This window comes from Odocoileus virginianus, chromosome 17, assembly GCF_023699985.2.
Source record: "Odocoileus virginianus isolate 20LAN1187 ecotype Illinois chromosome 17, Ovbor_1.2, whole genome shotgun sequence".
In the NCBI taxonomy this organism is placed as follows: domain Eukaryota; kingdom Metazoa; phylum Chordata; class Mammalia; order Artiodactyla; family Cervidae; genus Odocoileus; species Odocoileus virginianus.
In genome coordinates, this window is record NC_069690.1 from 23,850,060 (window position 1) to 23,914,135 (window position 64,076).

At 47.1% G+C, this 64,076-nt stretch overlaps 3 protein-coding genes and 2 pseudogenes across 6 annotated transcripts in view; 2 read left to right on the forward strand and 3 right to left on the reverse strand.

The window, feature by feature from the left end:
- SMTNL2 (smoothelin like 2) overlaps positions 1–1,035 on the reverse strand; it is a 21,853-nt gene extending 20,818 nt beyond the window's left edge. Inside the window, exon 1 of the mRNA XM_070478906.1 lies at positions 532–1,035. Within this exon, the coding sequence (XP_070335007.1) occupies positions 532–921 (390 nt within the window). The 5' untranslated portion in view covers positions 922–1,035. The remainder of the gene's footprint in view (positions 1–531) is intronic.
- Positions 1,036–24,063: 23,028 nt separating this feature from the next.
- Positions 24,064–24,515, forward strand: LOC110130686 (proteasome maturation protein pseudogene; annotated as a pseudogene).
- A 6,492-nt stretch (positions 24,516–31,007) lies between these two features.
- Positions 31,008–38,714, reverse strand: FBXO39 (F-box protein 39). Of its 2 annotated transcripts, none has more exons than XM_020882843.2 (4): positions 38,635–38,714; positions 33,557–34,662; positions 31,682–31,858; positions 31,008–31,345 (listed from the first exon to the last, which is right to left on the reverse strand). In XM_020882843.2, exons 2-4 carry the CDS (start codon positions 34,580–34,582, stop codon positions 31,217–31,219), a joined length of 1,332 nt encoding a protein of 443 aa, XP_020738502.1. In that variant the 5' UTR covers positions 34,583–34,662; positions 38,635–38,714; the 3' UTR covers positions 31,008–31,216. The 2 variants fall into 2 exon arrangements, with proteins under 2 accessions (XP_020738502.1, XP_020738501.1); XM_020882842.2 differs by having other exon boundaries at positions 33,557–34,624; positions 38,635–38,710.
- Positions 38,715–39,720: 1,006 nt separating this feature from the next.
- XAF1 (XIAP associated factor 1) lies at positions 39,721–52,516 on the reverse strand. Of its 3 annotated transcripts, XM_070478908.1 has the most exons (10): positions 52,396–52,516; positions 52,172–52,296; positions 51,809–51,931; positions 49,641–49,776; positions 48,853–48,909; positions 48,301–48,487; positions 46,294–46,379; positions 42,993–43,334; positions 40,030–40,097; positions 39,721–39,879 (listed from the first exon to the last, which is right to left on the reverse strand). In XM_070478908.1, the coding sequence occupies exons 3-9, from the start codon at positions 51,838–51,840 to the stop codon at positions 40,041–40,043; spliced, it is 897 nt and encodes a 298-aa protein (XP_070335009.1). In that variant the 5' UTR covers positions 51,841–51,931; positions 52,172–52,296; positions 52,396–52,516; the 3' UTR covers positions 39,721–39,879; positions 40,030–40,040. The 3 variants fall into 3 exon arrangements, with proteins under 3 accessions (XP_070335009.1, XP_070335008.1, XP_070335010.1); XM_070478907.1 differs by having other exon boundaries at positions 52,172–52,516; XM_070478909.1 differs by lacking the exon at positions 49,641–49,776 and having other exon boundaries at positions 52,172–52,514.
- Positions 52,517–59,412: 6,896 nt separating this feature from the next.
- On the forward strand, positions 59,413–59,697 carry LOC110130705 (selenoprotein W-like; annotated as a pseudogene).
- The last annotated feature ends 4,379 nt before the right edge of the window (positions 59,698–64,076 follow it).

Consider the following 64,076-nt stretch of genomic DNA (forward strand, 5'->3'; position numbering starts at 1 on the left):
CCCCACCCCGTCTCTCCCATCACGGTAAGGATTCCCCACCCTCGGTGAGCTCCCAAAGGCTGTGCCCAGCAGCCCCGAACAGACTGCATCCTGCCCCTAACACTCACCCCGCGCTGGAGTTCTCCACCTGGATTAATCAATAACCCGAGCCGTCAGGCCTCAGTGAAGTGGCATCACAGGGGGAGTCAACGGAGGTGGGGAAGTAGGGGGTGGGGGTGGGGGTGGGGGTGTTGCTGACCATTCCAACACGTCGGCCAGGCCGGGGTTGGTGTTACAGCGCCTGAGTGCCAAAGAACAGTGGAGACAGAGGGACAGAGCTCGGGGAAAATGGGACCTGGCTGCAAAGAAGGGAGGGGGTCCGAGACAGGTGCGGCGGGCAGCCTAAACCGGTGCTTCCCCCGACAGTAGCCGGATCCCCACGACCGGGTCGCAGCGGCAGGCGCACGCACTGGGGACCTAGGGGCGGCCGGGGTCGCGGAGTCCCTCTACCCCGGCGCACGCCAACAGGCGCCCGCGCTCCCCGAGGCTCACCTGGCTGCGGCCGGACAGCGAGAAGGTGGCGTGGCTGGCGAACCGCGTGGTGCCCAGACGGGGCGCGCGGTCCCGGACGCCGGGCGCGGGCGGAGGGCTGGTCGTGCCGGGAGCGGGCGCCAGCCCGGTCGTCAAGCCCAGCGACTCCACCTGGCGCGTCAAGCGTTCGAGCTGCGTTTGGAGCCGCTGGTTGTCGCGCTGCAGATCGGCCACGGTGCGCGCCAGCGGCCCCGCCAGGCGCAGCGCCTCGGCCACGCGCTGCTCCACACCGCGCTGCAAGCCCTGCATGTCCTCGTGCAGCGCGCGCACCGCGCCCTCCAGCGCCGCCTCGTAGCGGCCCAGCGCCTCGCGCACTGTGCGCGCCTCCTCGGCGTCGGGGGCCGGGTCCATGGCCGGGCCGGGCGCTTGTTTGTCAGGGAGATCGGGCCTGACACGGAGAGAAGTCGAGTTCCGCAGCTCCAGACCGCAACTGGCCACCGCGAGCTGGGTTCTCTCCGGAGGGGCGGTGGGAGGGGCGGGCGGAAGGCGGGGCGGGCCCAGTGAGCCCCGGGACTGGGCGCCGCGCGAGGGCGGGGCCTCGGGGGCGTGGTCAGCGGCTCCGGGGACCGCCCCCGCCCCGCCCCGCCCCGGCCCCGTTGACCCGCGGGATGCCTCGAGGTGAGGGAGGTCCTCCGCGGCGCCCGGGGCCCCGCATTGACCCTGGAATAGCAGCGTGCGGCCGAGGGCAGAGGCTGCGGACCACCTGAAGAAGGCCTCGACTCACAATTGGACTTGACTTTGGAGACCGCTGTCTTGGGTTATGCGTTCCCTGGGGGCCTTCACTCTCAGGCACAGGTCCAAGTCCTACTGGGAGTGGATACATCCCCACCCCACCCCTCGAGCCACACGCCCACACACACACACACACACACACGCACACTCTGCTCAGAGAGACCTGAAAGCCTCAGCAATAATTTCCAGACCCCCGACCCTTACCCTGGACCTGTTACTGTCCCCTCCATTCCATGCACACGGCCCTCACAAACACATACTCACCTATGGGGCCTTTGTAATTTCTTGCACCTGTTATAAGACCTAAGGGAGAAGGAAACAGGTGGTGAGGTCCCTCCCTGACTCTACGATTGTGCCTTCTCCCCTCCCAACCCACTCTGGATAGTAAGATCTTTTCATTCTTACTGCCAATGGTCACAGGGCCTGGGGGTTCACAGAGAGGCCCCTGCTAGAGGATCCATGAGTGGCTGAGGTCAGACAGAGAGGAGAGGGTGTGCTTAGGGCTGAATCTCCAAATCCCTAGGATCAGCGACCCTGGGACTAAGAACCCCCTCCCTCCATCAGAGCCTCAGTCCCCAGCTTCTGTCCACAGCCTAGGGCTCCCATCTCAACACCCTCTCAACACTCCTTTTGTGCCTGAACTCAGATACTCGTTCCTTCCATACCCTACCCCCCAACCATCTCAAGAAAGCAAGGAGTAAAAACAGCTGTTGCTTCAGAATGATGCTGAAAGATGCTGTATGTTCTCATGTGTGTGGTAAAATTGAGTTAAAATAAAAATGGGAACATCCCATACTTGTTTGTGCAAAAAAAGATCTTTCCTGATTAGCCTTCTCCTTCCTAGGCCTAACCCTGGTGCCTAAGAATGAGAGGTCTGTAAGGCTTGTTCCCATCACACTTCCAAAGATGTCTGCGGCCACAGACCTCCTGGACTGGCCTACTCTGCCCCAAAGGAGCTGGATCAGCCCAACAGATGCTAAACGGTGACTCCCCCTTCCCCTCCCCCCCCCCCCCCCGCCCCGACCATGGGGACAGGAAGAAACACTGGGTTACCTAATCCAAGGAGCCTTCCAGCAATTATTTCATGAGAAAGTCAAGTGCCAAAAGGCATGCATGGTGTGCATGTGTGTGTGTTCCAAGTAGCCATGTGGACAGGGTGAGCCAAATTGCTCCCTGTATTCTTTCTCCGGGTAGAATCTTTGATAGACACTAGAAGAGAGGCAACTGCTATAGCTTGTCTCTAGTAGCACTCAGAGCCCCTCTGGATCTGAGCACAGAGCCTGGAGTGCAGGGACCCCCGTCTCAGCCAGAAGAGCCCAGCCTCTTCCTTTGCAGGACCCGAGGAAGGACCAGGCAGGAAAGTCTGGGAGGGGCTGGACAGCTGGGTCCCTGGTCCTATAGCTGATGTGCAGTGGAGTCTGTGCCTGGATGGACAGCATAAATGAGGGTGGGGGTGGGTCAGGGTCCAGCCTTCTCTCGCAGCATCCAGGAGAAGGAAGGCTGGCCAGGTCTCTAGGGTGGGACCCCAATGGGGGATAGATAAGATTCTAGAGACTGGCTGCCCAGGATCCAGCCTCGCTCTCCCACTTTAGACGGGTTATATGGTCTCTCCGGATCCAACATGACAACATCTGGGAGGGGCTGCTTGGGGCCTGGGGAGGGCTCTATCTGCCAAGGGCAGAGATGGGGCTCACCGTGGGTTCTGGGCAGACAGTACAAGAATCAGACCATCCCCCTTGGTTCCTCTCCCTCGGCAGTCAGACCACTGAGTCAATAGCTGGAGATGAGCCAAGGAGAGGAGAGAAGAACCCAGGAGGGGAGGAAGAGGGGCAAAGGGTTGGGGGGGGAGGGAGGAAGGGAGGAGGGGGTGATTCTGTAGTGGGGAGGGAGGCACTGAATACCAGTGCCATCCAAGAGCTGGCTCCTTGCCAGTTTGGGGGAGGCTGCTGCTCACCCCAGGCCCCAGGGGCTCCTCCTGGCCACCCCCTCAAGGCCCCTCCTCCCCTCCTCCCACCCTCCTGGGGCTCAGCTCCTGCCCGGTACCAGACTGTGGGGGAGGTGAGGGCGATGGACTCTGCTGAACTCCCTGCGCATTCACCAGCCCTGATGTCAGTGGGCTGGCGAGGCCGACCTCCCACTGAGTCCCCGGGGCTCTGGCACCCGCCCTCCCAGCTCCCCCTCCCCTGGCTCCAACCCTGCTTCCTGGCCCCTTGATTTGCTCTGGTGCTGGGCTGGGGGCAGGATGTGGGACAGGCCTTCCGGTACCCCCTGCCAATCACCCCATGAAATCAAATCCCGGCCAAGCCCAAACCCGAAAGTCAGGGACCCGAGGTGGGGGAATTGAGGCCTGGGGAGTGACAGGGACAGACTCCAGGTCACAGAGCAAGGTATGCAGAGACAGGGCTGGAACCCAGGGTCTTGGTTGTGGTCCCAGGGCCCCTTGGGGGCAACAGTCAAATCCAGCCAAGTCTGGGCAGCTCTCCGTGCTCCCAGATCGCCCAGAGGCTCCAGTCCCCTGGAATTGTGGTTTGAGCTCTCCAGAACCATCCCTGTGGCAGGAGCCCCTGAGGACCACCCCTCCTCCCAACCCTCTTGACTCCCCTTCTTCTCCCCAGTGACCTTCCTGAGTAACTGTGTTTTCTCTCATCCCTTGACCATGGTCCCCAGGGCTCTGAGCTGGGCAGGTCTCCCTTTTATGCACAGGCCATTCTGCGTGGTGTCACCCACCCCCACACCCGCACCGGGGACTCCCGCTCCTCCGCCTCCAGCCCAGTCCCTCTCCTTATACCCACCTGCCTCCAGCTCTTGTCCTGAAGGTCCCACCCATTCCCCAGACTCCTAAACTTCAGTGCTTAAGGGGTGGGGCAGTCCTCTGCAGTCCTGGGCCCACCTGCCTGGGACTGGCCCTCTCCCTCTGAACCCGGGTCCTCGCGCATGTGTTGGAGCCCATCCTCAGAGAGCAGAGAGCTGTCTGTCTCAGCTGTTCATCTATCCCTACAGCTGAAGAGGCAGCTGGCTTTAGAAAGTGCTCCATGAATCCATGAAAATGTGGGAGTGAATGCCAGGGAAAGGGGACTCGTTGGAGAGGGAGTGGAACCAACAGAATGAGCGGATGGATGGTCCCCATGAGCTGGGTCACAGAGAGGATGCGTTAGAAGGCGTGGTGAACTGTGGGGCTCACAGGCGCCACACGGGCCCTGACCCCAAGGTCACATCAGCCTTTGCACTGAGACAAAGACAGCTGCTGGCCTCACTGGTCACCTCACCCCTCCAAGCCCCTTTGCCAGGAATGCTCAGGTCAGAAGATCAGGGGTCAGGCCAGACCTGTTATCTGCCAGGCAGGCCCCAGTTGGCCCTACCAGGCCCTCTATGAAGCATTCAGTCCGCTGGGATGGCTAACAGGCTCGGCAGTCCAGCTTTGTAACCGGGGAAGGTGTGGAAAGAGAGCCACACCCCACGCCTCAGGGTCCCCAGCTGCAGGCACCACCGGGGAGCAGGCTAATAAGGACTCGGCCAGAGAAATACACTCCAGGACTGGACCCTCCTGGCAAACATACCATCCCCGGCTCCTCCCCCTCGAATCTTGAAATCCAGCCTCTGCCCTGGAAACCATTGCCTTGTTATGAGATCCACAGGGGCGTGGACGCAGGACTTGTGTTTATCTTTTCCTGCCAGGTTGCTGGGATTAGGAGCCAAAAGGGGTGCTAAGCGGGGAGGCAGGAGCATGATGGAAGCTGCACAGGAGCCTGGGGTGGGCCAGTCTCGGAGCCCCCAGGCCTCATCTCTAACTAGGACCCCAGAGAAGCGCACTAGGGGCTCTGGCTCTGCCCCACGGCTCTGCCTGCCTGAAGCGGAGCCACTGGGGCGGAACCTGGAATCCTGAGACCCCTGGGAGGGAGGACAGAAGAGACTCCTGCCCCTGGGGTCACTCCAACTTCCTCTACCAAACCCTCCTTTAAACTCCATCCCAGGGACACACTGCCAGACACACGTGTTATTTGGGGTGTTCCTCTTTCTCCGATGTATCTGAGGACATGTCCGTGCATGTATCCTGCTTGCGTATACCTGTGTGGGTGTGTTGGTGTGGAGGGAAGATGTGGGAGGTACAGAGTCTGCAGTACCTGCACGCACACCTGTACACATATGTACACGTACGGGTGCATGTTCAAGCCCCTGTGGTTGGAAGGGGATTTTTATGCCTTTGCTCATAAATGGTGAATGTGTTTCTAGGCACACATGGATGCATGCCCGCAGTACGTGTGTCAACACAGGACGTGCGCATGCCTGTGTGTGTGTGTGGGTTGTCTACACGTGCTCATGTATATCAGATATTTGTGTGTGTCTCATTGTGTGAGTCTGATCACACATCACGTGCCACATTTTCCATTGTCTCTTTCACCGGACCTGGAAGTGTGTCTCTAGAAGGTACAGATCCTGAGCGCTCTGCAGAGACTCGCATATACAGTTCTAAGGGTGGCTCTGACCTGGGGAGGGGGTAAGAGAGTGGAGCTTCCTGTCCCCCTGGACCAGCACTGGGCCCTTTTGGTCCCAGCGGAGGAGGAATTTCCCACGATCCTCTGCTGAGAGACCGGCTGCCCAGAGAACAAACAGCAATCATCCCCATGTGGAGGGGCTGCCTGTTCCTCCCCGCCAAGGCAGGGGCTGAGGAGGGTGTGGAATGGAGACAGCTGCTTCCAGCCCAGATAAGGCTGTGGGGCTCACATTTTCCATTTCCAGGAACCTCCCTGGCAGGTTCCATCCCCTAAGCTCTGGCCCCATGTCCTGGAGAGGTCTCCGGCTGACCAGTGCATTCCTCACCCCCACCACTCTGGGAGCTGCCATGCCAAGAGGGGAAACTGAGGTGCTGGAAGAGTCAGCACCCCACAAGAGCTTGTCCTGGGCCTCTAGGGACTGGAGACGTGGTCTCTGTGGCAGGATTGGCCCACAGAGGGCCCCATAGTTGGGGGCCCTCACAGCTAATATCCTGACACTTTTGCCTCTGAAAACCACCCAGTAAGGAGGAGGGGTCTCCTCTGTCTGTTCCATCAGCCTGGCTACTCCCCGCCCAGGGGAACCCCGAGACTCGGAGGGGTGAGCAGTCCTGGTCAGGGACAGAACTGGCCTCGAACTCTGGACTTCTTCTCCTTCTCCCCACCCCTCCACAACATCCTACCCAGGGCCTGTCCCCTCTAGCCCTGCCTGGCCTGCCTCCCCTCCCCCTCCCTGGGCTATTTATAGGGCCTGGCTCAATGGCCTCTAGGACTTGAGGAGCCAGAGATGCAGGACTGGAGAGCTCATGGGCCTTCCCCAGGGGCCCCGGAGGCTGGGCAGTGTCCTCTTTCAGCCCAGCAAAAGGCCGTGTCACTCAGAGCGAGCAGTGGGGGTGGGGAGGTTAGGCTGAGGCAGCGGGCTGGGCTAGGGTCTGGGCAAGGGTCTCTCTGGAGCATCTTGCAGTCTGTAGACAAGCCAGGCTCCCTCAGAAGCATTCTTGAGGCTCCTTGGGGCTGGGGCAGGCATGGGAGGTCTCAGAGGGCACGAGACCATCCTTGGGAAGGCCTGGAGGGCGGAGGCCAGCATGGGGACCCACCAGGCGGCCACCTCCCTTGGAAGCTCCCAGAGTCTCCTTTTTCTAACAAAACTGTCCCCCTGACCCTTGGATCTACTCCAGCAACAGGTGAATAACTGAGGCTGCCATTCAAGGCCCGTCCAGCACAAGGCAGAAACTTTCACATTTCTGCCATTGTGGCTGTTCTGGTCACCCTGCCCAAAGCATCCTTTTACTTGCCATCCTGTCTGATAAACTCCTGCTCCTTTTTCAGATCTTCAGAGCCCAGTTTTTTGGGAAGGTTATTTTATTTTTTTTGGCCATACCGCCTGGCATGTGGAATCTTAGTTCCCTGACCAGGGATCAAACCCATGCCCCCTACATTGGAAGTATGGAGTCTTAACCGCTGGACTACCAAGGAAGTCCAGAGCCCGGCTTAAATGCCACCTTCTCTGAGAAGTCATCCTTGGTGAAGCATGCCAGCCCCACTGTGTCCACTGTGTGCTCCACTCCCGCCCTGGCTCCGTGCTCCAGTGAGGGAATTGTGCTTCTCTGGAGCAGTGATCTCAGTTTGGAGCTCCCAAGAGGGCAGAGCCCAGAGTCACTCAGCCCTCTACTCCATCCATCTCCCAGCCCCAGGCACTGGATGAATGAGTGCAGGAACTAGGATTGAACAGCGAATGGGGATGGAGAGAACCAGCGGGGGGACGGAAAGCAGGAAAGACACCGTCTGTGTCTCCTGAGCCCTGGAGGGACTGCCCGGAGTGCCAGTGGGCAGGAAGGTGGCAGGGGCAGCCCAGGCCAGATTTCAGGGACGCTGTGCCGCCTTGGGCCGCAGCCAGCTCGGTCACTCTCATTCTTTCCAGATCAAAGTTCCCTCAGGGAACAGCCTGGAACCTGACACTGGCCCAGCGTGGAGGGGACCGGCTGGTGCTATTCAGGAGGAGGGCATGGGGAGGCAGGGCACCTGTCCCCAGCTCCAGGGACACCAGGCCAGCAGCCCAGGAAGGGGGCTGGACACACTTTTACACACCGACTCCAGCTGCAGCCCTGCCCTCAGGTGAAGGGCCACATCAGTAGGATGGGAACCCCTGGCTTAGGCCCTTGTCCAGACTCTCCAAGGACACCAAACCCCACAGGGCCTTAATGGCTCCCTGCACTGTCCCCGAATCAGTTCTGACTCACCCTCATCCCATCCTCCAGAAACTTCCATCTCAGATGTGCTCCAGGTGTATGGTCTGTGTCCCAGCATCTGTGTCTGTTTCTTTACCTTTCTGTCTAGACTTGTCATAATTCTGTGTTTCTCTGTATTTTAAAAAATATTTATTTATTTGGCTGTGCTGGGTCTCAGTTGCAGCATATGGGATCTAGTTCCCTGACCAGGGATCAAACCCGGGCCCCCTGCATTGGGATCACAGTCTTAGCCACTGGACCACCAGGGAAGTCCCTCTCTGTATATTTTGTTCTTCCTTCAGTCCTGATTCCTGTCTCTTTTTCCATTTCTGTCTCCCTGGACCTGAAGAATAACTATGGAGTGGTGCGTTAGCCCTCTGGTCTGCAGTAAATAGATTTTTCCTGCCGCCGGGTCTGGGCTGGGAGAGGATGAGAGAGGACAGAACCCAGTGCCCCTGCTGCAGCCAGGCCTCACTGGTACCCTCGGCTGCTGCATCTGAGCCAGACCTAAGTCAGCCCCACCGCCACGTGAGCAGACAGACAGGAAGCGGGCAGAGCTGGTCTGCGGCAGGAGGCCCATGTCAGTGGGCCAGATCCCTGAGTCTGCCACTCCTCTGGCCTTCTTCCTCATTCCACTCCTAGCTGTGGAAAGTCACACCACAGCCAGAGTTTGACTTCATGGCCCCCACTCCCATGTGCAAACTGGAGTCACATGTCACACACACACACACACACACACACACACATGCACAGCATAGGGGAGTGGCTCAGAGCTTAGGACTCTGCATCTCAGTAATGTCATGGCTCACTCATCTTTGGAACTCAGTTTCCTTGTCTGCAAATGAGGATTTTAATAATAATAATATCGTATCTGTGTCCTAGAATTGTTGTGCATGTGTGTAAAGTAGCTTCAGTCATGTCCAGCTCATTGTGACCCTATGGACTGTAGCCTGCCAGGCTCCTCTAAGGGATTTCCCATGGAAAATCTGACCCAGGATCAAACCTGCATCTCCTGCATTGCAGGCAGATTTGTTAACGCTGAGCCGCCAGGGCAGCCCCTCTAGAGTTGCTATGCTTAGTCACTCAGTCCTGTCCAACTCTTTGTGACCCTATGAACTGTAGTCCGTCAGCTTCTCTGTCTGTGCGCCTTTCCAGGCAAGAATACTGGAGTGTGTTGCCATTTCCTACTCTAGGTGGAATTGTTAATACGCATTAAATTTATTCATGTTTGCAAGGTCCTTACAAACAAAGACCTTATGTCTGGCTCATAGTAAGCACTCTATTAATCTATCTAATAGTTAAATAAAATTAATAAATATGCATGCATGCATGCTTCATACTTGACTCTCAATAAAAATTACAAGTTGCTTTCACTTTTATCCTGTTGCCCTGGGTTGAGCCAGACCATGGTCACCAGCAGGTCCAAACAAGCCTGATGTGAGTAGTTGTAATTCAAGTCTAGGAAGAACATACAGCTCTGGGCGTGTGCATTTCTCCAGATCTGCTTGTGGAACCACATGTCATTAACAGGATCACATGTGGAGAAGTCACTTGGCTTTTGGTTAAAGACAGTTGAAACTACCTCCCTCTGTTCCAAACATGTAGAGATGAGAGTGTTAAAAATGAACAAGGGGATGTGTTTTTGACAAGAAACGGAGGCTACTCCATGAAAGAAAGAAGACAGGAGCCTGCAGGGAGAGAAGGGGTCGAGGCTGTTCCCAGGGGCTGGGAAGAGAGCAGGGCTGAAGGTGGAGAGTGTAGGCCATGGTGTAGATGCTAAGCTAGGCTGGGACCTCAGCCTGGCTAGTGTCAGGACCTGGGTTGCCAATTGTGACGATAAAGCAGAGCAGCTCTGTCCATCCTTCAAGATGGCGGCAAAAACCAAAGCCACATGCCTATGTTTGGGCCTGCAGCAGAGCCACTAGGCTCAACGGGATTGTCCTAGAAATGTGTCATCTTCATGAGGTTGAGGGCCCGCAAGTGGAACTTCTGAGAAAATCCTGGTGTGGAGCCCAGCCAGACTCAGACCAAGCTGAGGCCACTAGCATATGGCCTTGGGTTTTAGAGAATCTCCAGATAACCTCAGAAGGTCCCACTGGAACTGAGCCCGAACTGCCCACAGCAGAGACCTCAGCATCACACCCATCGTGGTTTGGTCTCCATCCCTCACTCTCCCTGGTCTCTCTCTCCAGCTTCCTGCCAGGATTTCTCAGACTGACCTTCTAAAACAAGTGTCCTTATCACAAGCTTTGCTTTTAAGAGGACTCTAAGATACTAAGTTTCTTGTCTTCTTCAGAAGGATCATAGAGATGCAGATGGTTTTTTAAATTGAGAAAAAGTTTATATCCATTAAATACATTCTGCAGATGTAAAATCAGTGGTTTTAATACATCACAATGGTGTGCAACCACCACCATCTAATTCCAGAACATTTTCATCACTTCAAGCAGAAATCCTATACCCATTAGTAGCCATTCCCCAATTTCACCACTAACCTACTTTCTGTCTCTATGAATTTTCCCATTCTGTACATTTAATACATTTGTTGTTGTTTTTCAATCACTTAGTCATGTCTGACTCTTTGTGACACCGTGGACTGAAGCATGCCAGGCTTCCCTGTCCTTCACCATTAATATATTGGGTTGGCCAAAAAGTTCATTTGTGTTTTTCTGTCCCATACATGGAATGATACAACATATGCTCTTATGGGACTGGTTTCTTCCTTCAGCATGTTTCCAAGGTTCCTGCATGCAATATGCATTGTGGTCCTTCACTCCTTTTTATGGCTGAATGATATTCCATCATATGGCAGAGCAAAATAAGAAGAGCAGGTCTGAGCTGCAAGATAGTTTGATAATCAGTAGAAACAAAAACATGTCATTTAGAAATATGGGAGTAAATATTTTAAAAATCAGCTTCAGAGTAAGTAAGAAAGTGATTGTCCACAGAGAAGAGGAAACAGAAAGAAAGGAACGACATATAGATCTTTTTCTAAACAAACCTTGAAGGGAACTATCTCATTCCTTATGTGCGTGTATAGCAAATGGAAATTAAAACTAAAATAAGGAAAAAAGCATGATAAGCAGAAAATACAAAATAAGATATAAAAATAAGTCCAGATAGATCCATCACAGTACATTTAAATGGCTTTAAATTACCGTTAAGAAAACCAAGCCTTTCAGAAAGGATAAAATCCAATCTTATTCTATTAACAAAATTCAATCGTCTTCCATGAACACACCTAAGAAACAACTGGGGCTTCCCTGAAGTCTCAGAGGGTAAAGAATCCACCTGCAATGCAGGAGGTACAGGCGGTGGGGGTTCAATCCCTGGGTCAGGAAGATCCCCTGGAGGAGGAAATGGCAACCCACTCTAGTATGCTTGCATGAAAAATCCCAGGGACAGAAGCGCCTGGCAGGCTACAGTCCAAAGAGTTGCAGAGAGATGGACAGGACTGAGTGAAAACTGGCTCGAAGAAGCAACTACGACGTGGAATTACTGACATAGGAAGGATGGGAAAAAACATCCTTCCCAAGCAAGAACAAAAGAAACAGGAAAGCAAAGCTGGTGTGGCAATAGTGACGTCAGAAGATAAACTCAGGCCTTGGAGGTTTACAGTGACTGTAGTGTGGTGGGGTTACTTTATCCAGAAAGGTCTGAGAAGGCCTGTCCAAAAAAGGCGGAATTCGTGTTGAGACCTATAAAATAAGACGGTAGCTAAGACCTGTGTGGGAAAGAACATTCCATACAGAAGGAGCAGCAGGAGCAAAAACGCGTGAGCCTGGATCCAGTTTGGAGAGTTAAAGGGGCGGGGCCGCACGGGGGGCGGGGCCACATGAGGGGCGGGGCCAGGTGAAGCGTGGCTCAGAGTAGTACGGTGGTGCAGGTGTGAGAGCTCCGGGAGGTTTCAAGTGGGGGGCGGACCGGGTTTACTTTACTGCCACTTGGAAGGTGGATTTTAACAGGGCCAGCGTGGAGGTGGGGATTGCAGTTAGGTGTGTACCTAACTCAGCCCTGAAGCGGGGAACGTCAAAACTGGAAGAACTACAAGGAGAAGTTGAGAAATCTGTTAATCACAGCGGGCGGTTTTAACCTCTGAGTGAGGGAGCGTCTTTCAGCTCTGCCCGTGTTGACCCGTGGCTCCCACTTTCTCCTCAGCCCTCCGCGGCGGCCATCCCTCACACGCCTTAACCCACGTCTTCATGTCACCTGTCTTTTCTTCCCAGATCCTCTAGCGCCTCCCTGTCCCCGAATGTCCCTGCCGGTTCTTTCAGGTCCTAACATCGGTCCGATGACTCCCGCCCCCCTCCAGCCTTCCTGGCTTCTCCCCGGACTCTCCTAATTCACCTCTTTCCTCCTACATCCCCCACCCCCGTTTGGAATCTCAGCCCCTCCCGTCCCCCTGGTTTCTTCCACTTCCTGTCTCTCTCTAGGAACTCAAATCCCTAAACTATCGCCAGTTCTGCTTCATAGCTCTCCTAGTCCCTGCCTCAGACTCTCAGCCATTTTAGCCCCTGTCTAGAGCCCCACCAACTTCCTCTCATTTCCCAGAGTCCTCTGGGTCCCCCACTTTGGTCCAGTCTGGTTGGAGACTCATTGTCTAGTTACTTATGTCGGGCAAGTCCCTTATTTATTTACCATTATTTTCCACCATTCCCCACTTCCTAGAGGGGCCCTCAAGGCTGTATATTGTCACCGTGCTTATTTAACTTATATGCAGAGTACATCATGAGAAACATTGGGCTGGATGAAGCACAAGCTGGAATCAAGATTGCCGGGAGAAATATCAATAACCTTAGATATGAAGATGATACCACCCTTATGGCAGAAAGCAAGGAAGAACTAAAGAGCCTCTTGATGAAAGTGAAAAGAGAATGAAAAAGTTGGCTTAAAACCCAACGTTTAGAAAACTAAGATCATGGCATACGGTCCCATCACTTCAGGGCAAGTAGATGGGTAAATAGTGGAAACAGTGACAGACTTTATTTTTGGGGGCTCCAAAATCACTGTAGATGGTGACTGCAGCCATGAAATTAAAAGACGCTTGCTCCTTGGAAGAAAAGCTATGAGCAACCTAGACAGCATATTAAAAAGCAGGGACATTACTTTGCCAACAAAGGTCCGTCTGTTCAAAGCTATGATTTTTCCAGTAGTCATGTATTCATGTGAGAGTTGGACCATAAAGAAAGCTGAGCGCCGAAGAATGGATGCTTTTGAATTGTGGTGTTGGAGAAGACTCTTGAGAGTCCCTTGGACTGCAAGGAGATTTAACCAGTCAATCCTAAAGGAAATCAGTCCTGAATATTCATTGGAAGGACTGATGCTGAAACTCAAACTCCAATACTCTGACCATCTGATGAGAAGAACTAACTTATTTGAAAAGACTCCGATGTGGGAAAGATTGAAGGCAGGAGGAGAAGGGGACGACAGAGGATGAGATGGTTGGATGGCATCACTGACTCAATGGACATGAATATGAGTAAGCTCCCAGAGTTGGTGATGGACAGGGAGGCCTGGTGTGCTGCAGTCCACGGGGTCGCAAAGAGTCGGACACGACTGAGAGACTGAACTGAACTAAGAGGGGCCCTTGGGACTTCCTAGGTGGTGCAGTGGTAAAGAATCAGCCTGCGATGCAGGAGACACAAGAGGTGCTGGTTCTATCCCTGGGTTGGGAAGATTCCCCGCCCCCCCACACCCCCGGCAGGAGGAAATGGCAACCCACTCCAGTATTCTTGCCCTGGGCAATCCCACTGATAGAGGAACCTGGCACACTGCAGTCCGTGGTGGGGGCGGGGGTCGCAAAGAGTCAGACACGACTGAGTGCGCGCGCGCGCGCGCGCGCGCGCGCACACACACACACACACACACACACAGAGGGGCCCTTTCATGGAGACTCTCAGTTGGCCAGATATGAGTAAAACACACACATCGTTTCATGCCACCTCCAGCGACCCCTGGACCCAAAGAGGAAGAAAGGCAAGGTCCCCCAGGTTCCCTTTCATTTCCCATCGCAAGCAGGATGAGAGCCTGCTGACCACAGGGTGGGGGCAGGGCCCATCCTGGCAGTCAGGGATCTCTCAGTCCAGGCAGGGGAGGGTCCCAGTAGCCGTCGTGGCACAGACCCAGCCAGAGCTTGGGGCCTGCTGCAGCAGGTGGTTACAGAGGGGGTCCAGCGGGATCTGGTTTTGGTAGGACTATGATTTATGAAGATGACCAGCCCTGGCCACGCCCCTTTCCCATCTCTCCTGTCTCTCAACTCCTGCAAACTCCTCCCAGCACCTCCATCTCTTCCCAGACCTCCAGGCCTTCTTAGCCCCACCCATCCTCCCAGTTTACCCGGCTCCTGAGAAACCTATATGCAGGTCAAGAAGCAACAATTAGAACTGGACATGGAACAGACTGGTTGCAAATCGTGAAAGGAGTACGTCAAGGCTGTATATTGTCACCCTGCTTATTTAACTTATATGCAGAGTACATCATGAGAAACATTGGGCTGGATGAAGCACAAGCTGGAATCAAGATTGCTGGGAGAAATATCAATAACCTCAGATATGCAGATGACACCACCCTTATAGCAGAAAAGCAAAGAAGAACTAAAGAGCCTTTTGATGAAAGTGAAAAGAGAATGAAAAAGTTGGCTTAAAACTCAACGTTCACAAAATTAAGATCATGGCATCTGGTCCCATCACTTCATGGGAAATAGATGGGAACAATGACAGACTTTATTTTTTGGGGCTCCAAAATCACTGTAGATGGTGACTGCAGCCATGAAACTAAAAGACACTTACTTCTTGGAAGAAAAGCTATGAACGACCTAGACAGCATATTAAAAAGCAGGGACATTCTTTGCCAACAAAGGTCCGTCTAGTCAAAGCTATGGTTTTTCCAGTAGTCATGTATGGATGTGAGAGTTGGACTATAAAGAAAGCTGAGCACTGAAGAATGGATGCTTTTGAATTGTGGTGTTGGAGAAGACTCTTGAGAGTCCCTTGGACTGCAAGGAGATTCAACCAGTCAATCCTAAAGGAAATCAGTCCTGAATATTCATTGGAAGGACTGATGCTGAAGCTAAAACTCCAATACCTTGACCACCTGATGCGAAGAGCTGACTCATCTGAAGAGACCCTGATGCTGGGAAAGATTGAAGGCAGGAGGAGAAGGGGACGACAGAGGATGAGATGGTTGGATCGCATCACTGACTCAATGGACATGAGTTTGGGTAGGCTCCGGGAGTTGGTGATGGGCAGGGAGGCCTGGTGTGCTGCAGCCCATGGGGTCGCAAAGAGTAGGACACGACTGAGCCACTGAACTGAACTGATCCTCTCAGCCCCTCCAATCTTCCACAGGGTTTCCTAGCCTCTGCTCCACCCCCATTTTCCCTCCCCTCCCTGCCATTTCCCCCAGTGCTACACACTCGCCTTCCATAAGGCCAGGGGACTGGGATCCCAGAGGATTGGGTTAAGAACTGATGTGCTCATGTGTAACAGGAAACTACTCAAGGCAAGGGAAAGGACCACCATACAGGAGCATGCCAAATGTTTCTGAGGCTCACACAGGAACCTGATTCCACCTGTCAAAATGGAGAGAACTCCTAATACACCAAGCATTGAATAGAGTCTTCAGATGGGTCGTGTATTGCCACAAAATGAAAGGCAACCTGTAGAATGGGAGAAAATATTTGCAAACCATGTACTTGATAAGGAGTTAATATCCAAAAAAAGATAAGTAATATATACAACTCAATAGTAAAATACCCAAAAAACCTAACTGTAAAATGGGCAAATGACCTGAATAGAATTTTTTCCAAGGTAGACATACAAATGGTCAATATGAAAAGATGCTTGACATCACTAATTATTAGAGAAATGCAGGTCAAAACCACAGTAAGATACTATCTCACACTTGTTAGGATGTCTGTTATGAAAATAACGTGAGACAACCAGTGCTGATGAGGATGCCGAAAAAAGTGAATTCTAGCACTGTTTTGGTGGGAATGTAAACTGGTACAGTCACTATGGAAAACAGTATGGAGGTTTCTTTAAAATGTTAAAAATAGAACTACACTATAACCTAGAAATCTCACTTCTGGGAGATTCATATCCAAAGAAAATGAAAGCACTATCTTTAAGAAATAACTGTACTCCCATGTTCATTGCAGCATTATTCATGGTAGCCAAGATATAGAAAGAAACTAGGTCTCTGTTGATAGATGAATGGATAAAGAAAATCATACACACACACACGTGCACATACACACACACCATGAAATATTATTCAGTCTTTTCTTTTCAGTGTTTTTTATTTTATTTTATTTTCATTTATTTTTATTAGTTGGAGGCTAATTACTTTACAATATTGTAGTGGTTTTTGCAATACATTGACATGAATCAACCATGGATTTACATGTGTTCCCCATCCCGATCCCCCCTCCTGCCTCCCTCCCCATCCGATCCCTCTGGGTCTTCCCAGTGCACCAGCCCTGAGCACTTGTCTCATGCATCCAACCTGGGCTGGTGATCTGTTTCACTGTTGATAGTATACTTGTTTCAATGCTATTCTCTCAGAACATCCTACTCTTGCCTTCTCCCACAGAGTCCAAAAGTCTGTTCTGTACATCTGTGTCTCTTTTTCTGTTTTGCATATAGGGTTATCATTACCATCTTTTAAAATTCCATATATATGCGTTAGTATACTGTATTGGTCTTTACCTTTCTGGCTTACTTCACCTGTATAATGGGCTCCAGTTTCATCCATCTCATTAGAACTGATTCAAATGAATTCTTTTTAATGGCTGAGTAATATTCCATGGTGTATATGTACCATAGCTTCCTTATCCATTCGTCTGCTGATGGGCATCTAGGTTGCTTCCATGTCCTGGCAATTATAAACAGTGCTGTGATGAACATTGGGGTGCACGTGTCTCTTTCAGATCTAGTTTCCTCGGTGTGTATGCCCAGGAGTGGGATTGCTGGTTAATATGGCAGTTCTATTTCCAGTTTTTAAAGGAATCTCCACATTGTTCTCCACAGTGGCTGTACTAGTTTGCATTCCCACCAACAGCGTAAGAGGGTTGCCTTTTCTCCACACCCTCTCCAGCATTTATTGCTTGTAGACTTTTGGATAGCAGCCATCCTGACTGGCGTGTAATGGTACCTCGTTGTGGTTTTGATTTGCATTTCTCTGATAATGAGTGATGTTGAGCATCTTTTCATGTGTTTGTTAGCCATCTGTATGTCTTCTTTGGAGAAATGTCTGTTTAGTTCTTTGGCCCATTTTTTGATTGGGTCATTTGTTTTTCTGGAATTGAGCTGCAGAAGTTGCTTGTATATTTTTGAGATTAATCCTTTGTCTGTTTCTTCACTTGCTATTATTTTCTCCCATTCTGAAGTCTGTCTTTTCACCTTGCTTATAGTTTCCTTTGTTGTGAAAAAGCTTTTAAGTTTCATTAGGTCCCATTTGTTTATTTTTGCTTTTATTTCCAATATTCTGGGAGGTGCGTCATAGAGGATCCTGCTGTGATTTATGTCGGAGAGTGTTTTGCCTATGTTCTCCTCTAGGAGTTTTATAGTTTCTGGTCTTACATTTAGATCTATAATCCATTTTGAGTTTATTTCTGTGTATGGTGTTAGAAGGTGTTCTAGTTTCATTCTTTTACAAGTGGTTGACCAGTTTTCCCAGCACCACTTGTTAAAGAGGTTGTCTTTTTTCCATTGTATATCCTTGCCTCCTTTGTCGAAGATAAGTTGTCCATAGGTTCGTGGATTTATCTCTGGGCTTTCTATTCTGTTCCATTGGTCTATATTTCTGTCTTTGTGCCAGTACCATACTGTCTTGATGACTGTGGCTTTGTAGTATAGTCTGAAGTCAGGCAGGTTGATTCCTCCAGTTCCATTCTTCTTTCTCAAGATTTCTTTGGCTATTCGAGGTTTTTTGTATTTCCATACAAATTGTGAAATTATTTGTTCTAGTTCTGTGAAAAATACCGTTGGTAGCTTGATAGGGATTGCATTGAATCTATAGGTTGCTTTGGGTAGTATAGCCATTTTCACAATATTGATTCTTCCAGTCCATGAACATGGTATATTTCTCCATCTGTTTGTGTCCTCTTTGATTTCTTTCATCAGTGTTTTATAGTTTTCTATGTATAGGTCTTTCATTTCTTTAGGTAGATATACTCCTAAGTATTTTATTCTTCTTGTTGCAATGGTGAATGGTATTGTTTCCTTAATTTCTCTTTCTGTTTTCTCATTGTTAGCGTATAGGAATGCAAGGGATTTCTGTGTGTTAATTCTATATCCTGCAACATTACTGTATTTGTTGATTAGCTGTAGTAATTTTCTGGTAGAGTCTTTAAGGTTTTCTATGTAGAGGATCATGTTGTCTTCAAACAGTGAGAGTTTTACTTCTTCTTTTCCTATCTGGATTCCTTTTACTTCTTTTTCTGCCCTGATTGCTGTGGCCAAAACTTCCAAAACTATGTTGAATAGTAGTGGTGAGAGTGGACACCCTTGTCTTGTTCCTGACTTTAAGGGAAATGCTTTCACTTTTTCACCATTGAGGATAATGTTTGCTGTGGGTTTGTCATATATAGCTTTTATTATGTTGAGGTATGTTCCTTCTATGCCTGCTTTATGGAGAGTTTTTATCATAAATGGATGTTGAATTTTGTCAAAGGCTTTTTCTGCATCTATTGAGATAATCATATGGTTTTTATCTTTCAGTTTGTTAATGTAGTGTATTACATTGATTGATTTTCAGATATTAAAGAATCCTTGCATTCCTGGGATAAAGCCCACTTGGTCATGGTGTATGATCTTTTTAATATGCTGTTGGATTCTGTTTGCTAGAATTTTGTTGAGGATTTTTGCATCTATGTTCATCAGTGATATTGGCCTGTAGTTTTTTTTTTTTTTTTTTGTGGCATCCTTGTCTGGTTTTGGTATCAGGGTGACAGTGGCCTCATAGAATGAGTTTGGAAGTTTGCCTTCTTCTGCAATTTTCTGGAAGAGTTTGAGTAAGATAGGTGTTAGCTCTTCTCTAAATTTTTGGTAGAATTCAGCTTTGAAGCCATCTGGTCCTGGGCTTTTGTTTGCTGGAAGATTTCTGATTACAGTTTCAATTTCCGTGCTTGTGATAGGTCTGGTAAGATCTTCTATTTCTTCCTGGTTCAGTTTTGGAAAGTTATATTTTTCTAAGAATTTGTCCATTTCTTCCAAGTTGTCAATTTTATTGGCATAGAGCTCCTGGTAGTAGTCTCTTATGATCCTTTTGTATTTCAGAGTTATCTGTTGTGATCTCTCCATTTTCATTTCTAATTTTGTTGACTTGGTTCTTCTCCCTTTGTTTCTTGATGAGTCTGGATAACGGTTTGTCAATTTTATTTACCTTTTCAAAAAACCAACTTTTAGCTTTGTTGATTTTTGCTATGGTCTCTTTTGTTTCTTTTGCATTTATTTCTGCCCTAATTTTTAAGATTTCTTTCCTTCTACTAACCCTGGGGTTCTTCATTTCTTCCTTCTCTAGTTGCTTTAAGTGTAGAGTTAGGTTATTTGTTTGACTTTTTTCTTGTTTCTTGAGGTAGGCCTGTAATGCTATGAACCTTCCCCTTAGCACTGCTTTTACAGTGTCCCATAGGTTTTGGGTTGTTGTGTTTTCGTTTTCATTCGTTTCTATGCATATTTTGATTTCTTTTATAATTTGTTGGTTATTCAGAAGTGTGTTATTTAGCCTCCATATGTTGGAATTTTTAATAGTTTTTTTCTGTAATTGAGATCTAATCTTACTGCATTGTGGTCAGAAAAGATGACTGGAATGGTTTCAACTTTTTTGAATTTACCAAGGCTAGATTTATGGCCTAGGATGTGATCTATTCTGGAGAAGGTTCCATGTGCACTTGAGAAAAAGGTGACATTGATTGTTTTGGGGTGAAATGTCCTATAGATATCAATTAGGTCTAGCTGGACCATTGTGTCATTTAAAGTTTGTGTTTCCTTGTTAATTTTCTGTTTAGTTGATCTGTCCATAGGTGTGAGTGGGGTATTAAAGTCTCCCACTATTATTGTGTTATTGTTAATTTCCCCCTTCATTCTTGTTAGCATTTGCCTTACATATTGTGGTGCTCCTATGTTGGGTGCATATATATTTATAATTGTTATATCTTCTTCTTGGATTGATCCTTTGATCATTATGTAGTGTCCTTCTTTGTCTCTTTTCACAGCCTTTATTCTAAAGTCTATTTTATCTGATATAAGTATTGTGACTCCTGCTTTCTTTTGGTCTCCGTTTGCATGAAATATTTTTTTCCAGCCCCTCACTTTCAGTCTGTATGTGTCCCTTGCTTTGAGGTGGGTCTCTTGTAGACAGCATATATAGGGGTCTTGCTTTTGTATCCATTCAGCCAGTCTTTGTCTTTTGGTTGGGGCATTCAACCCATTTACATTTAAGGTAATTACTGATAAGAATGGTCCCATTGCCATTTGGTTTATTGTTTTGGGTTCACGTTCATACAACCTTTCTGTGTTTCCTGTCTAGAGAAGATCCTTTAGCATTTGTTGAAGAGCTGATTTGGTGGTGCTGAATTCTCTCAGCTTTTGCTTGTCTGTAAAGCTTTTAAATTCTCCTTCATATCTGAATGAGATCCTTGCTGGGTACAGTAATCTGGGTTGTAGGTTATTCTCTTTCATTACTTTAAGTATGTTCTGCCATTCCCTTCTGGCCTGAAGAGTTTCTATTGACAGATCAGCTGTTATCCTTATGGGAGTCCCCTTGTGTGTTATTTGTTGTTTCTCCCTTGCTGCTTTTAATATTTGTACTTTGTGTTTGATCTTTGTTAATTTGACTAATATGTGTCTTGGGGTGTTTCGCCTTGGGTTTATCCTGTTTGGGACTCTCTGGGTTTCTTGGACTTGGGTGGCTATTTTCTTCCCCATTTTAGGGAAGTTTTCAGCTATTATCTCCTCGAGTATCTTCTCATGGCCTTTCTTTTTGTTTTCTTCTTCTGGGACTCCTATGATTCGAATGTTGGGGCGTTTCACATTGTCCCAGAGGTCCCTGAGGTTGTCCTCATTTCTTTTAATTCTTTTATCCTCTCTGCTTCATTTATTTCCACCATTTTGTCTTCTACCTCACTTATCCTATCTTCTGCCTCCATTATTCTACTCTTGGTTCCCTCCAGAGTGTTTTTGATCTCATTTATTGCATTATTCATTTTTAATTGACTTTTTTATTTCTTCTAGGTCTGTGTTAAACATTTCTTGCATCTTCTCAATCCTTGTCTCCAGGTTATTTATCTGTAACTCCATTTTGTTTTCAAGATTTTGGATAATTTTTATTATCATTATTCTAAATTCTTTTTCAGGTAGATTCCCTATCTCCTCCTCTTTTGTTTGGCTTGGTGGGCATTTTTCATGTTCCTTTACCTGCTGGGTATTTCTCTGCCTTTTCATCTTATTTAGATTGCTGGGTTTGGGGTGGACTTTTTGTATTCTGCTAGTCTGTGGTTCCTTTTTATTGTGGAGGTTTCTCCCAGTGGGTGAGGCTGGATGTTTGGCTTGTTGAGGTTTGCTGGTTAGAGAAGCTTGTGTCGGTGTTCTGGTGGGTGGAGCTGGATTTCTTCTCTTTGGAGTGCAATGGAGTGTCCAGTAGTGAGTTTTGAGATGGGTCTGTGGGTTTGGTGTGACTTTGGGCAGCCTGTATATTGACGCTCAGGGCTATGTCCCTGCGTTGCTGGAGAATTTGTGTGGTATGTCTTGCTCTGGAACTTATTGGCTCTTGGGTGGTGGTTGGTTTCAGTGTAGGTATGGAGGCTTTTGGATGATCTCTTATTAATTAATGTTCCCTGTAGTCAGGAGTTTTCTGGTGTTCTCAGGTTTTGGGCTTAAGCCTCTTGCCTCTGGATTTCAGTCTTATTCTTCCAGTAGTCTCAAGACTTCTCCCTCCGTATAGCACTGATAATAAAACCTCTAGGTTAATGGTGAAAGGATTCTCCACAGTGAGGGAGACCCAGAGAGGTTCACAGAGTTACATGAAGAAAAGGAGAGGGAGGAAGGAGATAGAGGTGAGCAGGAGGAGAAAAAGGGGGATTCAAGAGGAGAGAGACAGATCTACGCAGTACTCTGTTCCCTAAGTGTTCTCCGCAGCCCAGAACACCCACAGAGATTCACAGAATTGGATTGAGAAGAGAAGGGGGAGGGAGGAAATAGGGGTGATCTGGGGGAGAAAAAGGAGAGTCAAAAGGGGGAGAGCGTGATCAAACCAGTAATCACACTCCTGAGTAAAAATGGGTACTGAAGGTTGGATTCTTAAATGTCCAAAATTGATATCAAATACTGAAAAACAAAGATTAAAAATCTAGGGTAGAGGTTAGACTCTTAAAAATACAATATTAAAAAACCACAAAAACACAAAAAAATTAAGAAATATATATGAAGTTCGCTTTAAAAATAGGGTCCTCTTTTTTTTTTTGCCAGGTTATAGTGGGTTATAAAAATGAAAATTAAGGAGTAATAGAGGACTCCTTTTGAAGACAATGGGCTGCTTTTCTGGGGGTCTGATGTCCTCTGCTAACGATCAGAAGTTGTTTTGTGGAGTTTGCTCAGCGTTCAAATGATCTTTCGATGAATTTGTGGAGTAGGAAGTGGTCTCCCCGTCCCATTCCTCCGCCATCTTAGTTCCCTCCTCCTTATTCAGTCTTAAAAAAGAAGGAAGTCCTGCCATTTACAGATTCATGGATGAAACTGAAGGGCATTATGCTAAGTGGAATAAGCCAGACAGAGATAGACAAGTACTGTGTGATATCACTTACATGTTAAAAAAAAAAAAGTCAGACTCCGAATAGAGTGGGCTTCCCCGGTGGCTCAGTTGACAAAGAATCCGCCTGCAATGCAGGAGACCTGGGTTTGATTCCTGGGTTGGGAAGATCCCTGGAGAAGGAAATGGCAACCCACTCCAGTGTCCTTGGCCTGGAAAATCTCATGGACAGCGGAGCCTGGTGGGCTGCAGTCCATGGGGTCGCAAAGAGTCGGGCACGACTGAGTGACTAACACTTACTCAAAACCATTATTTTAAATGTTAAGACTATAATCAAGGAAAATTTGGACATGATAAGGAGAAAAATAAAAGATATATAAAAGAGACCAAGATGGAACTTCTAAAGCTTAAATACATAGTATCCAAAATGAAATATACACTGGATAGGCTTAAGAGCAGATGAGATACTACAGAAGAAAAGATCATTTGACCTTGAAGAAATTGCAATTATAAGCTACCCTAGGTAAAGCATTACAGGAAAAGACACTGAAGAAGAAGTGAGCAGAGTCGTGGTGGGCTGTAGGACAATATCAAGCAATTTAACATATTCCAATTACAAACTGGAATCCCAGAAGAGGAGAAAATTGAACAGAAAAAATATTTGAATAAATCGTGACTTAAAGTTTTCCAAATTAGATGGAGACTGTAAAAGCTTAGACTATAAATGCATAGAATCTCAACAAAAGCCAAGCAAAGAAACAAAGAAAACCACATTGAGGCACATCACATTCAGATTTGTTAATACCAGTAATAGAAAGAGAATCTTAAATGTCGAAGAAATTTGATTTCTAACCAAGATAGAATAATAAGGATTGGATTTACCCTCTTACTGAAATAAGGGGGACTCCTTTGGCAAGGACTGTCTAGATGGGAAACAAAAGCAAAATGATAAATGGAATTTTGTGAGAAATAAAAAATTCTGATCTTCAAAAGACGTCATTAAGAAAAATGGAAAGGCAAGTCATAGTTGCAAAACACATTATCGAGTAAAGGACTTGTGTGTAGAATGTACAAGGGATTCTTAAAGCTCAGTAAAAACAGCTTACTTTTTTTTCACGGACAAAAGGTTTGAACAGACACTAGACCAGCGAAGATATATGAATGGATAATAAGCAAATAAAATGACATGTCAGCAAAGAAGATACATGAGTGGATAATAAACAAATAAAAGGATGTTCAACAATATTAGACCTTAGGGAAATACAAATTAAAACCACATGGAATAGAAGTGAGCGATGGGGCCAGCTGACAGCAAGGGCGCTGAGAGGCAGTGTGCAGGGCAAATTGGACTTGGATCTCAGCTAAAGGACAATATTCCAGGTACTGAACTTTCAGTAAATGGACCTTCTTCAAAAAAATGTTTCTCCTTTGTGTGAAAAATGAACTTTTACCTAGTCATTCTCTTGAGTTATCAGGGAAAACAATTCCAGTTCAACCAAGATAAAATGAATTTTTCCACACCGAGAAACATCTGGGGTCTAGTTGCTCCACTAAAATTACACATGGAATTCAAAGAAATGCGGCAGGTTCTGCAGCTTCCATTTCTTCCAAGCTCAAATCTTTCAGTGGATATTTGAGGAATAATGATGAGGCTATTGGATCTGAAGATATTTTTAATGACATATCACAAAGGGAACTAATGGGAGAACTACACTTCATGATGGAATATAAACTTGATTTCCTGTAATACAGTGTATGCATTCATGAAAACAGAGGAGCTGCATCTTATTTATAGTTGTCTATTTACTATAATGTGATGTACGTAACATTAAAAGTACTGACACATGGGGGGAAAACCCACATATACATACCCTAGAGTGGATAAAATTTTAATAACTGACAATACTAAGTGTTGTAAAAAATGTAGAGCAACTAGAACTTTCATTCATTGCTGTTGGGAATGCAAAATGGTGCAGTCACTCTGGAAAATAATTTGGTAGTGTGTTTATATATATATATATATATATACATATGTATATATATATATATACACACACACACACACATATATCAAGTTAACTGTATACTTATCATAAGACCCAGAAATCCCACCTTAGATATTAAGAGGAACAAAAGCATGTATTCACATAAAGACTTGTACACAAATGTTTACAGCCACTATATTCATAATGATAAAAATTTGGAAACAAGCCAATTTCAGCAATGAATAAATAAATTGTAGTATATGGATACAATGGACACTACTCAACTATAAAAAGAAATAATTAGCAATACATGCAACAACATGAGTGCTTGTCCCAGGTTTTATGCTAAGTGAAAGAAACCAAGTATGAGTGGTTACTTGTGTGAGTCTGTTTATAATCTGTAAATCCTCAAAACATGATTCCTTTGGTGGAGGCAAACATCCAGGGATAGAAATCAGACTGGCGATTGCTAAGGGCCAGAAGTAAGGGGTGAGGCAAAGGACACAACAAACCTTTTCAGTCAACAGAAATGTTCTTTATCCTGATCATGGTGTTGCTAGATGATGATATATAGTAAAATTGGTGAATTTTACTTTATGTAAATTTTACCCCAATGAATCTGATTTTTCAAATAGAATGTATGACAAACTTTTTGGCCACCACTGGGTTTGATGGTGAAGGGAAGATAGTTTGCTACACTAGAAACTGGCTCTCCTAAAATCTGCTAAGAGAAAAGGATGTGAGACTTTCCTGTGGGTTAGACATGAGCCATGGGAGAGGAACTGATGCTTTTGAACTGTGATATTGGAGAAGACTCTTGAGAGTCCCTTGGACATCAAGAAGATCCAACCAGTAAATCCTAAAGTAAATCAGTCCTGAATATTCATTGGAAGGACTGTTGCTGAAGCTGAAGCTCCAGTACTTTGACCACCTGATGCAAAGAACTAACTCACTGGAAAAGACCCTGATGCTGGGGAAGATTGGAGGCAGGAGACGGGGACGACAGAGGACGAGATCCAAATGGCATCACAGACTGGATGGACAGGAGTTTGAGCAAGCTCCCCCGGAGTTGGTGATGGACAGGGAAACCTGGTGTGCCGCCGTCCATGGGGTCGCAAAGATTCGGACACGACTGAGCGACTGAACTGAATGGGGAGAGGGACTGGAGGAAGGCACGGCGACCCACTCCAGTATTCTTGCCTGGAGAATCCCATGGACAGAGGAGCCTGGTGGGCTGCAGTCCAGTCGGTCGTAAAGAGTCGTACACGACTGAAGAGATTTAGCACGCACATGGCACCTCTGTGCAGAGGGAAGACCTGCATAGAGCGGTAGTATTAATAAAAACCTGTCCAAGAGCGCCACCTGGAGGGCAGATGAGACTTAGCAGCAAGAAGCTGAAACCTAAGGCTGCCTGTTGGAGGGGGCAATGGCAACCTACTCTAGTACTCTTGCCTGGGGAATCCCATGGACGGAGGAGCCTGGTAGGCTGCAGTCCATGGGGTCGCGAAGAGTTGGACACGACTGAGCGACTTCATTTCCCTTTTCACTTTCATGCATCGGAGAAGAAAATGGCAACCCACTCCAGTGTTCTTGCCTGGAGAATCCCAGGGACGGTGGAGCCTGGTGGGCTGCTGTCGATGGTGGGCTGGGGTCGCACAGAGTTGGACACGACTGAAGCGACTTAGCAGCAGCAGCAGAAGCAAGGCTGCCTGTGGGCCTACGGTCAGGGGCCCCTCCAGACCAAGGGTGAGACTTGGGGTGACAGACTCCGGTAATGGTGTGGGCTGCAGGGTTGGAAAGAACTTTCACGAGTCACTAGATGAAGAGTCAGCTTTCTACACCTAGCATGCCTGGGGAGATGTGTGGCAGGTCACCCAGTACTAGTTAGAATTTGATTTAAAATTTTTTTTATTAGTATTCTTTTTGGCTGTACCACAGGGCATGTGGCATGACCAGGAGTGGAACCTGAGCTAGGGATGGAACCTCACCAGAGTTCCAAGTTCCCCGACCAGGGATGGAAACGGAGCCCCCGGCCCTGGGAGTCTTAACCACTTGTCGGCCAGGGAGGTCCCCAAAGCTGATTTTTAGAGTAGAACGCGTGACAGACTTGCTGCTCTCTCTCCCCTATTTCAACTCTGGAGGAAGCAAAAGCAGCCCAGTGAGTGAGTGAGGAAGAGGATCTCAAGATGTGTGAGCAGAGGGGAAGGGGGAGCAACATTCATCCCCCACACAGAGTTCCTCTCACATACAGACACAGATTCGCACGCGCTGTTCCCCGGCTGTGTGCTGTCTACCCAAAACATATCAGGAAGGTGCAGAAGAGATGTTTTTAACCTTAAATAAACTTTTTTGTTTGTTTGTTTTTTGGCTTGTAGTCTTTTTCAAAAAAATTATTTTTTATTGGAGGATAATTGCTTTACAGAGTTTTGTTGTTTTCTGTCAAACCTCATCATGAATCAGCCATCAGGTCAGGTCAGTCGCTCAGTCGTGTCCGACTCTTTGCCACCCCATGAATCGCAGCACACCAGGCCTCCCTGTCCTGTCCTATCTTTTTGCCTTTTCATACTGTTCATGGGGTTCTCAAGGCAAGAATACTGAAGTGGTTTGCCATTCCCTTCTCCAGTGGACCACATTCTGTCAGACCTCTCCACCATGGCCCATCATAGATATACACATATCCCCACCCTTTTGAACCTCCCTCCCATCTCCCTCCCCATCCTACCCCTCTAGGTTGAGACAGAGCTCCTGTTTGAGTTTCCTTAGCCATACAGCAAATTCCCATTGGCTATCTATTTTACATAGGATTGTATAAGTTTCCATGTTACTCTTTCCATACATCTCACCCTCTCCTCCCCTTTGTACATCTTTTATTGCGGTAAAATACACATAACATCCAATTTCTCATTTTAACTGTTTTAAAATGTAGAATTCAGCAGGACCGAATTGTTGCATACCCAATTGGGTATTGTTGTGTACCCATCTCCAGAACCCTTTCATCAAGCCCAACAGAAACCCCATGTCTGCTAAACAAGAACTCCCCATTACCATCCCCCCCCCTGCTGCCCCTGCCCCCAGGAAGCACCATTCTACCCTCCATCTCTGAATCTGACCACTCTGTATGGCTCTCAAAACTAGTTACTGAAATGAGACTTTTATAACTTGAAGAGACCCTGGAAATTTTGCCAGAGCAGAGTGTCCAGAAAAGACATCGGCCTTCCCGGTATTCAATTCAAAGGTGTGATGATGAGCCAGCCCCAGAGAACAAGTCCGAATGGGGATTGGCTGTTCTCTGATTTCCTTGACCACCATGAAAGGAAACTCTGGTCTTCAGCATCTGGGACCCTGAAGGAGGCAGGCAGACCCTGGCTCTTGCCTTCTGGGGTTGCTATTCTGGGTGGCTGGTCTTGGGTGGGGTTGGGGTCGGGATGGCGGCCAGGAGGCCACCAGGGGGCATAGCAGGGAGCTTCATGAGCCCCAGAATCAGAGGGGCCTCAGGGGCCCAAGCCAGGAGCCTGTCTGGAGAGTCAAGTCCTGCTCCTGCAGGAGAGCCCTGCAGCTTGCTTTTTTCACTTAGCATGCCTTGAAGGGTGTCCATGTCAAGACATGAAGACCCACCTCTGTCTTTAAATTGCTGCATGATGCAGAATTACCAGCACTTAGGTTTCCCTGGTGGCTCACATGGTAAAGAATCTGCCTGTAATGCGGGAGACCTGGGTTTGATCCCTGGGTGGGGAAGATGAAGGGCATGGCTACCCACTCCAGTATTCTTGCCTGGAGAATCCCACGGACAGAGGAGCCTGGTGGGCTACAGTCCATGGGGTCACAAAGAGTTGGACATGACTGAGCAAGCATCACTTTCACTTTCCGGTCACCGATTCCCAAGCTGGTGGACTTTATAGTTGATTATACTTTTCTGCTATTAGCTGTTACTTCAGGAAACACCTATTATCTTCTTGGACTTGTGTTTCTCTAAAGTTGCTTAATTATTCAGTCACAGGCAGGTCATCAAATACATGGGTGAGTGACAAGGTTAGATTGTGACTTAGAAGGGTTTAAAAAGTCATATGAGAGAAATGTCTTTTGGGAATGACTTTGAAATGGAACAGTTAGACCACCTCTAGAGCTGTCATCAGGGGTGACCCAGGTCACATTCGTTCACTGGGTTAGACAACATGGAGTGGAAGATCTTGGGGAAGAAGAAAAGAAGCTTCTATGCTGGAGGATATGGTCACCCTTAGATTATAATAACATGCATATTGCTAATATAACCATTGTTCTGTGTGTACGTTTTATTCCTCACTACTGTATTTTATTCCTCACTACTGTATAATTAGTTGACAATGCTATTTACTTAAAAAAAAATATATCGAGGTGGCGCAGTGGTAAAAAAAATCCACCTTCCAGTGTAGGGGATGTGGGTTTGATCTCTGGTTGGGGAACTAAGATCCCACAGGCCATGGAGCAACTAGGTCTGTGTGCCACAACTACTGAACCAGTGCCTCAACACGAGAGCCCATTAGCTGCAAACTACAGAGCTCGTGTACCACAGCTAGAGAAGTGTGTGTGCCATAACAAAGGATCCCACATGCTTCAACTAAGACCCAATGCAGGCAAAAATAAATAAAGTTGTCTTTTAAAAATAATGAGGCTGATCAAAACACAGCCAGATCAATCTCAAGATGATTGAGCTGATTGTGCTGTTCTGCATGTGGCCCCCCACCTGCCTGTGCACCCCTAAAACTCCTCTTTAAAAGCTCTTGCCCCCTGATCACCAATGGTGAGTTGGTTCTTTGGGACATGAGTCTACCTTCTTCCCAGGATTGTTGGCTTCCTCAAGAAAGCTATCTTTCCTTTTACCCAATACTTGTCACTTAATATTGATTTCTTGAGCAACAAACAGTTCAACCTGAGTTTGGTAACCAGATAGGGACCCTGAACCCCTTGCCAGTGCTGATTTTTTTTCTGAATGTTCATGAAACAGGAACCATAAGCACCCAACAGCATTTCAGGGACATTCAGATCAGACAGTGATTGTGGAAATGCTGTGAAAATTGAAAAGCACTAGATAAGAATGAGCTTTAATAAAGACCTGAAAAGCTAAGCATAAATATAGATACAACATGCAAAAGATGAGATAAAATCTGAAGTGAGACACTTGTCAAAAATATCCTGAGATTTTATTAATTTATATCTATTGGGGAAAAAAACTCTAGATAGAACTATATGCACAAAATCTCAAAAGACCAGATGCAATCCATGTTAACAGCATGGGCTCAGGAATTTATCCATGCTCCCCATTTAAAACACATCATGTTTCCCTGTGACTATAAAAATAGCACATGGTCTTTGTAGAAAATCTGAGAAATAGGGGACAGCATAAGAAGGAAAATAAAAATCACCCATAATCCCACCACTCAGAGATCACTATTAACATTTTTGGTATATCTCTCCTATGCTTAAAAAAAAAATCCTGTACTTGTATTTTATCGTGATTGATATCACACGAAACACAGTTTTGTGTCCTGATTTTTCCACTTAGCATTGTATCAGGGACATTTCTCCAGGACATTACAGATGCTTTGTGACTATGAAGGTTACTTCTGGTTCAGCCCCATGTGAGAACTGAGCTTTCGTAGCAGGCTGAGCACCATGCTGCCTGGATGGGGAAAATAAAGGAGAACCAGAAAAGCAGATGTGGGAGATCTGAGTCCATAACACCAACAGATCAGGAGCTGAGCTCCTGTGGGAAGGAGTTCTGGTCCTGAGCGTCTCTGTTTACATGTGGGAAACTCCCTGCTTCGCTGGAGGACCTGCTGGCAGATTTCATTCATCTGAGATCAGGCCTGGCCAGCTTCAGTGGCAGGAGGCTCTGACATGAAGGTCAGCCAGGATAGAAGGCGTTTCTGGGGGACTCCCCTGGCGGTCCAATGGTTAAGACTCCGCCTTCTAATGCAAGGAGTACAGTTTCAATGTCTGGTCAGAGAAATAAGATCTCACATGCTGCAGGGTGTGACTAAGATTAAAAATAAACAAATCTTGTTTTAAAAAAAAAAAAAGCCTTTCTGAGCTGACACTGGTAGTCCACGGAAATCGTGGCCCTGTTTGCTTCCTAGCACATTTTCAGGAGCGAGGTTAGCAAGAGTCAGGGCCCCTGAGTAAGAACTTGCTCTGAGTGGCTTTGGGCTTTCAGCTCCATGGCTGACTGAGACTCAAAAAGCAAAACTTAACCACAAAAAAGAGAAATCACCCCTGGATAGTTGGCAAAGATAGCACTTTAAAGTCACCTGGGGTCTTCGCATGACTTCCTAGACTTTGCTGCGGTGTCACGTTGGTGTGAAACCAGCAAAAAAGAAGAGGGAGGAGGAAAAGGGGTGGGGGTAGGGGATGCCCCAAGTGTCATTCTGTGAGGACTGGATTGTCAGGTTCAAAGCGCTCCTGGTTTTCTTTCTCTGGAGAGTGCTGGTTACATCATGGGGTAAGCGATGACAAAATAGTTAAGCTCTGAATCGATCAGCTTTCTGTACCTCCTGTAAATTTCCCGCAGTGTCCTGTCCTCTTCATTCGTCTCATATCTGTTTGTATAGATTCTCACCTGTGCCGACAGAGAAATACACCTCCACACATGCACCTTGTGACTACATCACCCAGGCCCCGAAGACAATCCAGATGAGGTACCCGTACAATTGTTGGCAGAATCAGGAAGAGCCCAAACCCAACTATTAATGCTAAGGATGATTACTACTAATTACTAATCCTAAACTCCGGATTCCCTTGGAAATTAGCAATTTCACAGAATGGACAGACTTGTGAGACATCCAGCCTCCATGTCCTGCCTCATCCCTGACCTTCACCCCAGGACTGGACACCTGCCCCCCCAGGAGCCCCATGCCCCTTCTCTTGGGAGGAACCCACCCCAGGGTGCTCTTACCTTGAGTGTGCGCAGGGCACACTGCCCTTCCTCCCGGATCTTTAGAATCCGCTCCACAAACTTAACATCCAGGAAAGCCCAGATTTTGAAGTAAAACAACTTCCTGCAGGATAAGATGAGGAGGTGCAGCTCTTCATCCAGAGACTCATGATTGTTGTTGAATTCAAAAGTTAGTTTCTAGAAAAGCACCAATGGGGCAGACAATGTGAACAGAGATGCCGGGACTTAGCTGGATCATTTCATAGCACTTTCATGATCCAGCACTGGCCTGGTGGCCGTGGTGGTTCAAGTGTTTTACTTATTTATTGGCCATGCCACGCAGCATATGGGAACCTAGTTTCCCTGATCAGGACCAGGGTTGGAACCCATGCTTCCTGCAGTGGAAGCGGAGTCTCAACCACTGGCCCACTGGGGAAATCCCCTCCAGTGCCTTAGATAAGGGACACTGGACATGCAGTTGTCAGAGGAAGGGATTTGGGAATGCAAGTGATCTCATCCAAGTTTCCAAAACTTGGAGTTTTGAGGCAGTGAACTTAGAGTCTGGAGACCAAGGTGGTGTTCCTGGCCCTGCAGTGGACCGGCCAGGTGACTATGGGCAACACCAAAAGGTGGTATGATGTCTGCCTGCCCACTTCAGAGATGTGTGAGCATAAATGACCTCTTCACATTTTGTCATCCCTCACTGTAAGTATTGGTGTTTCTTAATTTATAAGTCTATTAATAAATTTATTAATTTATCACTTATTTATTATATAATTATAAATTTATTAAGTGGTATAAATTAATTAATTTACTTGACTGCACTGGGTCTTTGTTGTGGCATGCAAACTCTTAGTTGCATCATATGGGATCTAGTTCCCTGACCATGGATCAAAGCTGGGTCCCCTGCATTGGGAGTGTGGAAGCTTAGTCACAGGACCCCCAGGAAAGTCCCAGTAATGGTGTATATACCCCTGTATATCCATCCTCACAGCCTTGTGTGAGGTCCTTGTTATTCAGTTGCTCAGTTGTGTCTGACTCTTTGTGATCGCCTGGATTGTAGCCTGCCAGGCTCCTCTGTCCATGGGATTCTCCAGACAAGAATACCAGAGTGGGTTGTCATGCCCTTCTCCAGGGGATCTTCCCAACCCAGGAATCGAAACTGCAAACTGCATCTCCTCCATTGGTAGTCATGGATTCTTTACCACTGAGCCACTTGAGAAGATTGTGAGGTCCTTAGTAGGGGACAAAATGATGCTGATGTTATAGATGGGGAGCTGCCAGATTAGAGAATAGCCCACACCGCTGAGCTCTTCGGTAACTTGGTCAAGTTTGGTTTTTTGTCTGGTTTGGAACCGCACTGTGTCCTGTGTGCTTCTGTGTTGGGTGGATGAGTGGAAGGGGCTGCCGACCTGCTGGTCACTGGTGGGGGCACCTGCATGCTCGGACCTCAGAGTTCTGAGCCAGGGATATAGGCGCTTTCCTTGGTGGACAGTCAACCAAGAGTGGGTTTCATGTACAAGAAGCGAGCAGTAGCTTTTGTCCTCTGCTGTGGTCTTGGGGACCAGGAGAGGCATAGCTTGGTGACCTTTCTCAGAATCTCAATTTAAGGCTTCCCTGAAGGCTCAGATGGTAAAGAAGCTGCTTGCATTGCAGGAGACCTGGGTTCGATCCCTGGGTCAGGAAGATCCCCTGGAGAAGGAAATGGCAACCCACTCTAGTATTCTTGCCTGGAGAATCCCATGGACAGAGGACCCTGGGAGGCTACAGTTCACAGGGTCATAAAAGAGTCGGACATGGCTGAGCATCTAACACTTGCACTTTTCGAGAGCAGGTAGCAGGAACCAGAGGGGTGGCCACTCTTTCCAGGCCTCCCGGCCCTCGGGTCGTACCTACCTGCAGAGTGTGCCGGAAGGTGGGCAGGAGATCCGTCAGCGTGGGTCTCATGGACCAGTCGGGGTCGCTGAAATAGCAGCTTCTCAGACTGATGCTCCTGATGGGGATCTCCTGCAAGAGGATCCGGGCCAAGCGCTCGTACTTCATGACCCGCTCAAAGAAGAAGTTGACCTTCAGGCTGGTGGCGTGCCTGGCCAGCTTGGCCCAAGACATGCCCCAGATGACCTGCCCATGGGGGTCATGAATGTGGCACTTGATGTTCATGGTACGGAGGGTGCCAGCAGTGTTGTCGCACAGGTTCTCCAGCAGCTCGTCAGAGATGCAGTTGTAGTTGAGGGTCAGGAACACCAGGTTGCGGAACGTGGCCATGGTCTTATTGAACTGGGGACTGCTGTAGACAGCGAGGTGGTGGCTGAAATAGTCCTCGATGTTGAGCTCTGACACCGTGCTCTCATTCCTTAAGTAGCTCAGGGCATTGAGGATGTGGCAGCCTTGTTCCGTGGTAAGCCTGGCTCCCTTCAGGCTGAGATAGTTCAGGTGTCTGCCCATCTTCTTCAAGAAGAAGCTCAAGCTTTTCATGAATGAGCTCCTGATGCTGTTCCTCCAGACCAGGCGGTCCAACTCGAGATGCTGGATGGAGAGAGATTTCAGACGGTTGTTACTCTTGCCCAGACATGAGAGGAGGCCTCGCATGGTGACCTGGAACTTCTTGGTCAGGACAACGTTGTAAGGATTCAGGAATTTGATCTCCAGGTGCTCCAGGTAACGACCAAATTTCTTAACATACCAAAGGGCTGACTCGAATTCAGATGCGTGTACCCTGGAAGGTCTCCCACTGAACGTGATGGTCCTGTATCGCCAGAGGTCAGCCGAATACATCATCTGGTTCCACTTCCTGCAGACAAGGGCTGCTCTGGACCTGTCCCTGTCTCCCAGCCACCAGAAGACACGACGCAGGCACACATCGGGCAGGGTGGCCCAGCAGCTCTGGTCTTGAGGCTGGATCAGTTGGTCTTCTTCATCCATCGGGGAACCAGGATGTCCACTGCAGCTGCGTGGTGGGCAGGGCTTCCAAAAATGAAGAAAGAAAAGCAATCACTTATTTTCTGTGGAGAGTAAAAAGGAAGACCATTACCTGCCAAACACATATTAAACCTAATGCAATGAACTTGTTCTGCGGCCCCATGTGTCAGTACTGGGCTGGTGCACGGGGGACAAAGAATAAACCATACAGTGCACACCCACAAGGATTCACAGACCAGCAGGGGTCTAGTGGGAACACAGACCAGGACTCACGTTACAACACTGTGGGAGACGAGAAAAGGCTCAGGTATATTTGTGGTGTTTCTGTCTCTGCTCAGTCGCTTCAGTCGTGTCTGAACTCTTTGTGACCCCATGGACTATAGCCCACCAAGCTCCTCTGTCCATGGGATTCTCCAGGCAAGAATACTGGAGTGGGTTGCCATTTCCTCCTCCAGGGGATCTTCCTGACCCGGGAATCAAATCCACGTCTCTTGCGTCTCCTGCATTGGCAGAAGGATTCTTCACCCACTGAGCCACCTGGGAAGCCCATTCATGGTGCAGGGTAGCACAAACAAAGCATGATTAATTCTTTCTGGGTGAGAAGTTGTAGAGAGGGCTGCTTGGAGGAGGTGGCAACTGAGCTGAGGTTTGCAGGGTGAATAGCTGTTTGCAAAGCAGATAGGTTGGTGGTGGAGGATCTGGTATACTCCGGGAAGAGGGAACAAGATGGGCGAAGCCACAGGATGTGAGCATATGTGATGTGTTCATGTTCACATGTGTTCATATTCAGGGAATTAACAGTTGTTTGAAGCTTAATTTGTGACAGGCAAGGAGTGATGAACCTGGATCTGGGGCAGTGGGAGGTGCTGGCTCAAGGACATCTTTCAAGATGCTCTGAATGATGTGATAAAGGCTGTGCCCTAGAGGAATTCTGACATCTTCTCTGGATGAATCATTGTGTTGAGCAACACTGCTGATAGCTGTGCCTCTATTCGGGGCTTCCCAGGTGATGCTAGTGGTAAAGAGCTCACCTGCCAATGAAGGAGACATAAGAGACATGGGCTCGATCCCTGGGTCAGGAAGTTCACCTGGAGGAGGGCATGGCAACCCACTACTATCCCATGGACAGAGGAGCCTGGCAGGCTACAGTCCATGGGGTTGCAAAGAGTTGTACAGGACTGAAGCAATTAGTTGTGCACACACGTGTCTCTATTCAAAAGGCACAGCTGCAGAACAAAGGTGGAGAACCTTGGCTGGCATCAGGGCAGGTCTAAGGATCTCATGCCCAGAAGTGATGTAGACAGTCTTGAGGTAAAGAAAGTATACTCTGGGGGAGTGGAGGAAGGATGGTCTAGAGCAGAGTCCAGGCTTGAAGCCTGGGACTGGGGCAGCATGATAGTGGGAATCAGGGTGAATTGTGAGTTTTTTAGTGGACATGATTTGGCAACTGGTGAACAGAGAAATGGGAAGACCGGAAGGTCTCTGACTTGATTGAATTGCAGGTGGTACCTCGGTCAAGCTAGGGAGTCCCAGGGAAGAGCTGGGCTAAGGCCCTAGCAGATACACTGAGCCCTAGGTCAGACTTTTCATAGCCATCTGCTGTAATCTTCATGGCTTTGCTATCAGAGTTTCTCCTGCCTGATAACTACCCTCCTTTTTTCTACCTCTCTCCAACCCTCCAATTTTAAGGTTTAAGGCCTATGACTCCATAAAGCTTTTATTGATTTCTTTATTCATTGTGGCTCATAAAAACTCAGAGTTGTAAGAGACCTGAGAATTTAATTTTTTTTTTTTTTAACAGATAGAAACTGGGCACAGAGAAGTGAAGGGGCTTGCCTATGGTCACACAGTAAGTTAGTAACAGGACCGAGGCTAGACCTGGGCTTTCTTATTTTCTCTTGTACTTTTTTCTGGCTCTACTTATCAGGTCTTGGATGCAGAGGGAAAAGTTAATTATAATTTTCAGTTCAGGACAGAGATTCGTCTGTGCAAGAACTCTCTTTGATTTTATGACTCCATATGACCCCATGGACTATAGCCCACCAAGCTCCTCTGTCCATGTGATTTTCCAGGCAAGAATACTGAAGTGAGTAGCCATTCCCTTCTCTAGGGGATCTTCCTCACCTAGGGATCGAACCAGGGTCGCCTGCATTGCAGGCAGATTCTCTACTGTCTGAACCATGAGGGAAGCCCATTTATTCATCTATTCCCTTTTAACTCAATGTTCCACTTCACCGTTCCCCGCCATAGGCAACTATTCCAGTGTGTTTGATGTGCTTCATTTTGTTTGTGCCTGTGCTTGCCAAATGTGTGTTCCATGTCTGTAAGCATCACTCACGTTGCCCTGTGTACATCTCACACTGCATCTGTCATCTGAGTAGATCTAGTGGTGGATAGTCTCCTATTCATTCTCCCCATGAGGGGCCCCCGGGCCTCTTCCAGCTCTCCCCAACACCACAGTGGCGATGAGCATCCTCAAGTGCGATCCTGTAGGTTTCCCCCATGCCTTTATCCTCACTACCCCATCATCACCTACTGAACAATTTGGTCCCTTCCTCCAGCTGGCCCTCCCGTCTCTCACCCAGATAGACCTCTGCATGGAAATCGGAAGCAGCCTATCCCCAGCCAGGATCAGGGCTCTGGTGGGTTCAGCCCGCCCCCTTCTCTTTCCCCTCTCAATGTTGAAGCCTTTCTCTTCTATGAAACCCACACACTCCTTGGGATGAGGAACAGCCTCATTCTTCTTTTAAGGAAGTATTTTAACTAATGAAGAAAAAAGAGTGTGTCTTTCTTCACATATAAACTGTCCGGGGCTAGGGCATCCCACAGCACTTAGCGTAGAGCAAGTCACCTATAACCCAGGGATCGGACCCAGGTCTCCCGCATTGCAGGCAGATTCTTTACCATCTGAGCCACCGGGGAAGCCCAAGAATACTGGAGTGGGTAGCCTATCCCTTCTCCAGGGGATCTTCCCGACCCAGGAATTGAACTGGGGTCTCCTGTACTGGAGGTGATTCTTTATCAGCTGAGCTACCAGGGAAGCCCTAAGAGGTGGACAAGAAAAGCTAAAACCAGGGAATTCCAGGGTGGTCCAGTGGTTGACTCCTGGTTTCCACTGTAGGGGGCACAGTTTCCATCCCTGGACAGGGAACTAAGATCCCAGAGAACTCACAGTGCTGCCAAGGAAAGAAAAAAAAAAAAGAAAAAAGCTAAACCAATTCAAAAGCTAATTGAAGTCCTTTGCCTCAACAAGGTAACAGGGTCAGAATAGTTATCAGACACTTTAAACCATAGGGTGGGGCTGGAAGAACTTCTTTGGTGGGTTGGGAATGGTGTTGCAAGCCTTGCAAAAGTCATGTCATTACCCAGAACCTACCCTACCCCTCAAGAGGCAATGTAGATTAGTGGGTTAGATTCTGGTTCTGTCAATTGCAGTATGTAACTGTGTGTGTGTGTGCCCAGACTCTTAGCGACCCCATGGAGCCCATCAGGCTCCCCTGTCCATGGGATATTCCAGGCAAGAATACTGGAGTGGGTTGCCATTTCTTACTCCAGGGGATCTTCCGCACCCAGGGATCGAACCTGTGTCTCTTTTGTCTCCTGTATGGGCAGGAGGATTCTTTACTACTAGCACTACCTGGGAAGCCCCGCCACATTTCTGTTGATAGGGGTAATTGTTCCTTTCTCCTAGCGTTGGGGGGATTAAATGGGCTGATAGACGGAAAACACTAGAACAGTGACTGACATACAGTAAATGTTACACAAGTGTTTGCTGCCATCAGAAGGTTGGTGCCAACGTGCTTCTAAATAACATCCCTGTAAGGAAGGTATTTACGAGTGGGGAAACAGGTGTTGAAAGGTTAGGAAAATGAGATGGGTAAGTGGGGAGCAGGATTCGAACGCAGACGCGTGAACTTAGGTTGGGTTCACTCCCTCACACAGCTGCCGAGCCTGGGAGGAAACCTGGGTGTTCCATCACCGGGGTGCGGAGAGAACCCAGGAGCCTCCCGGGGGCGGCGGGAGAGGAGGGGCCCCCACCCCGCCCCGCGCGTTACCAGTTCGCGGGGCCCTGCTTCTCCGGCTGCAGGGACCGCGAGCGCCAGGCCTGCTCCGCCCGCGCCGCCTCGGCTCCGCCGCCAACTCCGCCGCCCGCTGCCCGGCCGAGGCTAGGGGCCCAGCGGCCCGCCGCCTTTGTGACGCGCCGCCACCTGCGGGGGTCTGCTCATCCCCAAGGCCGCGGGGCCCAAACCCGGGGTGATCGCGCAGGTCGAGGGGCCCAGACAGGTCTCCCCACCCCGCAGACGGCCGGGGAGGGGCCCTGGCCCGGGACGGGAGGCAGGGGGCTGGGCCCCACAGTCCCTGCCCCCTGCCCGGCCCCTCTGCACGCCGGGAAGAGGTTCTGCCCAGGACTTGGGTTGTGCAGGCCCGATCGTTCGCCACCTTTCCTGTCCGGATCCAGCCCTGGGTTCCTGTCCATTCCCGGGGACCCTCTCTGGGAAGCCAAAGCCACTGCCAACCCAGCCTTACTGTTAGTCACTCAGTCGCTTCTGACTCTTTGCAACTAGTGGACTGTAGCCCGCCAGGCTTCTCTGTCCATGGGGATTCTCCAGGCAAGAATACTGGAGTGGGTTGCCATGCCCTCCTCCAGGGCATCTTCCCAACCCAGGGATGGAACCTCGGTCTCCGGCCCTGCAGGCGGATTCTTTACCGTCTGAGCCACTAGGATCCAAAGAAGGCCTTAAGCAAACCTGACAAAGCTTGAGAAAGGTCACACATCTGCAGTTTTGGGTGGGTGAGGGTGCACCCAAGCACCCACTGTCCTGGGCTCTGTCCTCCCTGTGGGAGCTGGTGCCCTAACATGTCTCCCCTCAGGCCAGGCAGAAAGTTAGGGCTCTGCTCCTTGCGGGGAGGGGGCTGCTTCTCTGGGTGTTTCCCAGCTGCTCCCCCTGCCAGCGGCCACAACTGGCACCTCTTCGTGCATTACCTGGCTCCCCCCACCACCCAACCTCATTTTTCTCTTCCTTTCTCTCTCATTTTCTGCCGCTCCCCTTCCCATGCCGTCCTAGCTGCTGCTTCCCCACCCCACCCACCCCCAGCCCTGGAGAACCAGAGAAAAATCTAAAGAAAGGTGGAGGACAGGCTTTCAGGAAGATCTTTTTTATTCTTCAGAGATAAAGCTGTATTTCCCAAGGTGTCCAGGCTGGGTTAGGCCTAGATGCTTGATCAGAATTCTCAGGCAGAAGAGTTGGCATTCTCTTTTCCTCCTGGTTTAGCTGTAGCTCTTGGGCAAACCAACATCTCTGTTCAAAAGGAGGAATATGATTAAAATCCAAACATTCTTCGACAAGAAGGAAACCCAGTGCATAAAACCTCTTTTCACAAGTACAAACTAGCACAGAAAGCAAGCAGAAAAACCAGTGTAAAAACAAAATCTTCAAAATCTGTTTTACCTTTCCCAAAGCTAGCTGGAACTTCTCACTTGTTTTCCTTTTGATGAAGCTAACCGCTGGCATTTCTCCTAAAGAAATGGATATTTAAAAAGTTCAAGGTGTATAAAGTGTTAGTTCCTGGGATATCGCTGGTTAAACATATCCCCAGTTCCTGGAGCAGGGACTCTGAGCTGTAGATGTCATAGAAGAGTCATAGGTAGACATGAATGTATTTGCAAAGCAAAAATAGAGACCCCGATGTAGAGAACAAATTTATGGATGCCAAGTGGGGGTGGGGTGGGAGAGAGGAGGGTAGGATGAATTGAGAGACTGGGATTGACATATATACACTACTATGGATAAAAGAGGGCTTCCCAGGTGGTTCAGGGGTAAAGAATCTGCCTGCAATGCACGAGACATGGGTTTGATCCTGGGTGGGGTAGATCCTCTGGAGAAAGAGATGGCAACCCACTTCAGTATTCTTGCCTGGAGAATCCCATGGACAGAGGAGCCTGGTGGGCTACAGTCCACGGGGTCTCAAAGAGTTGGACACAACTGAGTGACTCACACTTCCACATTTTTTTTACGGACTAAACAACAACAACAATGTATAAAAGAGACGACTAATGATAACCTACTGTTTAGCACAGAGAACTCTACTCAATACTCTGTAATGACCTATATGGAAAAAGGACCTAAAAAAGAGGAAACATGCATACGCATAACTGATTCACTTTGCTGCACAGCAGAAATTAACACAATATTGTAAGGCAACTGTACTCCAATAAAAATGTAAAAAAAGAAAAGAAAAAAGAGAAGAAAAGGGAGTCCAGTGAACCAGGATGGGTCCATGGGAGGTTTGGGACAGTGTTTAATAGAGGCCTGTCATCATCAGGAGGGTGGACGAACAGATGAGAGGATACCCACGCTATGGCTTCCCTGGGGGCTCAGATGGTAAAGAATCCGCCTGTAATGCGGGAGACTGAGTTCATTCCCTGGATTGGGAAGATCCCCTGGAGAAGGGAATGGCAACCCACTCCAGTGTTCTTGCCTGGAGAATATTCATGGACAGAGGAACCTGGCAGGCTACGATCCATGGGGTCGCAGAGTCAGACGCGACTGAGCAACTATCAGTCACACACATAAGAGTCCATGGTCTGAGCCTCTAGGGAGTCCTCATGGACGCTTACAACATTAAAAAAGAAAAGGGAGGGGCAACATTATTTGACTTGGAGGGTTGCCCTTCTTATTATTGGTTATTGATGAATCCTATACAAGCAGTGTGTACAATTGGACTCCAAATGTGTGTGTGTGTGTGTGTGTGTGTGTGTATGCTGTTATATAATAGAGTTGCCAGATAAAATACAGGCTGTCCAGTTAGATTTTAATTTCAGAGAGACAAAGAATTTTCCTTAATATGAGTATGTCCCATGAAATTATTTTATAGTTATTTTTGTCCCAAGTAATGATTTTTTTCTTTGCTAAATTCAGCATGCCCATCATTAAGGATGGAAGGAAGTATGGAAGAAAATTTCAATTGTAGGAGACAAGGGAATATGGCACTAATAGCACCCTCAGCAAGTATGAAATTCACTCAGCTTGGTAAAATTGTGTGCTTGTGTCCATATAGAGATGCTTAAAGAAGTTAGAAAGAACAAGATTTAGGTCTACTTCTTTGTAAGGCGTGTGCATCATATATTCAGCAAAAAAGGCAAACGGTGGAGTCATGAGTCTGGGAAGATGATATATGGGGGAAGAAAAGCAATTCAAACCCCATGGAGGCTTGTCAGGGTTTTGTGAACAGAGGTGAAGTTTTGGAAGGACACCCACCTGAAACTAGTACTTCATGGCATGGGACTTGGGAGGTGGGGTGGGTGTGGGGGAGGATTAGTTTTATCTTTATGTTTGTTTGTATGGTATCATGTCAAATGGTTACAACAAAATCTAGTATCTAGTACTAGCAAACTCTGGGAGATGGTGAAGGACAGGGAAGCCTCGCATGGGGTTGCAATGAGATGGATGTGAGTTAGCTACTGAACAACAACAACAACTTTTGTATTCTGAAAAACATCAAATAATGAAAATATTTTAAAGTGAGACATCCTTTTTGGGGCTTGAGAGCATAAGCTTTGGAACTATATCCACATGTATAGCTGGCTGGATTCTGCGACTCTCTAATTGTGAAATCCTGGGGAAGCCACTCGACCTTTCTGTTTAGTTTCCTTATCTATAAGGTAGGGGTAAAATACCTTCCTGATGTTCATAATGATTAACCATTTTTAAAGAGCTTTGCCACCCCGTGGACTGTAGCCCACCAGGCTCCCCGGTCCATGGGATTCTCCAGGCAAGAATACTGGAGCGGGTTGCCATTTCTTTCTCCAGGGGATCTTCCCAACCCAGGGATCAAACCCACGTCTCTTGCATCTCCTGCGTTGTCAGTCAGGTTCTTTACCAGCTGAGCCACCAGGGAAGCCCTGCTTTGCATTATAACTAGTGCATAATGGTTAACTACCTCTAATGCTAATTCTTCTTTATTGGAAAGTAATCTAGGATGTGAAAAATCAGGTTATTGAGGCTGCAAATCCTGAGCTACTGGAGGTAAACCTTAATCTATCGGAGGCAAGATACCAACTGACTTAGGATCTTGACCAAGGCTCTGATCTCTGGACTGCAGTTGCCTTATCTACGCCATGAGAGGGCTAGACTGGATGCCCTCTATTCATTTGTTTGCTCCATGGTTTGGGGGCATTTGCTGTGGTCAGTAACTCGGCTGGGCACTGGAGATAGAGATGAGAGGTTGGCTCTGCCATCAGAAATGGGAGGTGATGAACATATATAAACAGGTGATAAGTGCTGAGAGTGGATCTGGACACACAGAGAAAGGGGAGATAGTGTTGTCTGAGGACAGCTCGCAGGACGTGCATTTCTTTAAACACTGTCCTGATGGCTCACAGCTGGGTATGGAGGGAACAGAGGCTGAGTACCTGGTGGTGGTTTAGGGTCGGCAGGGGAAGTAGGATACCACACTGAGAACATCTCCTCAGAATGTCATAGGCTGTCTCATCTTCTACAGGAGAGGAGGCTCTGAGCTTGCCATTGGACGTCAAAGACAGATTCGTGGTTTTGTTTGTGCTTCGTGGCGCTTGCCTTGTTGACTTTTCAGAAAGAAAGGGAGCACTGTGTCTATTTTTCAGCTTTGGACGGACATCTTTCTCTGCCTTGGAAGTCTGGTCTTCAGCAGCCCGACTTGGAGGGGATGAAGGAGGAGTTTCTGGTTTTCCTGCTGGAAAATGTGTCACAGCACCTGAGACTCGACGGCATCTATCCTGCAAGGGTGAGTCAAGCATCAAATTTTAAAATGACCTCAGTTTTAATGGTGGACAATACAGTAGGTGAGCTAACCTGAAAATTTCCCACTCCAAATACTTTAGAAATGCTGGATATAATATGACAAACATTCATTGAGCTGACTTTGCAAGGAAGCAAGCAAACTCATGTTCCAGGAAAGAAGACCTACCTGTTAAGCACATGAGGTAACCCTTTAGGAGGAGATTGCAGGGTCAATCTCATGACTAAGAGCTTGGATGAGAGAAAAGTCCCATCCACATGATGTGTGAAATTGGAAGAGTCCCCCTTCCCTGCACGAAGCTGGGAATGTTGAAGTCTGAACTATGGTGGCCAAGAGACAAAAATTGACTAACTGGAAAAGGGAAATGACAAGAAATCTCATCTACCTTGGACTAGAAATTGAGCATGAGGTGATACATTCTGAAGAAGAGAGAGAGAGGAAAAAAAAGCAAACACATATGAGCCTATTGCCCTAAGGGGCTTCCCTGGTAGCTCAGCTGGTATCCGCCTGCAATGCAGGAGACCCATGTTCCATTCCTGGGTTGGAAAGATCCGCTGGAGAAGGGATAGGTTACCCGTGCCAGTATTTTTGGGCTTCCCTTGTGTCTCAGCTGGTAAAGAATTTGCCTGCAATGTGGGAGACCTGAGTTCGATCCCTGGGTCGGGAAGATCCCCTGGAGAAGGGAATGGCTACCCACTCCAGTGTGTCTATGGGGTCACAAAAAAATGACAAGAAAGCTTGTCTACCTTGGACTAGATATTGCTCATGAGGTGATAAATTCTGAAGAAGAGAGAGAGGAGAACAAACAAACAAACACATCTGAGCCTATTGTCCTAAGCAGGATGAATAAAAATAAATCTTCTCTTGGATACATTGCAGTGAAACCACAGAAGATCCAAAGCAAAGGGGATCTTGAAATCCAGCAAAAAAAAAGGTCATTGGCGAAGGACCAGCAGCTACACTGAGAGCAGACTTATCAACAGCAATCAGAGAGGTGGGAAGATGGTGGAAATGCTTCAAAATGCTAAGAGAAAATAAAGGTTAATGGAGAATTTGAAATCCAATTAAACTAACATTCAAGAATGCAGAATAAAGGAAGTAACTATGCAGATAACTAAAGATACCTAGACATGTATTTCAGGATGACAGAAATCTTGCCCAGAAGGAAAGCTTGGGATTCAAGAAAGCTTGGGATCCATGACTTCCCTGGTGGTGCAGTGTAAGAATCTGCCTTGCAATGCAGGGGACTTGAGTTTGATCCCTGATCAGGGAACTAAGATCCCACATGCCACAGTGCACTTCAACTATTGAGCCCAAACACTCTGGAGCCCACGTGCCGCAACTAGAGAGAAACCCTCACATTGCAATAAAGATTCCACATGCCGCAACTAAGACCCAATGCAGCCAAAATAAATCCATACAATATTTTAAAAAGAAAGAATGTCAGCAAAGAGAGAGGGAAACGTATGAGTATATCCAAGCAGGCATGAATTGAATAAAATGACAGTAATAATAATGACTAAAGAGGAGTAGTTAAAAAACCAGGTGAAACTAAATTCCACAGCATTTATTAATACATAAAAGGTGGAAATAGAGAATTAATCAGCATGTTTTCAAATCCATATATTGTTTCTGTGGAGGGTAGGGAATGTAATTTAGATTTTAAGTCAAGTATTCCAATTAAAAGGCACTAAATGTCACCAATAGTAAATTTTATATGTATGGTCCACAATAAACAAAAAGACCTAGATCATCTATAGGATTTCTTTAGTTCTGATATGCATTGTTCTCTGGATTGAAGGGTAAAGAAAGGACAAACAGTTTGCCATTCATGAAGAAGGATGTGAGTTCTTTGGAGAGATGCTTTGGGGAGAATCCCCCAAAGAAAATGCTACATCCTGTAGAAGAGAGGAGCAGCTTGGCCTGACTAATGCACTAAAAGGTGCTTAGAGTGATGGAAGGAGGAGTCTGTGAATATTCCCAGGCAAAAGCAATCAATCAATCCATCACATCATTATATCCTTTCAGAGTCCTGCTTTTGGTACCCAGCCCTGATATCAGCTTCACTGTGGGAAGATGGAGAAAGCTATTGACTTTTTTGGGGAAACTCACAGCCTGATAGAGGAGACTTCCACATGGGATGTGCTGTGCTGTGCTTCGTTGCTCAGGCGTGTCTGACTCTTTGCAACTCTATGCAGCCAGGCTCCTCTGTCCATGGGGATTCTCCAGGCAAAAATACTGGAGTGGGTTGCCATGCCCTCCTCCAGGGGATCTTCCCAACCCTGGGATTGAACCCAGGTCTCCCGCACTGCAGGTGGATTCTTTACCATCTGAGCCACCAGGGACATGGGATAGAGGATAATAAAGCAGAGCCTATTAAGGCCTAACTTGCAATGTCCAGGCCCTCAGAGTTGATCAGTGATAGCTGGATTGGTTAGGGAGGCTCCTTGAAGGGCTGGCATGATTGGAATCCAATTACGTGTGCTAAATGAACCTAAAGCAGTTCACAATGTCCTTTTTTGAACAAAGCAAAACGAAATATGGGAACCCTTAATATTCATGCTGTGTAAAACTAGACCCAGAATCTACCATTCAAGACTTCCCAGGTGGTCCAGTGGTTAAGAATCCACCTGCCAATGCAGAGGACACAGGTTCAATCCCTGGTCCAGGAAGACCCCACATGCCATGGAGCAACTAAGCCCAGGCGCCACAGCTACTGAAGCCCACACATCTAGAGCCCATGTTCAGCAACAAGAGATGTCACAGCAATGAGAAACCTGCGATGAAGGCTACGATGAAGATCCAGTGCACCCTTATTTACTTATTGTAAATAAATAAAATGAATGAATTTCAAAAAGAATCTACTGTTCATATCATACTTTTTGGAATATGGACTGGCTATTGGCATCATTAGAAAATGACAAATTTCTACTCACCAGATGGTGGAAATACTTATTTCCTGGAATCATTTGGTTGCAATAATGACAGGAGATGTTGCTTTCAGGAGCTGGAATGCTCTTCCCTGAAAAAGCACAGAAACAACAGCATAAATGATTGCCCTTGACAATGGCCCGCCCGACTGCCCCACAATTGCCCCACTATGTGGCCTGCAGTCCTGAGGATGCCTTGTCCCGAGTCTGCCATGAGTGTCCTGCACTGCCAGGGTCCTTGGTCACATGGACCACCCACAACTGGAATCACCCACATTATTTCCATTAAATCGTAAAAGTGCCCTTGGGGCAGCACACAGTCCTGATGAAGAGACGTTTTCCTGGAGCAGGACTGGTTTCCAAGGAGACAGAAGGAGCTGTTACCACAGATGCCAGTGCTCTTCAACCTGACTGCCCTTTCAGTTTAGCCATTTCCAAGCTCTGTGATCAAATGAGGAGTTAATTGCACACATCGTTGTTGATTGTGTTGAAGTTGTGTTGTGCTGTCTTGTTGAATTTGTGTTGTGTTGATGCAGTTGTATGGTGTTGATGAAGTTGCATTGTCTTGTTGAAGTTGTGCTATTGTTGAAGCTGTGCAGTCTTGTTGAAGTCGTGCAGTCTTGTTGAAGTTGTGTTGTATTGACGAAGTTATGCTGAAGAGTTGTTTGTTGGCTGTGTTGAAACCCAGGCCTGCTGGAAATGTACTTGAATCTTAAGCACCCCAGTTTTTCATTTGCCGATTTTGATAAAATCATTTACCCGGAGAGACTTACCTACCGCCCAAGGGATTTTTGGCTCTGTCCCCATGCTACTGTTGTTACTAAAACAACCAGTGAGAAGATGGGTTTGGCTCGTGTTCTCTGTAAACACACTTCATGAAGAGGTAACTGGGTAAAGAGAGCACGCTGGGGCACCAGGTGGCCAACACATAGGCCCAAAGGTCAGGAGTGACAACTGGATCCTTTCTGTCTGGGGCTGATGGTGGGAAAGTTCCTGATTTTGTGTCAGGGAACTTGGGTATCCTATCTGGTTTCTGCCTCCAGCAAGCCCCTGTTTCACTCTGCATAGGTTTCTCGTCTCTACAAGGATTCAGGTGGGTCTCTGCCAGGCTGCAGTCATGCTGGAGGAGTTCAAAGGCAGCCTCCCATGTGGCAGGGCCCCATTGCCTCTGTACTCATCTGCGTAGTTCCTAGCTCCCCAACCCCTGACTTCTTGGCTCCCTGGATCAGTCATTTATTTTTATAAATTTGAAAAGTTTCTTTTTATTGGAGGAAAATTGCTTTACAATATTGTGTTGGTCTTTGCCATACAGCAACTCAAATCAGTCATAATTATATGTTCATCCCCTCCGTCTTGAACCTCCCTCCCCACCCCTTTCCACCCCTCTAGGTTGTCACAGAGCACCGGGCTAGGCTCCCTGCATAATACAGCAGCTTCCTTATAGTTATCTATTTTACACTTGGCAGTGTATGTATGGGGCTTCTCAGGTGGCGCTAGTGGTAAAGAACCTGCCTGCCAAGGCAGGAGACGTAAGAGATGTGGGTTTGATTCCTGGGTCAGGAAGATCCCCTAGAATGGAGGTTATGGCAACCTACTCCAGTATTCTTGCCTGGAGAATCTCATGGACAGAGGAGCCTGGTGAGCTACAGTCCATGGGGTTGCAAAGAGTCAGACACGACTGAAGTGGCTTAGCACACATGCACACAGTGTATATATGTTAATGCTACTGTCTCAGTTTGTCCTACGCTCTCCTTCCCCTGCTGTGTCCACCAGTCCATTCTCTATGCCGGAGTCTCCCTTTTCTCTCTGTAAATAGGTTCATCAGTACTATTTTCTTAGATTCCATATTTATGCATTAATCTACGATATTTGCTTTTCTCTGGACCAGTCATTTCAAGACACAGCAGACACACAAGAAGGCCACTCTGGAACTAGACTAGCCAGATGACTTAGAAACATGCGCATCTGTCATCATCCTCGTCACCCATCCCGCTGAGAGCTCACGATCCTCACCTTTCTGGAGCCGAGGCTGCTCACGCTGACAGTCTTCTCTGTGCTGGGCCAGCACGCGGAGCATGACATGCTGGCCGCAGTCTGGGCAGACCTCCATCTGCTGGCCACAGTGGTGCTCGTGGAGGTCCACCTTGTTCAGGCTCATGGCCAGGTGGCAGAACTGACACTCAACCTGGAGCTCCTGACACTACGGGGAGGCCGGTGGGACGGGCATGGTCACTGGCCTGCAGTGACTGCAGTCGCCCTGGGTGGGGGGGTGGGCGGGGGCCTGAAGCCAGTAAGAGAAAGCAGGTGGGAAAGACTGGAGGGTGGGGGGTGGGAGAGGGTTGTGGGAGAGGGGCTTCTCCTTGCAAGGGGAACATGAGCTGTCTTGGACCCTGGCAGTCCCTTCTGACCAGTGTCTGGGGGCAAGAAGCCCTGTGTTGCTGTGATAAGCTAGTTCCAGGCCTGCTTGGGAGAGAAGAGAGAGCTGGGGGCAGGAGGGGAGAGATTTATGACCGGCCCCCTCCCCTCCTCCTGGGCTTGGCAGAAGAAATCACACCTGCCCCTCACCTTATGACTCTCCAGCAAGTCCTTTGGCATGCTCTGCTGACATGTGGCGCATCCCACCTAAATGCGGAGGGAGGTGCTCGAGTCCCTCCCTGGCTCCATGTGTCCGGGGTGGGTCTGTGAGCACCTGGGGGCAAGTCAGTCACCCTCCTCTGCCTGCAGCACCAGCCCTGAGCTCAGGGATGCATTTGTGGGAGATGAGCCGAGATGGATGCCTGAGCTTGAGGAGCTCCAGAAACAGCTAGAGAGAAAGGTCAGCCTTTGACCAACCTTGGCCATGACTGCCTTCCAAGCTCCACTTTCTTGTTTCTCCTCTTGACACATCTCAAAAGAACATTTTACTTTTCCCAAAACAGGGACCCCTAGTCTTGGCCAACCTCATACGCCTGTAGGGAAAAATTGGGAATGGGAAACCGGGGTCGACTCGATGCAGTACAGGAAACAAGTGTTAGTGGCCCAGTCATGTCTGACTCTTTGCGATCCCATGGACTGCAGTCCTCCAGGCTCCTCTGTTCATGGCATTCTCCAGGCCAGAATACTGGAGTGAGTTGTCATTCCCTTGAATCTTCCCAACTCAGGGATGGAACCCAGGTCTCCTGCATTGCAGGCAGATTCTTTACCCGTCTGAGCCACCAGGGAAGCCCAGGTGGCAGTACAGGAAAGGCAGGATTATCTATCCTTTCCACTTTGCACAGGGGGCTGGGCGCGGGGGCTGAGTGGCTTGCAGTCATGAGATGGGCTGCAGAGAGGACCCTGTCCCTCCACCTCCGTCCCCCAGTCTGCCTCCCCACCTGCTGGTGCCCGCCCTGGCGGTGTTCTTCCATCTTATCCCATAGGACGTGTTCCTTGCACTCTGGGCAGAGGACCAGAAATACCAGGCAGTGGGCCTCATGGAGGGCCAGGAGGTTGGAGGCCACCCTTCTTTTGCTGCAGGATTAAGAGGGAGGAAAAGCAGGTTTATTTCATGGTATAAAGATGGAGCCATATTTTATACCCGGAGCTCCTGGATGAAGTTCTTCCAAGGCCTCAAGCACTGAAAATATGATGACGAGACCACCTGCCTCGCCTTCCCCATGTTGATCTCAAATCAGAACAATGCTGAATCATGACATAATGGTAAGGATGCTCTGCAAAGCTCTTACGTTGCCCAGGGTGAGCACGGTGAGCGAGAAGGAGCAGGAGGGAGCGATTACAAAGGAACAAGAAAAACTTTGGGAGGTAATGAATAGTTTCATTGTCTTGATTGTGACTGATGAAATAAAATTTATATTTTAAGGCAGGACAAGAACAAATTAAAGATAAAACTCTCTGTGTGTGTTTGGGCCTCCTCCCTCCCTCATGTGCATCTGTACTACACATTAACCAGAGTGCCTCATAGATGGAAGAGCCTGCTCAACCGTTTCTTTTTTTCTTTCTTCTGATGCCAGAAATATAACTTTAAAGAATAGTGTTCTCTCTTAGATCTGTGCTCAGTCGCAGTGCCTCACTGCTCACCCAGTACTGTTTGTATGTGCTCACCTGTTCTATAGGTAGGTATGCTTGCTGAACTTTATGCAAAATACCAGTATGTCATTTTGATTTATGATCCTTTGTCTCAAAAGCATCTGACTGTGTCTTTGACTTCTAACCTGGGCTTCCCTGGTGGCTCAGATAGTAAAGAATCTGCCTGCAATGTGGAAGACTGAGGTTTAGTTGCCCCGCTGTGACTCTTTGCGACCCCATAGATGGTAGCCCCGCCAGGCTCCTCTACCCATGGGATTTCTCAGGCAAGAGTATTGGAGTGGGTTGCCATTCCCTTCTCCAGGGGATCTTCCCGACTCAGGGATCGAATCTGTGTCTTCTGCATTGCCAGGCAGATTCTTTAGTGTCTGAGACACCAGGGAAACCCAATATATATATTATTTTTCAGATTATTTTCCATTATAGGTTATTACAAGATATTGACTATAGTTCCCTGTGCTATACAGTAAACCTTTGTTGCTTGTTTCATATCTATTTTTTAAAATTAGAAATCTAGCATTCTACTTATACTAAGTCAAGCAAGTGGAATCAAAATGTCATATTTTAGTTAGGCAAAAACTCTTAAGTTTTCTAATACATATATACACTATATACTATATATACATATATATACTATACTAATACATATATTATGCATATAAATTATACATAATTTTATATAATAAATATAAAATATATATATTTATAAATATATAATAATATAATTATATGAATAATATATAATATATATTATATTAGTCATATATATGTACAAAGCTTTTCTACTTTGGGAAGCATAGACTCTTAATCACTGGACCACCAGGAAAGTCCCCCTTCCTCTATTCCTACCCCTCTGCCCGGCCTGGCGCCTCAGCTTTTTTCCTGAGCTGGTGCAAACACCAGACAGCCAGGAAGGTCTGGCGGGAGAAGGTTCTTGGGGAGGGATCCCCCTGGTTCCTGTCACAGGTAGGGAGCTTCGAGAGTGAGGTGCCTCAAGGGGTTGGGTCCCCATGATTTAGAGGTGTGGGCTGGGACCTCTGCTCTATCCCCTCACCCTGCTCCACAGCTCCCTCTAAAGGTGGGGGTGGGAATGGCCCCAGACCATCTGCCTGAGCCTCTTTCTTTCAAAGACTGGTATGAAGAGCATAGAAATTAGGACCCCCGGTCTGAAAAATAGGAGTAGCCCAGCAGGGATGGTTAGCCTGGCTGGCTAGTTGTAGAACTGTCCCAGAAAGTCTTCAATAGCTGGAGATGGGGGTGGGGCGGGGTTCAGGGATGTCTGCCAACCCTGAGCATCTCTCACTGATATCTCCTGAGTTTACATCTTCCTACCGCAGGGGCCCACCCTGGCCAGCTGGGCACATGGGCCCTTTTCTCTTCACTTTAGAAACAAACTTATCCTGTCTGCCCCTCTCACCAGCCAGCCTCAGGTCGGCCACCAGGGAAAGCGACTTCTTACCAGTTCCTGCACACCTGGTAGGCTCCCTCCATGTTTGGATCTCCGGAGTCTTTCTGTTTTAAGTTTCAGTTCTTGCAGGCAGAGAAACAAAACTGAAAGTGTTCCGGCAACAGGGCCCACAGCCTAGGAAGGGAGGGGTTTTCAGATTCCTCAGTCCAGGGCTGCTGCACAATACCTGTGACTGGACATCCAGGAAGCCCGGTCCCTGCCTCCTCCCTCAGCCTGTGCTGCTGCCACTGGCTGTTTCTGCGACCCCTTGGGTGGGAGCCAGAGGCCAGGCCTCCCTGGGCAGCAGCCCCTCCCCTCCCCCAGGCTGGCCTCACTGCATCCGGGCCACTCCATCCTCTTCCACAAAACACTGACCTCCTTGTCCCTCCTGGTCCTCTCACTAATCCTTCCTCTGTAGGAAACAGCTGGTTGGCTGTGTTGAACATGAACTTGAAGTCAGCTCCTCCTTGAGAACAGCTCTTGACTTCCTGTATTCTACTCTGGTCCCGGTCAGGGGCAGGAGGAATTGGGGATGCAGGGTGAGAACTGCAGGCTTTGGAGCCACATCCCGTAGCAGCTTGGTGACCTAGGGCACTCACCTGTTCCCCTGTTTGCCTCTGTCCTCACTTGTAAATAATTATAGCAAACACAGCTGTAATGCTAACAGGGGGCAGGCTAATGGGGAAGTCTTCAGACACAGAAACTGCTGCGCTGAGGGCTGATGTAACTTGCACACATTGCCAGCCAACAGGAAGCAGAATCAGGCTTTGAACCCAGGCCAAGAGGCCCAGCGCTTGTCTCTCCTAGAATGGCCAGAAGGTCGGGAGACAGGAAGTTGAATCTTGGTAGTGGACCTAACTGACAGCAAGAGTCACTTTAGCCTCTGGGCTTGTTTCCTCATTTCCCCCTGCCACCCCCCACTCCCCGCCTTCCTCTGGACTCTACAGGGGACCTGGAGAACTTGGGGAGTCCAGGTGCTCCCAGAAGCTGTGTGAAAAATTGCTTTCATTTGAGTACATGGACTTGAAAGGAGTCTGGCACCTAGACTGTTGAAAATGACTGGACGAATTGACCCCAAAATTTGAGATTCAAAGAAATCAAGTTCTGCTAAAGGCAACACGTGTCTAAAATTATATATGCATAATTGGATCAAATGAACAGTTGTTTGTGTTCTTTTCACAGAGCAGGATGTAATTAATTAGACAAAAATGACAGAACAGTGTATCTAATCGCTCAGTAGAAATTGAAGAATTTGCAGATAATTGCAATTCCATCAGAAATGTTTGGATATTACATACTTTATGTTGATATTTTTAAGGGGATTTAATGTGTATTTCTATTTCCCAGAGTCTTATTTGTAAAAAAAAAAAAAGCCTGTCTTTAATTAGCTTCAATATTTACCTTTATTATTCATAAACACAACTAAGACACTGATGTGTTATTGCAATGATTGTGGCTTTGCACATTTGTCTACGCATGTTAATTTATTCAAACTTTAGTAAGCACGCCATCTACATAACCTTACTATACTTGATCAATATGTGACAGTCTTCCACTATTACATGAGTAAGTCCCTCCTGATGGTCAAGTCAGAAATTGAAAACGGACCACTGAGGCGTGATGGGTACGCCACACTCAGGCACTTAGCCTGACGTGTGGCCATTTGTTGGGATTCTTGGGGCAGCAAGGATGATGGATTCCAAACTTGCCCACACTTGGAATCCGCTTGGGAAACTAACCAAAAGCCACGGATGCCTGCCCAACCCCAGAAAGCGGGATTTCCCTGGTCCGGCAAGTGGCTGGGACTTTGGAGATTTTGAAAGGTCCCAGGTGATTCTAACATGGAAACCAGTTGGTGTCGGAGGAAAGGGCTGGTTCTGAATGCCAGGAACTTTCCCACCGGAACAATAGGAGGATGGGGCAGATGAGTATCACTCAAGAGTCCACAAGTGTGGGGACCAACTCTTGGTGCTCATGGCAGAAAGACGAGACTGGGTTATTACAGGAGGAGAGCTGGGATTTGTGGGTGGAAGTCCTGGGAGGCCCCAAGCTTCCTCCTAGTCACCACCCTGTCCCTGGATGAACCTGTCAGGGATGGAGGATACCTCGCCCCAGGAGTGGGGCAGCAAGGGTCTAGGATGCAGTGAGCATGCTGCTCTCATGTATCAGGTGGGTGAGCTCTCGAGAAAGCCCACCTAAGCCAAGGTGCAGATAGGCTCTTTGTCTGGAGCACTTTGTGCTACACACCGGAAGAGAAGGGGTAACAGGGTATGAAAGCTGCTTACATAGTCCCCGCCTCCGCCTGCTCGACAGACTCTCTCTAATGTGTATCTGCACGCCCCCACCCCTACAACTGAGGGTCCTCAAAGCTTTCCCAGACCCCGGTGACAGCTGAGCTAACAGAAGGATTCCAGGGCATTGAGCAGTGGCACAAGGCTATGAGAGAATTCTTGTGATGCCTGCAAATGGAGTGAGAGCAGCTTTTCTAAGGAGGAGAATAGAATTAAGGAAAAGGTTCAGACATGGTCTCCAGCCAACTGGCAGACTCTAAAATTCAGATACTGAGTGAGAGACGTGCCTGCATGCTCAGTCACTAAGTCTTGTCTGACTCTTTGCAACCCCGTGGAATGTAGCCCTCTGTCCGTGGGATTCTCCAGGCGAGAATACTGGAGTGGGTCACCAGTCCCTTCTCTAAGGGTCTTTCTGACCCAGGGCTCAAACCCAGGTCTCCTGCATTGCAGGTGGATTCTTTACCAGCTGAGCTACCAGGGAAACTCATGAGAGACAGCGGATGGTAACAGTAATGATCAGTGATAGGAGGTAACAGCAAAAATTACTACTTATACATTTCCTCTGCTGCAGGTGAAGGAGGAAACAGACAGGGCTGGACTCCGTCTTAGGCCAGGCTGTGAGCATTAGGCTACACGCATGGTCACCCTCCCAGTGGACTCTGAGCTTTGTGCCTGGTGTCTATAGAAATGGCAAACCAATGGAAAACCAGACCCCCGGATAAACGAGCCTCAGGACTTGTACTTGGACACTCTGTTGCCTGAAAGAATATGCTAATTATCTCTGTAACAGAACAAAGTGGTAAATTCCATTATGTTTATTGGGATATGACCACAGGCCTGTTGATATATATCCGCTGTTTATCTAGTCTTGTGACACATGAATCATGGGTTAACTTTGATCGTATCTCTCTTTTACCTTGTCCAGACTAGTTTCAAGGAATTTGGGGAGGTGTGTTTGAGCAAGTACACTTAGGGTTTATAAGGTTTTCACAAAAACTGGTCGGGGTCCTTGGCTAAGAGGAGACTCTGCCTTGGGCCCACCGGTGTAATAAACTGCACTCTACTATCTGCATTGTCCTTCTGAGTGAGTTTGTTTTGCAGAACGCGTGTCTACAACACAGGCATTATATGAAGCATTTTATAGGCAAGATCTTTTTTAATCTGCCCAACAGCTCTGATGGATGTATTTTAGCCTCATTTACATCTGTGGAAATGGGGGCACAGAGAGGTTAAGTACTTTGCTTATGGTCACACAGTGGGGGAAAAAAAAAGAAGGTCACACAGTGAATATCAGAACTGGGATTTGAACCAGGCTGATCTCACTCAGGGGTCTGTGAACATAGTCAGACTCCGGCCACCTTATTTGACAGCTGGAGGGGATGGGGGAGACCCAGGTTAATGTCCCAATTCTCTTCCTCCTCACCTGGGAAAATTGTTTAATTCCTCTGACCTTTGCCTCCCACTGGTGTCTGTCTCCAGGCAGTTTTACACATAACAAAAATAATGGGGAAAAACCCTGAGAATTTCACACAAGTTGTCTCCTGCTGAGATCCCCCAGAACAGAGCGGGTGGTGAGATGTCAAAAAGAGTGCAAAGATAAGACTCCTGGGGACAGGGATCGGTGATGGTGGCCATGGTGGTGGAATTGGAAATGACTTTGAGCTTTTTAAAATCTACATCCTAATTGTCTTCTAAGATGTTTCCTCTTTCCAGACCGGCACACCCCTGCACCACCCCTTCCTTACCTTATCAAAATCCCATCAGTTCTTCAAAGCTAACTCTGACATCATCACTGATACAGGACCTACTTGCTCTGTCTCTGGGTCTGGTTGGCTGCTTATCTGTCTGTAGCCCCAATCTGTGCTCATCCAACCACAGATGTAGGCAATTTGAGATTCATCACCGCCTTTTTAAAAAAAATTTTGGCTACACTGGATCTTCGTTGCTACACAGGCTTTCTCTAGTTGCTTCTCACTGTGGTGGTTTCTCTTGTTGCAGAGCATGGGCTCTAGGCGCGTGGGCTCAGTTGTTGTGGCACATGGGCTTAGTTGCCCTTTGGCGTGTAGAATCTTCTCAGATCAGCAATCGAACCAGTGTCCCCAGCATTGGCAGGTGGATCCTTAACCCCCTGGACCATGCAGGAGGTCCTCATCACCTCTTTCATCAAGCTGCTTCTATTTCATCAGCTTCTGCCAAAGGACACTCTGTGCTTGTGCCCCATAGACTGTGAAGCCTTGAGCTGTGTGTAGTGGGCAGGCAAAGGCTGGCTGAGCTGAATGGGTGTGAACAATGCAGGCCTGAGATAGAGTAGAAGTTAGAAAACTCCCTCCACCCCCATCTCCATCCCACCCCACCCCAGAACCTGAGGTTCTCAAAGCAACAGTGGATGCCATTTCCTTCTGAATTTTAATTGGAGGATAATTGCTTTACTATATTGTGTTGGTTTCTACCACACACAACATGAATCAGCCACAAGTATTCACATGTCCCCTTCCTCCTGAATCTCCCTCCCCATCCTCCCCCCGCCCCCAGATTGTCACAGAGCACTGGGTTGAGATCCTTGGGTCATATAGCAAATTCCCACTGGCTATCTATTCTACATATGGTAATATATATGTTTCCATGTTGTTCTCTTAATTCATCCCACCCTCTCCTTCCTTTCTGAATTTTAAAGAGAACCTATAATTCTAATCCATAAATAAGTTTTCTTAATAAAAAAGTTTTCTTTCATTTTTTTTTAAGTTGGAGCAAAATTGCTCTACAATATTGTGTTAGTTTCCACTGTATACCACCATGAATCAGCTATACGTATACGTATATCCTTCCCTACCCCCACCTTGAGCCTCCCTCCCACCTAGAAATAAGTTTTCTTTAAAAACAATTAGAATATTATAGACGAAGGAAAATTTCTTTCTGACCACCATGCCCGCTCTGGAGCCGTCACTATTTTTAACTGGCGTGTGTAACCAGGCACATTCTGGTTGGCACAAAAGCCTGTTCCCCATTCCCACCATGACATGAATCAGTGTTGTGGTCTCTCATGATTTCATCATTCTGCCACTCGTCTTTGGCCAGTCACCAACCCCTCCCCAATCCCAAACCCATAAAAAAACTAGATGAGAAATGCTCTGTTGTGAGCTTAGAATTCCTCTCCAGGACACTCTGGCTACCGGCTTGGCAGCGGTCAGGAGTTTCCGGTAGCCTCCTTTGTGTCAGGCCAGGGGGGGTCAGGGTTGTCACAGGGAACCAATCCCTCAGCCGTGACTTGGCTGGGCTGCCCAGTGTTACCCTTCACTGGGTGGGGTGGGGGGTGGGAGAGAGCGAAAGGGGGAAGCAGGAACTCTAGGCTGGCCCAGGAAGCAGGAATAATAGTACATACCTCGATGTGTTGTCTTGATGATAAACTGAGAAATTGTGTGTGAATGCTGCACAAGCTCATGGCAGACAGGAGAGAATATTAAAAGGTGATTTCCACGGTTGACTTCAAGAAGGGGTCTTGGTCAGGCTTTCTTCTTTTAAGGGATCGCTACCCTAAGGAAGGGCTTTCCCCGTGGCTCAGCAGTACAGAACCTGCTGGCCAATGCAGGAGATGCAATAGACTCAGATTCGATCCCTGCGTCGGGAAGAGCCTCTGGAGTAGGAAATGGCAACCCACTCCGGTATTCTTGCCTGGAAAATTCCATGGACAGAGGATGGGCTACAGTCCACGGAGTCGCAAAAAGTCGGACACCACTGAGTGACTGAACACACGGTGCAGGCTAAGGAAAATGATGTAACGACAGAAGCATGTTACTTGCCAGACAAAAATTACATGGTGGACTTGTGCGCACTTCTGTCGGTCATGCCTTTAGAAAGATCCTGCGGTCAGAGTGGGCCTGAGTCCTGGGAGACATGATGGTCGAGATTGCAGTCTCCCCAAGTACAATGTGTTTGGGTGGGAGTTTGTTTTTCAGACCACAGGCAATTGCATCAAATGACTAGTCTCTCTGGATGGAATTCAAGCCTGGGAATATCTGTGATTGTGTTTGGGGCAGACTCCAAGTCAGCTTGGGCAGCAAAGTCAGGGGATGCCCTGCCAGCTCCTGCTTAGTTGGCATCCAGAGGGAAGGAACCTTGTCATTAAACGGATGGGCAAGAAACAGCAGCTCCATGACTTCTGTCTGCAATTGCGGTCTCAAGTACTCTTCCCTTCCCTTCCTTTGGAGGTCAGTTTCCACACATTCTCAGCTCTGTTCTTGATCAAGGCACCCCCTCACCCTCTCCCCCTACTCTTCCCATCCAACCAGCAATCCCAGCTCCCCACTTTGTCCCCTGCTGATCACTGCTCCACTTCCCCAAAGGGACGTCTCAGGGTCGGTGTTCTGGGACCTTCTCCCTCTCTCTGGTGATTTTCTAGGTCTCAACCATGGAATGGGTCAACTTAGTTGCTGCCAAATCTCATGTGACCCAGGAAAAATGACCATGAACATTAAATCTTTCGTTAGCACTTTTTTTTGGAGGGGGGAGGGGGGGCAGGGAGAAAAAATTTAGACCCTGAGCATCTTTCTACTACCAGAAAAAACTTGCTGTGTATACATCATGCTGATACACAGTCACTCATTTTAGAGATTAATTAGTGTGTTTTCATTTTTAAAAATGGACCCCACTCTATGACTTCATTTTCTTTTTCTTTTTTGCCAAGACCCATGGCTTACTGGATCTTTGTTCCCCAACCAAGGATGGAATCTGTGCCCCTTGCAACAGAAGCATGGAGTCTTAACCACTAGACCACCAGGCAAGTCCCTGCATATTGTTAAACCTTGTATAAATGGAGTTAAAATGTATATAATAGAGACTTCCCTGGTAGTCCAGTGGGTAAGATATTGAGCTCCCAATGCAGGGGACCCGGGCTCAATCTCTGGTCAGGGAACTAGATCCCACATGCTGCAAAGAAGACCCGGTGCAGTCAAATGAAGAAAAAGAAAAATGTATATAATAATGCAAATAAATTAAGAATTCCTTTGATCCTCTGGCCTTTTCCAGTATACTTCTTTTTCCCCACCACCCCTCTCACAATTGAACTTCTGTAAAGAGAAGTCTCATCTGGCTTGTTTCCACGTGTCAGCTCTCATTCTCTCTACCCTACTGCAGCCTGGCTTCTGCCTCTGCTGAACCCCATTCCATCTATAAGGACCATGTTGTCCAGTCCTCAGCCACCAGGCAATTTGCACTGTGGATTCTGAACAACTTTATCTAAAAAAATTATATAACTTGGCAGACCTCGCTTTTCCTTGCCTGGGTTCGTATTGTGATTCCTCACTGTAGCAGACCCTGCGGTCCAGAACGATGGCGGCTGTTGTCCAAGTGGTTTATTTTGGCGCTTGAGGCTACGAGCCCAAGTATCTTCAGTTCAGGAAGAAGTTAGGAGAAGAGTTCCCTGGCCGCCTGGACATTTGCGGCCAGGGGACTCCTCAGGTCACTGGCTTCTTTGAAGCATTGGTAGCAGGAAAGCTGATTTACTCCAAGAAGGGAGGCGATGGCTACGTGGACACGGAAAGCAAGTTTCTGAAGCTGGTGGCCGCCATCAAAGCCACTTTGGCTTGATGTGCCCTGACGACAGAGACCAGTGACCTTGGCCCAGCCCCTCTCAGCAGACGCTTCATGACAATAAGGACTGAAATGGCCCTTGGATGCCTAGTCCTTCCCTGATGTTCCCATGGCGGCCGGTTGGAGCAGGTCTTTGTGTGTGCGGGGGAGTGTGTGTGTGTCCCCAGAAGCCTAATGTTGCTCACTGGTCCTGCTCCCCTCCCCCATCTCTCATCTCCCTGCATCCCCCGCCCCCCATGTCTTCCTTTTACACTCTGGTGTTTGGGGTAGTCCTGCTCCGGGCTTCCTTTTCAGGGGGAAGCCAAGAGGAGCATCAGGATGAGTGAGTCTCAGATTCCACCACGCACCCACCATGTCTTCCTTTTACACCGGTGTTTGGTGGGTAAGAATCCTGCACACGGAGACTCCTTTTCAGGGGGAAGCCAAGAGGAGGATCAGGATGAGTGAGTCTCAGATTTCAGCAGCATGGCAACAGTTCACAACTCAATAAATGGTGATGAGGTTAACAACAACAACAACAAAAAATTATATAACTTAGTTCAGGTAGCTTCCTTTATCTCACAGTAAGAATCGCTGCAATGTGAGCCGCATCTAAAATCGTAATCCCATCAGTATTTGGCCGTTTCCCTGGACCTGTTAAGAATCCCCCTGAAATGCAGGGGATATGATTTCACTCTCTTTCTGACAGAATGCACCTGTCTGGAGCAACTAACAATGAAGTGCCATAAATACAACTGAAGCCCCTACACAAGCCCTAGACGCCCATTGCATCTAGCCCGGTGCTGGGAGAAACCACCACAATGGGAAGCCCAAGCACAGCAACTAGAGAGTCGCTCCCGCTCGCCGCAACTTGAGAAAGCCCGCGGGCAGCAGTGAAAACCCAGTGGAGCCAAAAATAAATAAATAAATCTTAAACAACAAAAAAAAGTACATGTTTTGCTAAAGGGAAGGCCCTCCCCCAGCAAATATTTTTGTCTTTTCTATTGATAGACATATCTGGAAGAGTCTGTGCTTTCATGTTTACCAGTCAAGGCTGCAATTACTATTACAGGGTGCAAAACTTTGGACCTGGCATCAATCTGGAGAGAAGGGAGCAAAGTTCACATTTTCATTCAGATGTCATTTATAAACATAGTGATAAAAAGATCCTTAACTTAAAAGCCCTGTCTTTTTTCATCCCTGTGTTCCTCTCTCTAACTATAACCCCCCACCCCCCCCACCAAAGATGACCTTTGGAAACTCAATTCTCAGTAAGTGGAAACTAAATTTTCATTAGCTGTTCTTATTTTGTTTGAAATAATTTTTTCCCCCTTTATCTTATACCTGGAACCTCATGAATGTTTTTCTAGTGTCAGTTATATGCACAGGCCCCTTTAAAAATGTTATAAGTATTTATTTTATAATATTTAAAATGTTTTTAATATATTTTGTTTTATAAAGGAAAAAATGATAAACATATCTGTATTCATACCCAGTTCAAATAGTAAAACATTTCAGGTATGGTTAGAGCTCTCCTACCTAATCACAGGCCTCCTCCCTACCAGCTTAAAACCAGACAGAATATAGTGTTTATTTATGTCTCTATTCTTTATACTTTTGCTATTTGTTTGTATCCTTAAGCAAAATGCAGTCTTATATTGCATATTTAAAATTTTATAAGCATTATCACCCTGTAAGTGTTCTTCTGTAACTTAGTTCTTTCACCAAATATTATAAAGCTTTCCCCAAACACTTGTAAGCATCATTCATATTTATGTGCATATCTCTAATTCCTTAATTTTTCCTGCTATATAAAAATCTGGCATGAGGGAGGGGGGACCGGGATGGGGAATACATGTAAATCCATGGCTAATTCATTTCAATGTATGACAAAAACCACTGCAATGTTGTAAAGTAATTAGCCTCCAACTAATAAAAATAAATGGAAAAAAAAATCTGGCATGAAAATAGCCCAATTTATTTATTCACTCTCTTGCTGTTGGATTTTTCAAATTTTTTCGTTCTTGCAAACACTACTACCTTAGCTTTCTTTTGCGTGTCTCCTGTACACATATGCAGAACTTTTTTTCCCTAGGACAATGGTCTTTGAACTTGGCTCAAGTTCTCCCCAAGATAATTTTGAAATTATTATGTATCTCTTTCCAAATTTTAAGTTGTCATCTAAATTTTTAAATCATAAGTTTATATTTATTTAAAAACTTATATTGGAGTATAGTTAATGCATTAGTTTCAGGCGTACAGCAAAGTGGCTCAGTTATATATATGCATGTATCTATTATTTTTCAAGTTCTTTTCCTATTTAGGCTATTATATCGTAAGTTTAAATATTAGTGTGAGCTATGTCAATCTGCTATATTTGTTGGCTGAAAGTGATTGAATATTAATTTCATTTAATTCAGACAGATAGCTGCAAACGATGTCATGTCTTATTAATACAAATATCATTTAAAACTAAAATTGTTACTTCACGTTTCAACATGTACCCAATGGAATCTAAATATCACAATAATTTGATACTTGCTATTATCCAGTTTAAAAATACTCAAACTCTTCCTTGACAGGTGAAAATTTTACATAGCTATTTTTCTCATGTATCTTATATTTCCATTCCATTTAGTTAATAAAATTTCTCTTAACATATTTTTTATTTGAAGTCTTCTATTGCTCTCCCAATGATATTTTTCTACAATAAAAAATATGTATATAGATTGAAATACTCATGTTTTAAAATTTCTTATGAAAGTAAGGCTCTAAGAGTTAAAATTTTCTTCTGCTTTGAGTTACAGCAACAATTATTAGTATATACTTAAGAAAAGCAACCTAATTATAACAGAGATTCTTTTTATAAATAATTATTAAATTTAAAAAGTGAAATTTGACTGTAAAGTCAGCTCCATAAGGTTGATGGGGCTTAATTTGTTATCAGTTTGCCATGGATGAATGTTACGTATTACTTGGCAGAGGCAAGATTCAGAATCAATTCTATCCTTATTTTCTGTTATAGATGTGGGCTCTGAGCAACTTTACTTCTGAAAATAGACAGGAATAAAGGATTTTTAAGAGCTAAGTTTCTTAATTCTATGAACTTTCTCAAGTTTCACCAAATTCACCAAAAATTGCCCAAAGATCCATCATAGGAAATTGTTTTGAATGTCGTACCAGTTGGCAGCCTGATTTGATTCTCACTCAATTTTGTTGATGGTAAAAGAACTGGAAATCGCCTGGCTCAGAAACGCAAATCTGTTGCTCAAGCCTGTAGTGTCATTTTCTTGTTCACCTTTCAAGAGTCTAAAAGTCTGTATTAGAGCTGTCAAATGATAACTAAATATCTTTCATGTAGAAGCATCTTTTAAAACTCATATACTCAGACTTGGGAAAATGAAAATATTGTTGATTTCAATACATCTGACAATTTATTTTTTCCAATTTCTTATGTTTCTATTTTATTTATTTTAAAATGTTTATGTTGCTTTACTATATAAATACACCTTTTAGAAAGGAAAGTTATTTTCTGTTATGTGATTTAACTATAGGTGTGTCAAAATATTGACACTACAAATTTAGCTCAGTTGGCTTATGGGAGACATCTCTGTACAACCTCGTTGGCAAACTCAGTATTAATTGTCGAAGTAATCATCCAAATTGGGCTTCCCTGGTGGTTTAGTGGTAAAGAATCTGCCTGCCAATGCAGGAGATTTGGGTTCGATCCCTGGGTCGGGAAGATCCCCTGGAGGAGGGCATGGCAACTCACTCCAATATTCTTGCCCAGAAAATCCCATAGACAGAGGGGCCTGGCACGCTACAGTTCTTGGGGTCGCCAAGAGTTGGATGTGACTGAGCGACTAAGCACACACAATCATACAAATTAGACTTACTCTCTGTGGGGAAAAAAGCAGGATTTCACTTTCCAATTTGAATAGCTGTTAATTTATATCCCTGTAACAACCATCTCACTTCTGTATTCTTGTAACTCAAGGGCCATGCTAAGTCACTTCTGTTGTGTCCAACTCTTTGCGATCCTATGGACTGTAGCCCATCAGACTCCTTGGTCCATGGGGTTCTCCAGGCAAGAAAGCTGGAGTGGGTTGCCACACCCTCCTCCAGGGAATCTTCCTGACCCAGGGATCAAACCCAAGTCTCTTACATCTCCTGCATTGGCAGGTGGGTTCTTTACCACTAGCACCACCTGGGAAGCCCAAGTAACCAAGCTCATGTAACTCATATAAGTTGATTCTGTTTCCACATACATCACTTATAAAAAATGGAAGTGTAATGCCCTGAACTTATTAATTTGTATCCCATGTGGTAGGTTACATTATTTGTGCACAGTTATTCATTCCCTTTCCATCTTTGCAATCCTGCCCTGCAGACAGTACAGTTCCCTACCTCATTGACTTTGAACT

What these genes read in the sequence shown, in the direction of transcription:
- XAF1 (XM_070478908.1), bottom strand. Translation starts at nt 51,840, where the DNA reads ATGGAGGGAGCCTACCAGGTGTGCAGGAACTG. An exon ending in ACTTGCTGGAGAGTCATAAG is followed by an intron (nt 48,488 to 48,852) that starts GTGAGGGGCAGG and finishes GCCTCCCCGTAG; the next exon opens with TGTCAGGAGCTCCAGGTTGA. An exon ending in ATAAGTATTTCCACCATCTG is followed by an intron (nt 43,335 to 46,293) that starts GTGAGTAGAAAT and finishes TCACCCTTGCAG; the next exon opens with GATAGATGCCGTCGAGTCTC.
- FBXO39 (XM_020882843.2), bottom strand. Translation starts at nt 34,582, where the DNA reads ATGGATGAAGAAGACCAACTGATCCAGCCTCAAGACCAGAGCTGCTGG. An exon ending in CCTTCCGGCACACTCTGCAG is followed by an intron (nt 31,859 to 33,556) that starts GTAGGTACGACC and finishes GTGCTTTTCTAG; the next exon opens with AAACTAACTTTTGAATTCAA. An exon ending in GTGCCCTGCGCACACTCAAG is followed by an intron (nt 31,346 to 31,681) that starts GTAAGAGCACCC and finishes CTGTCGGCACAG; the next exon opens with GTGAGAATCTATACAAACAG.